We start from the raw sequence: 71155 nt of genomic DNA, 5'->3' as shown, positions 1-71155 counted from the left end.
TGGCACTGGGGCAGACACTGTCTGGGCCATCTAAAGAAGCACAAAAAACTGAGGGAAGCACTACATTTGACATTTCTACTTGTATTTCTGTGCAGACAGTTGTCACTGCAACATGAAAGCTTATCTACTGTGTAAGTACCTGCAGGGTGGGACTGGTGGATGTAGGCTCGGTCAGATTGGGCTTCTTCTATCGCAGATTCTGGGCCTGGGATCTCCTTCCCTTCCTCAAAACTTACGAGATACAATAAATAAATAAATAAATAAAAATGTAGCAGCGTTGAGAAGACTATGCAATTGATAAAATCTAGCCGTATCTAGAAGGAATGTTGACATACACTAAATTAATTTAACTAAGCTAAAAACTAAAACCTAAAAAAAATTAAAATGAATCTAATCCTAACCTACTGCAAAACAATTTACCCTTAATCTAATGTATAATCTATGCTAATATGATCTAATTGAAATAAGCACTATTTATATATATTTAAATTATTTAAAATATAACAAATGCAAGGATTGTGCGTATGTGTAGAGATGAAGTGCAGTGATGAATAGATGATGTCCAGTGATGGCCTTCCGATGAAGATCTCGCAGATTGCTGAATTTCTGGATGCTGTTGATGAGCGCTTTGAAAGACTTTGACCAAGATCAAAGAGAACCTACAATAGACAGAAACATATATAAATTTATATATATTTTTTTTTATTTTTTACTTTACAGCTACCCACACACTAGCAGTAACGTGGACAAATACTATGCAATGTTACTTTTCATGGTACTAATGTTTACCTTTTGTGAGTGACTAATATCAGCTAATGCTATTTTCTGAACATTTAATGTTGGGTTATTCTCTGTATTTCTCTGTCTTGATATATGATATAGAAGCACATCTTCAACAGATGTCAAAAATGTCAGAGTAATGTCTAGCCTTATCAAATAGAGTGAAATCAGCTGAGATGTTAAAACAATACCAAACACAAACACACACACACACACACACACTAAGCAGCACTTGGTCAGCAGAAAAGCCATCATAGCAACACAACTGAATCACTGCTATTCTGCTAACATCAGAGTTAGCACCAAACTGTCCGTAATATAAAAGCACATCTTCATCAAATTTCAAACATATCAAAATAATTTATTACCAGTGGAATATACAGTGGAATCGACTGAGATGTTAAAACAGCACCGCAATCTCACACACACACACACACACACACACACACACACACACACACTGAGCAGCACTTGGTCAGCAGAAAAGCCATCATAGTAACCAAACCGCATCAGTGCTATTCGGCTAATGTCGGAGTTAGCACCAAGCTATCTTAAGCAATAATGAAGCAACAACAGAAATGTTTTTCTGTTTAAGTCATTGTTATCAGCAATATAGAGACATTTTCATAAAAACATGATGGAATAATAGTGAAGTAATATAAGCTAATGCTATTAAGCTAGTAAGGCTGAAGAGAGAAACACGTACACTTACCTCTGATGGGATCAAAGGGGAGGGGCCTCGCTGCTGAAGAGTGCTCAGGAGAGAGCAAGTGACCAATCAGAGTCCTGTTGTAATGGGCTATCCAATCAAATACGATCGGATAACCTTTGACTGGCTGTATCTATGCAGATTTCACATGCAGTAGTAGATAACCTAAACGAACAGATGCGAGTCTCTCTGAGGCATTTTGTGACAAAGCGGTAACTCCTGTCAGAAAACTGAGCAGACACTGAGCGCCACAACAGGTGTCTGAAGCTATGTGTGTACGTGGCCTTCCACTTGCTTTTGCAATTCAAAATGGCACTTTTTACATGAACTGAACACGGTTCTCTGCATAAGACACAACAATCTGACATAAAGTCACATGTTTGAAATTTCAAAACACTGCCATTCAAAATGACACTACATGAGCTATTTGGCCAATATATGTTCCACTTGGCTTAATACCTGAATGCATCATGCAGCCCCACTCCAAAATTGGTTTGCTGACCACCCACTGTTTGTGATGCAATATCTCACACCATACTCACCATTTCTGGATCCTATAGAAGAGTTCGGCATGGCGGTGGAAGGTATAAGACCAGCAGCCCTTGTGCAGGCTATGGAAGAGGCATGTGATGAAATTGATGTGGGTGCGATTCAGAGATGGGCACTCATGGCGCTTCTTCCCTCAATGTCTGGCAAGGGAAGATATTGTCTGTGATGTGGACGAAGCGCTGTGGCCAGATCCAGCTGTGCGGCAAGATGCTGACTAATTATTTTTCTTGCCTATATTTTTTCCTCACATTTTTCTGTAATTTTCTTTTTCAGTTTACTGTTTTTTGTGAGCATATTATTGTTCACTCCTATGTACATATGTTGCACTAACTTGTTTGGTGAAAAATAAAAATGAAATATTTCAACAGCATGTGTTTGTATCTGCAAATATTTCTGTGCATGTGAGCAATCTGAAGAATTTTCTATAATTTGAATTATTTTTGTATCATGGCAAAGCATACTAAAGATGAGAGTGCTTTACATTATACCCAACAGTGTGTAGTTGGTTAGACAAAAACTACAAATCTGGTAAAAAGAATGACGTGCGTGCCACTAGGTGCAAAAGTTTGATTTTAAAATTGCTATATGTAGTTTTGGTTGTAGTGCTTCATTTTGCAGTTTGGGTGTGTGGCTTTGTGAATTGTGTTAAGTATTTTGATAAAACCACACTAGTTTGAAAAATTGTGTTTTAGCAATTGGAAAATACTGTAATGCACATCCCAGGATGGTGTGTCTGTTTCTTTCCCCTTACTCTTCCTTCCTCAACCCCATTGAGGTGTCTTTTTCAGCGTGGAGATGGAGGGTTTATGACCATCACCCACGTTCCCAGGTGGCCCTCCTTCCAGGAGATCACTCCTAAGCACTGTCAGGGATGGATCGGACATGCAGAGATTCTTCCCCAGGTGCCTTGGCAGGAAAGACATCCAGTGTGATGTTGATGAGGCCATGTGGCCCAATGCAGAAGACCGGGCATATTAGGGCCTTTTTTCTTTTTTTATATTACGCATTTCTTCTGTGCATTTTTCTGTTTGAATCCACACAGTGGTGAATGACAATGATTTTTTTTCTTGCAGGCTTGCAGCATTTCCAACACAAATAACAAAAATTCCACAAACTCATTTCCACTGAATGTTTGCTATAAAGGAACAATGTATGCATCTAGGCCCACAACATGCAAAAAAAGCCGACATACTGTACCTGTAAGAGGTTCAAAAGAAACAGCAGTGCAAAAGAATATACCTGAAACATAATGCAGTTTCTGTAAATCCAACTGGTGTTAGTGTTTTTTATGACAGTGTCATATGACTGATTAAAGGTCTCTGATGGAAGAGAATAGGTGTTGGGGTTTGGTTGATCTGGGGTATAATGTTAGCGTATTCTTGCATTTTGAAAACTAGTGTAGGTGTTTGGTTCACAATGTGAGCTTTTGAACATGAAGTTAGCTGGTTTGTCAGTTGTGTGTTGTAGGTGTGTTAGCAGTTTTGGAAATGTGTCAGAGGTATTGGAATTTGTGTTAGGATGATTGTAAAAAAAAAAAAAAAAAAAAATGTAGGAAGGAAAAAGCAACAAGTCCATTGTCCAGGTAAAAAATGAGGTTTCTTCAGTTTATTTCTCAATTGTGAAGCAAACACACAATGAACAATGGTCCCTGCCACCTCTCTTGCCCTGGTAAAAAGCATAAACCCTTCCCAGTGCCTGCCCACCTCTGCCTGCATACGCGTAGATATCAATTCACATAGTGCACCACAGCAACCCAGTATCTTTCAAAATAAAAGCATGAATAAATACTCAAAGGAATTAAAATAATATTAAATGGCATAAACAAATTATATATTCCAAAACTACCAAATAGCTCCAACATAGAGTAGACTCTGGCTCAAAAAATATCGATTGAGGCAATAAGTAAAGATGAGGTGACATTTCCTACATCCTACAACACAGCCAGACCAGATTTTGCAACCAGTGAAGATGCAAATACAGTTCATTGTGAAATCACACCGTATTAAGATGTACTAGGATATTTGTGATATTTGTCTTTTTGAAATAAAATATGGGTTTATTAGATATGCAAATCATTGCATTCTGATTGTATTTACATTTTACACAGCTTCCCAACTTTTTTGGAATTGTGGTTGTATTTTTAAAATCAATTGCCACCATTTGGCCGCACCTCTGCATAGTTCTTTACTAGCTGGGAGATCCTGACAACTTTAATGTCACTTGGGACCTGATCATAGTCTGACCATAAGTACTCAGGAGACAAGACCTTGGTTGGTTTGTTGTACAACAGGTACCTGCATGACAGAAAAGAGGCAGATAAGAGTATGTTTCCTGTTAGTGCATATCTCAGAAAAAATATAAAGGTAAAGGCTTTTAAAGGTAATGAAACATGATCTAAAAACATGACAAACGATAGTGACGATAAGAAACATGTGAAGCTTGTCAAACTCGTTGGGGCTACATGGAAAAAGAAACAACAGAGGAACTGTATATATTGTACCTGTTTAGATGACTCTCTTCCTGCCAAACAGCTTCAATCTTATTCTTAGCGTCCTCCTCGGACTGCTCGTAGCAGTATCTGGTAAAACGGACAAAATTGTCAGAGGTAAATTTTACTTTTAATTTTAAAGAAGAGGGTAATGGAAAAAAAAAATATTTTCATATGGCAATAACTTAAAAAAAAAAACAAAAACATGAGGGATGGCAAGCACCAGACAGAAGTAACATTTTGTTTGGAAATTAGCAGCACTGACACTGTGATGTTCATTATTGTACGAAATACTTTATTAATCCCCAGGGAAAAAATTCAGAAAGTTCATTGGCTATTTAAAAGATGTTGAGTTTTGCTCATACTAGAATGTCAGTATATATTTATGTCAAGATTACCTTAAAATGGCAACCAAATCTAAAGCCAGTTTTGTGCCTGCAGAACTTGTGGCAAAATATATCAAGATGCTGAAAATTGAAGACAAGTTCAACTATAAAAATAGTCACTGTATGCTATCTATGGTGCCCACTGCTTTCCAAATAGTAATAGAACAACAACTGAGAATGTCATTTAGTGTGGGTACCTGACCAGTCTGTACATGTCTTCCATGTATCCACCCCAGACAGCAGCAGTGTAATAGTAATCTCCTTCACCAGCGGGAATGTATGCCTTGGACTCTGGCCTACGCTCATATGGAAACCTATCCCTGTCTGTATTCTGGTGGGGGAAGCAAGAATATTTTTGAAAATTATGAGAAGCTGATATTTGTGAGGGTAGTTAATGTGGATCTGATATATCTGTGTATGTATATGTGTGTGTCTGTGTGTGTTTTCAATTGTTTTTCATCTCTAATATATACTTACATACAACAGGGCTGTCAAATGATAAAAATTATTATGATTAATCATAATTGATTGGATTAATCACCATTCCTAAATATGACAGAAAATTTCACATTTTCTCTGTATGTTGTTGGAACAGAAAGATAGGACAGGAGGTGCATAAATATGTAATAAATATCTACATTGTTACTATTTATGAAAAAGAATATAGAAGATGGATTGATGAAACTTGACAACAGTTTTTTGGAACATATTAACTGAATCTTGATTGGAAACAAAGAAAATTTATCAAGTTGCCTTTTAGATTCATTCAAATCAAAATAAGCAGAATAGGCCTGTGAGAATATGATGTCTCTTTCAGAAATATAGCTTGCCTTAAATATTAAATATAAAATATTTTAGTTCTGCTTTACACAAGCCAGTAATTACTTTTGACTTGCCTGATGAGCATATCATATCTATACAAGCCTTGTAGGAAATTAATTCATTCATCTATCCATCTTATACTGCTTGTCCATTTTCAGGTCACAGGGGGTGCTGGAGCCAATCCCAGCTTACACTGGGTGAAGGCGGGTTACTCCCTGAATAGGTAGCCAGTCCATTGCACGGCCAACATACAGACACGAAAAAAACCAAAACAAAAAAAAAAAAAACACTCACACTCAGACCTACAGATAAGATAGATAATTTAGAGTCACCAATGAACCTACACATGCATGTCTTTGGAGGGTGGGAGGAAACCCACACAAGCACAGGGAGAACATGCAAACTCTGCACAGAAAGGCCCCAGGCCCAGGACCAGGACCTGTGACCTTCTTATTGTGGGGTGACAGTACTAACCACTATGTTGCCTTGACGAAATTATTTTCTAAACGGAAAGACTTACTTGGTGGTCACCATTCTAACATACACGGAGTCTCGTAATAACCATTTGCGTGGATGATTTGTTGGCCTCTCATTGATAAAGGACTTTTTAAACCATAATGTAAGCCTTCCTTCTAATAAAGCCCCAGTTATGTCCACAGTCAAATCTTTAAATAGAAAGAATAAAACCTTGTAATATCCCCGATGAAGCACAGCAGACAGCTGGCTGAGGGACTCAGCTCCAAAGCGGTTGTGGAAGACACTGTCAACGTCCATCATAAAAAGATAATCTGCTTCATCACGGATCTAAAAACATCACACAAGGTATGTAAGACTGAATTACTAAAATAACTAAACAATGTAGTTTTCCTAAAAATTAAGATTTAAAAGTGCTGCATTTTAGTCATATGCATTTGTCATTTCTTTGTAGTTGTACAAACTTTGAAAACGTATAAAACATTTTAAAGCACTAGCCATTCTAATTGCATTAAAATGCCAATAGCTTTCATGTTGTAATCGGCTTATGTTTCTTACCTGCTTGTCAATAATGATGGTAGCCCATTTCATCCTTCCCAGTACAACATCCTGCCAGCGCATCGCACTGGGGACAGTGATAATGGTGATGTTGCGGCCCTTGCCCAGTTCAATCTGTCATGTCAAGTAAAAATGGGAGAAAAATTTAATCATCTCACAAGAATTAATCACAGTACGAAAATTCAAAGTTTATGTATGATCCATGAAGTTGATCGAAAAGAGGTTTTGCATTCTGGTTTATTTACTATTGATGACTGTGTTCATTCAGACATATTAATAAATAACTCACTTTAGGGACATCTTTTTCATTGTCTGTGAAGATGTAGTAAGTCACCCTGAAGTCAATTAGAAAGTGCTTTTCACCTGAATCTAAGAAGTTCTTCAGGAAGCGAGTATATCTGTACAGACGGAGAGAAGTAAGCTAGAACAATTTTCAACTTTCGTACAAGGCAAGAGAAACAACACAATAACAAGCTGTTTTATACAATACAGAAGTTACAAAGGATTTATATGTTCTCATTTTATATTTTCAGGCTGATGACCACATTTTATTGAATAGACTGAGTGGTGGGCCTCTCTGGTACTGTTCTTAACTGGTTTCGCTCTTATTTCACGGATCGTTTCTTTGTAAGTATGGATAAATGTTCCTCCAGAACACATGAAATTAGGTGTGGGGTGCCCCAAGGGTCAATTTTAGGTCCAATTCTTTTCAATCTTTACGTGCTTCCTTTGGTAGACAACATCAGGAGACATAACATCAGCTTCCCCAGCTATGCTGATGATACACAGTTGTACATCACCATGTCCCCTGATTCCCCTAACCCTAACCCTAACCCTAACCTTCCCCGATGACTCGGGGCCAATTAAGTCTCTATTAGTGACTTTATTAGTTACTAATAGAATAGTTACTAATTAAGTCTTTATTAGTGACTCTGGGTGGAGCCCGTGTCACTAATAAATAAAGTTTAAAGTTTACATTTCAGCTTCAAGAGGTGTTTTGTTAAACTGCCCTCCTTAAGCCAATAGCCAATATGCTTTGTACCTACTTGCCGACAGCAAACACCACCACAGCGACTCTTGGGTCCATTTTCTTATACATATCATCAATAAGGGCTGGATCAAAGGTTCCCTCCCAGACCAAAGGCACATTCCAGTTTGTCACTGTGTTCACATCAGTGCGTCTGAAAAAACATCCCAAAAACAACCTAACCATCTATTTATGATGTATAATACATGAGAATAGTAATAAAATGGCCGTTGGAGTTTCTCTCTATGTTAAGATAAGCCAGTTTGGCTTATTTATGTTCACAATTTAAATGTAAACCTTGGACAAAAGCCCTTTATATGCTGTTTCTCAGCAAGAAAAAGAATCCACTACGAATAGCATGCTCAAAAAATTATTTGCCTTTAATAAATTAGTATATAATATTGACCTAATGATAGATATTATGATATCGTCATTTGAACATTAGGTGAACATTCATGTTCCCACAGAATGTGGAAATCATTTGATTGTTTCTTATCCCCTTTAAAACTACGATGTCTATTTTAATAGACATGCTGTATATTTGTCATATGTCCTCTATTATATTTTTTACCCATTAATGCAGTTGTGTTAGATACACACCATCCTTTTATCAAAAAATATTTCTTGAAAGTGTTGGCAATGTAAATGCAATAAAAAATACTAAATAAAATGACCACTTAGTTTTGAGCAGTCTTTGCTTGAAATATTTAATTGTATACATTTTATACAGTAGAATAATAAAGTATTTGTCCACAAAGGCTTACCCTTTTTGTGTATTAGGCTGAGCATACTTTAATCTGGAAAAGAAAGATTAAAGTTTAGTGTAAACTAATTGAAACACTGAAAACCTAATCAATGTCCCAGATATCATTTATAGCATATTCTTTTATGACCTTGCAGGTTTATGAACGGTTGTATTTGCGATTCAGTTTCAGACTTTAGTTCCCAGTGTTGGTCAAGGTTCATGGAGCTAAGTAATGTGGGGAATTCATTTAATATGTTAGAATAATAATCTAGTAGTGTAACAGTAAAGCAGAGCAGCTTACGTAATCATGGCCTTGAGAAAACTGCTCTGAACAAGAAAGAAGGGGAGGGGGATCCGAAAGCTGCAAAGACTCACTGTCATTTGAAAGCAGAAAAACAACTCCATAATAGGATAATATAACAAAAAAAACATATGGAAATCCGGGGGTACAAAAGACTGGGACCTCTCTTTCTTGTCCAGAGCATTTTCACACACGGCGCTTGCATGTAATGCTCTCCAACAATCTTTGAATAAGGAAGTGTTTATCCTCACCCGGTTTACCTGTCTTTGCATTAATTTGGACTTTGGGACAGCAACCGTGAGAGAGGCATAACAAGTGCGCTTGCAACAGTTACTAATTACTCTAACATTAAATGAAGGTTAACTGCATCAATGCACACCTAATAACACACACCTAAAAATAAGAATATTCACAATGACCATGGTTGTTATTGTGGATAATTACCCGGTTGACATTTTTAGGACTCCAGTCCTCCACTCCCTGCTGGAAGCTTCCATTTTTATTTCTTTCACCTCTGTTCCGGGTTCATGATCATAGACTGTGCAAAATCTTATAAAGAGAAGACAAAAATCTGCATTATTTTGATTAACCAATTTGTTAGTTTCCCTTGATGCATGTAGATTAGATGATTATACATTCTCTTAGTATTATGATGACCTTACCTGAAGGTTGAAGCTGAATATGATGAGTAAATATAGACAGAGCTGTAACGACATAAATAGTAACCACAGATGTGTACAACGAAGGAACAAAAATGTCATATTTTAATAGGCATCTGAACTTGAAAGACATTCAGCAGCTTTGAGGCGATGGAGCCAAATATAATTTTCAAATTCTTATGGTGAAGCATAAGAATTTGCTGTGTAACTTGTGCCAGGTGTAAAGCCGGAAGTAATGAAAAGGTACTTTAGGTAACAAACCAGTACTTCTCATGAAGTAGGCTTTGAGCTTAGCGTTTAAACTGGTTATGATCATTTGATCGGACTTATTTCTTTCAATAAAAAGAAAAAAAAAAAATCAAGACAAGACATAGAACTACTGGGCTTTAATCTTTGGTGTTGCACAATATGCAACTGTTATCATTACAGGTAAGAGACTTACCCCAAAAAGATGCAGAGAAACGCAAAAATGATGAAAATATTGGTCCTGGAAACCGAGTGATACATTTTAACTTTGAATAATTTTCAGATGTCTTGCTGCTTGCTCTTGCCTGAGAGCTATTGAGTTCCCAAAGTGAACTTGCCCACTGTTTCGATGAAGGATGCAGGAGGCGTCCAAATCAGCTTCATGTGTTTTATTATTTATCTAACAGCAAAATAGACTATAGAAAAAGAGATCGTTTACAGAGCTCTGGACCAGACTATGTCTCCCTGACGAGCATACAACTCCAGCATCAGTTCACAAAGTCTGATGCTCTACCTTTCCCTGGTCCAGCTTATGTTATCGTTACAAAGGAAATTAGTTATGTGGGTGTAGTCTTCTTTGGAGCGGACACTTCCTTGTGATATCTAACTCCAATCTCGCAATCAGCCCCTAGTGGCCGTTGATGGTATTTGTGCCAAAAGAAGAGGAACAGACAAACCACAATCCCCATGTCAGGACTGTGTTCAGTCTGCCTGCCTGTATCTCACCGTTCTTCCCCTTACAGTTACTGTGAGTTGGCTGGTTGGCAGAGCTGACAGGGAGTGCCTGCTGGTACCTGCCTTTCTGGGTTGGGCATGCAGAGGTTGTTTAAGGACTGCCCTTTTGATCACACAAGCTCTCCCAGCTGGTGCTGATGCAGCCTCGTCAGCCTGCTTCCCTCTGTTTGGTTTGTTGCACCTTACATCACACTTGACACCATGTTTCACTCATCCACAGACTCCGAACATGACTGATACCCTTCCTACTTACACATGCAATCAGGGTGCCAACAAAAGGGAGGCCACACTCAGATACACTGAGTGTGGCCTCTCTTTTGTTGCCTTTTGTTGCCTTGAGCCAGTTATGTTTGTGATTATGTTTAATCCTATTACTCCCATCTCTCTCTCCATTTCATTCCCTGTCCTACCAAAGTGTCTCCTCTGGCTCCCGCCATTTTCCCAGCACTCCTTTAGCACTGCTTTGGTTGGATGAGAGTCCTTGTGCCCTTGCAGATTATCCCAGTAATTAGTCATCAGCTGCTTTCTTCTGATTTCTAAGGGCATTTCACCCATTTCTACTTGGAGAGTTGGTACTGGTGAGGTTTTAAATGCCCCGCTACTGTCAGGGATGGTGAAGGTGAACCCAGGTGCAAAAAGGGGGAAACGAGGCAGAGGTACAGAGTCCAGTAAGGCAAGACCTTTAATCCAAAGGGAGACAGTGGGTCATAAACAAAAAGCTGGCAGGATCGATCAGGCAGGCAGAAAAATCCAACATCCAACCCCCCCCCCCCAAAAAAAGTTCAGTCCTACACAAGGCATAAACAACAGGACACACACACGCAGGTGGTAACAAAGACAATCTGGCAATGAAGGCCCAGTGATGCAGGGTTATATACACCACGAAGCAATGCACAGATGAAACAAATTAGTAATCAACTCATGGCGGGAAAAAGAACAAAGAGCGGATGTATGGAAAACAAGATTTTCAAAATAAAACAGGAAGTGTACAAGACAACAAAAACACAGTCTGACAGCTGCACACTGTTAAGGTCTGTAAGCCATTTTAGTTGAGATCTGGCTGCAGAACAATATACAACACACCCATAGTCAATCACAGATCTAATCAAGGCCACATATATTCTTTTAATGGCTGAACAGCTTGTCTCCCAATTGCTTCCTGTCAGACACCTCATCACATTTAATACTTTTTTACATTTGTCTTCTATTCTTTGTATATGTGTTGACCAAGTTAGCCGAGTGTCAAAGAGCACCCCTAAGAACTTGAAAATTTCAACCTCTTCTAATTCCTTTTCATACATTTTTAGCTTCAGGCCTTCTTTCACTTTCCTCCTTGTACATCTGAGTCTTTTCCACTGAGAATCTGCACCCCCACTCATATCCCCATTCCACCACCTCATCAATTGCTCTTCACACTTTCCCAACCGCGTATTCCATATTCCTGCCCCTCCACCACAGGGCCCCATCATCAGCAAACAGCGACCTCCCTATATCTTGTGGTGTCTTTGCAAAGACATCATTAATCTTTATACTAAATAATAATGGACTGATAACACTGCCTTGTGGAGTACCATTTACAACATGCTGTCTAGAGCTTTCAAAGCCAATCTGGACCTGAATTTTCCTTCGAAATAAAAAATCTTTGATCCAGTTGAACATTCTTCCTCCAACACTCTTCTTATGCAGCTTTATTAGTACTCCTTCCCTCCACATCATGTCATATGCCTTTCTATGTCCAGACACACTGTGATGACTGCCTCCTTATTACTCTGTGCTTTTCTTATCTTCGTTTCTAGACTTATCACTGAGTCCATTGTGTTCCTACCTCTTCTAAACCCACTTTGATAATTTGCTAGCAATCCTTTCTTTTCTAGTTCATACGCGAGCCTTTCTGTTATCATCCTGTCCATTATTTTACTTAAGTTAGAGGTCAATGCTATTGGCCTGTAATTTGTGGGTTTAGATGGGTCCTTGTCAGGTTTTCTAATGGAGATCAATACTGCTTCCTTCCATGCTGCGGGTAGGATTCCCTTCTCCTAAACTTGATTGTATAGTTGCAACAGTTTAGTTAATGCTCCTTCTCCTAGATGTTTTAACATACTATAGCTAGCCTGGTCTTTTCCTGGGGCAGTTGGCCTTGCCCTGTTTATAACCCTCACCATTTCCGCCAATGAGAACAGTTTGTCCATCAAGTCATCTATTGCCTCCCTCCTGTCTAACATTGGTGAATGCCATTTCCTCTTCATCAGTGAAAATTGGAAAGTCCCACTCTCTTCTATCTCCTCCCATCTGCTTGATCATTGACCGTACTTCTCCCACAGGTGTGGTCCTTCCTATTGTATTGCAGAAGAGTCTCCAACTTGCTCTCTTGGCTTTGCGTACTGTCTTTCTCACCAGTGCCTGTGCCTTTTTAAACTGGATTAAATGCTGCATGTTACAGGTTTTTTGAAGTTGTTTGAATGCCCCGTTTCTGTTCCTTACAGCCTGACGACATTCCTCTGTTCACCATGATACCATTTTTTTTTACTCATTTTGCATTTGCTCCTTGTGTACATTGTGCATATTCTGAGTATATTTGGGGTATACTTGCTAATGTTATGAGTACATTGGGGCACTGCTGAGTACAGTCATATGGGGAATCTCTTTATTCAGATCAGCCTACTAACAACGTAGTCAGAGACAGAACCAACCAGAAAAACATGTGACATGCTTCTTATACCTAAGACAGGCTACGTGTGTGTTGTGTGGATAGCCTTCACCCTTATCTTGAACTTCAACCATAGTGATTGTGCAGCTCTATGTGTGTGTGTAGTGCAGTGTAGTTCTCTGTCCTGGCACCCAGATGTCTTACTCTCATATTGATGCATGAACAGAGACAAGGCCTCTGGACCCTCTCTTTGCCGTACAATAGTACAACCCAAGTTCACTCGGCACTGTTTTTCTACACACATAACCTTTGATGATTTATGCACACACACACATTATGGTTTGGCTTCAGTATCCTGCCCAAGGTCACCTTGACATGCAGACAGAACACGTCTGTGAATCAAACCCCTGACCTTTTGATTAGTGGGCCTGCTCTACTTCCAGCACACGTTATTCCTCTCTAAACAAAGTCACAGAAGGTTTCCATCAGAGAGCTTGTGAGTTTCAGTTCCAACCACCAGGTGGTGATGACAGCTCGGTGAAGTCATGGTTGACAATGGTTGACAGTCCCAGGAAACAAGATGACCAAAGGTTAAACTACAATGACGCCATGTTTCCATGTTTCCATGTTTCCTTTCACTGAAGAGAATAAAAGCCGGGAAGTCGTTTGTTTCTTGCATATGAAATGTACTTGTTTCCTCTAATCTGGACAATTAGTATGTGTTGTTAACCCCCCCCACCTTCGCTGTCCTGCAGTGCCACCTGCTGTTCGAGTCTCTGCAGGACTTGGTGGATCACATCAACGACTTCCACGTCAAACCTGAAAAGGATTCTGGCTACTGTTGCCACTGGGAGGGCTGTGCCCGAAACGGGCGTGGGTTCAATGCCAGGTATGTTGAAACTATTTTAAATTGCTTGGAAGCATGTTCTCCTTTTGTGTACACAGATGCAGCAGTTGTTTGTACATCCTTTAAGTTGGCTATTCAATATGTCAAAAGGCAACCACTGCAAATGTGCAGTTATCTGACAGTCAAAGAACAAAAAAATGTTTATTTTAATATGAAACCAAGAACAACAGGGTTTGTCTTCTTTGGTATACAATTATCCAACTGAGTTTGGAGTCTTGGATTTTCCATTAAGTAGATTCAGGCTGTTAAAATCATCTCACTGATAAATAATTAGCAAAACTCAAATAAAACTTCTGACCAATAGAAAAAAAATCCCCAGATGGTGAATAGAAAAGTCATTGTCTCTGTTTAAAGATAAAAAGGGAAGCTGAGCTCTCTCTGCCTCCAGTTCAGTCCGGACTGCTTTAAACATTTTGAACTGGGCCATGAGTTGGAAAAAGTCGGGACCTGCTGGTGTTTTGTGGATTTTCCACAATTTAAGGACGAGTGTCCTTGAATGTGAATTAGTGACATCTAATGGTCCAGATTGGTGCTGATGGTGATTTTACCGTTTCGTTTCTGTGATCCGATCACACACCTCCCTTGAAATGAGCTGTTTAGGCTGAGTTTGTACTGAGTGGCTGGTAAATATACATATATCAACATAAGTGGATGTATATCTGGAACGTGCAGCCACACCTTCAGGAAACATTTCTATGTCTTACATGTCGTGCTTGAAATTGTTCTGTTTTATAGATATAAAATGCTGATTCACATCCGCACGCATACCAATGAGAAACCACACCATTGTCCCACCTGCAACAAGAGCTTCTCACGACTGGAGAACCTGAAGATACACACTCGCTCACATACAGGTGAGTTCACAGTGACGGTCTTTAAGGATCAGTGAGGTGAGGTGACGTTGCACCTTGTTTAGGTTGTCAACATGGCGTCAAAAAATTCAAAATTAACTCATCTGCTGAAGTAATGCCATAAAGTGCGGGATCCTGCTTGAACTACACACAGATATTCAAAAATCCTTCTCAACAACATTTACATACCTGCACTCTACCACCACACATTCTTCTTAACTCAGTAGGTCAGCCGGAGCTGTCTGGCTGATGATTTTTTTCTGCTATAGTGTGTCACAACATGTAACTGGAACCAAAGCTGAAAACATTTGTCACCAGGGTTACGTATGCAATAAAATATTTGTGATAAGAAAAGCACACAGTTTGCAACACGACCAGGATCTGAGGGTTTTGAGAGTTTATTTGATGAATGATACATGACGTTATACACGATTAAAGCAAATACATGATTCACTTGGGCAGATGACTTTGTGCCAATAGGTATTGTTTCATGGTGCCAATATTTTTCACTCTCCTGGTTACACCAGAATGATTTTACACAGAACTTCCCTCCCTCGGGTATGCAACGACAGTAAATGTCAGGGTGAGAGTGATGTTTGAATATAGCAGATTATTAACCACACGAGTAGCATGAATTTATGGTTAACGCGTTAAGTTGGGGTATAACGTCGTATGTAGGACTAATTCACATAGAAGAATCTTTTCTATTCTCTATTCGTCTCTTTATTTCATTCCCATCTTCAGAATGGGAATGAAATAAGGACGTACAGACATTCAAGCATCCTTCTGAACAAATTCTTATTTCAACAGCATTTACGTACCTACACTCTACCACCACACATTGTGCCACACCCCTCAGCCTTTTGTGAACACATGAGACAAAAGAGCTCTTGCTGAAAACTGAGAGTATCAAGTTGTGACCAAAGCCAAAGCAGCAGAGACTGAAACTGGATCGAACATTTCCCTTCGTCCAACTCTTTCCATTGTACCCTGAATACCCTGCAAGGAAGCTTTATCCCTATAATTCATACCATAGCCAGGTGCTTTCCATAAAAACAAACATTTAACAGTTAGAATCGGAAGAACTAAATAAAAACAAACGAGAGAAAAATAGAAAAAGTTAAGTCTGAACACTCCGTTTCCAAAGGATTTCTGTTCCATTACAATAAAATATTCATGATAAGAAAAGCACACAGTTTGCAACATGACCAGGATCTGTGGGTCTTGAAAGTTTATTTGATTTATAACACATGAAGTTACACATGGTTGATGCAAATACATGATTCACTTGGGCAGATGACTTCAAAACAATGATAGGAATTGTTTCACGGTTTCATTCCCGTCTTCAGGATTAGCAGCACTGATTTGCTGAAGAGCTAGTTTACAGTTAGTAAGTAACTCGACTTTATTCTCCCTTTTTCTTTCCGCAGGAGAAAAACCCTACATCTGTCCTTATGAGGGCTGCAGCAAACGTTACTCCAACTCTAGTGACCGCTTCAAACACACCCGCACCCATTATGTTGATAAGCCATACTACTGCAAGATGGCCGGCTGTCTGAAGCGCTACACGGATCCCAGCTCGCTACGCAAGCACATCAAGGCCCACGGTCACTTTGTCGCCCAAGAGCAAGGTGCTCCAAGCAGGCTGGGGTCAGGGCTGGGCCTACCTGGGCACCAGAGCCCCGCCGAGCTGCCCCCCATAGGCGGAGCCCACATCATCCTACCCGGGGCTGCCGCAGCTCTCCTTGGAGGTCTCGGGACCTCTTTGCCCCTCTCTGCCTTCTGCCACGCCAGAGCCCTGGGGCACCCCGGGGCACCGCTCTTCTCTGTAGGAGGGGGCAGCAGCATGGGGCCGCTCGGCCTCTCAGACTCCCCCCTGTTACATTTTGGACTCTCAGCTGCCTCCATGTTGGGTTTGGGAGCTCTTGGCGGTCTGGGGAGGATGGCTGGGAAGGAGATAGAAGGTGAAGAGGAGGACGAGGAAGGAGAGGAGGGGGAAGTGCTGAACCTGTCTGCAGCGGTGGGGCCCAGGCGTGGAGACCCTTTGTCCTGGGTGGTTGTTCCCCCCAGGGCGCTCCTCCTCAAACCAGCTGTTGTCAGCTAGGATGTGCACTTCCAACAATGTAAAAAAAAAAAAAAAAAAAAAAAGAATCAGAACGTCTAGTTTGTGGTTTAAATGTGTTAAATGTGTGTGTGCATGTAGAAGTGTATGTGTTTACACAGTACATGACTAAATGTTTAAAGGTTAGGCGTCATCTACAGAGCCATAAAAAGCACTTCAGTCATTCCAGCCCGTTAACAACTGAAGACAGACAAGTAGATTCTTTGTATTGTGTGTACAAAACCCAACGGAGAGTAAAAAAAAAAACGCTAACTTCACCAAAACCACCAAAAATATACATAATCTAAACGCCATGCAGAACTTTTATCTGCTTTGACTTTGACAAAACCCTCTCAGGTGTCATCACAGTCCCCAGAGGATGAATCTTAAGGACTTTTTTTTTTTTTTTTTTTTTTTTTAAATCGATGCCATTTGGGCATAGATTAAATGTTGCATTGAATGACGATTAGCACGTATGAGCAGGTCAACAAGGGGAAGATATTCCCTGTAACCATCATCATCTCAGTTTGGCCTGTAGTGAAGTCCAACTCAAAAAAGACCCGATTTGGCCTCATATCACATAAGAGGATGCGATGCGACTTTCTTGATGTCCCCACATTGTCCTGTTCAACCAAACCTTAAATTCAACCTCACTTTGACTTTTTCAGCAGACAGACTCACATGTACGCTTAGTAAACTTAGTGAAGGTCGTGAGAGAAGAGCAGATGGACAAACAATGTTTGACAACCCCCATTCGTTGCTTCCACAAGCCCGAGCCGTGTGCTCCAAAATACAAATATAAAAGCAGTATTATGGGGCGCAAAGGGAAACACGAACTTCATGTAAAAGTAACGAGTGTGTTTCATTAATTCATTTCAATCTACCTGCTTTTACATCATATATTTCCTTGAGTTGAAGTCAAGCGTTTGTGGAATGAAGGGGTTGCATTTCAAATTTCAAAATAAGACAACAACAACAAAAAAAACAACTACGACACAGATTACCATAAAGCTATGGCTGCCATTAAAAAAAAAAAACAATTTCAGGTCTCATTAGTTTAACAACATTGTCGTCTTCTTACACAAGAGTCACACTCTATAAGGTGATTTTATTGCTCACGTCAGTGTCAGAGGAAACCAAATAATTCCCACCCTTATGATGTGCTAATCTCTGAAACATGAGTATTTGACTGGCCTCGCCTTGTCTCCAACATATATTTGCTTTGGGACAATCGCAGCACTACAATGTGTGACAGAAAATTACAATCTGCCAGGACCAGCCTGTTCAACCACAGAAAGGAGACAAAGCGGCATTGACATAGCTGAATGTATACTGGAGGTTAATTCTCTTTGCTTGCCGTCTTCTTTAGTTAATCCTGCTCTACTTATCACTCTGAGACAACGATCTCTGCACGATCAGCCTGGCATTTTAGACAAGACCACGTGAACGCCTTCTACCAGGACTTAAGTGGACAAGAGTGTGTATTAGGAAATGAAGGGTACACATTTGCTTTAGATGAAAATAAAAGACAAAAAGGTACACAAGAATAAAGCCAAACAATGATTTCTAAACAGTCTCAAGTATTTTGGAACGGGAAAGGTCTGACAATGGCCACATGTGGCCTGTTTCTGCATTGTTGTATCTTGTACTCTTGTTTGCACATTGACTTTATTCTAATCAGTATTTCAAAAGGTGTCCAAGTGCCTTGTGTTGCAACCAAAATATATCACACAGTATATTGAAATATTTACGCAAATGTAAAGTGTATAAATGTACTTTTCATTACGTTTTAGAGAACTGAATTTTAATAACTTGACGACAGATGTGATTTGTACATCGGGGCCTCCTCTCTTGATGACTATGACAATGACTTAATGTCAATAAACACAACAGATGAAAGGAGAAACTGTGTTTGAGTTTCATCCTTCCACCAGTGTCTTTTTTTAAATAAGCCGAAGAAACTTTTGCCATTTTTTTTGGATATTATTTGGGTACATTCCTCATTTTTTTAATATGTGTTTTACTTTTCCTTTTAATCTAAATTTGAGCTAGCTCAGCACAAAGACTGCAAACAAGGTGGGATCTGCCCACCAACAGACCAAATGTCTAACTTAAGATGAATCTTATACAAAGGAGCTCTGACTCAGTGACTCAGTTGGTTACATGCTCTGCTTGGGGCAATTAGTTCTATCTAAATCGGTCAATGCTTGGGTGCTGACCTGTGGATTGGATCATCGACTGGTCTGAAATAGTCATAAAAGATTAACTTCACCGTCATTTCAGTCTTTTACACTGCTCAACTGCAAACAGGGGCATAAGGTTCAGAAACCTGAAAAGCTCATAAAATGAGGTGCACTGTTGGAGTTTGACCTGCAGTGTGTTCAGTGGTAGAGCAACATCCCTCTAAAAATTCTTATTACCTATTAAAGGCGCAGGGCAGATGAGTTGCTGAGTTGCATGAGTTGCATCATCCCCGTGATCAGGCTCGGACTCTGTACCTCCATCTACAAATGGCTGCTGGACCTTCTCACAGAGAGACCACAAACAGTCAGGGTCGGCTCCAACACCTCTAACACCACCATGCTGAGTGCGGGAGTCCCCCAAGGATGTGTGCTGAGTCCCCTACTCTTCACCCTGCTGACCCCCGACTGTACAGCCAGGTTCAGCACCAGGGGTGGAAAGTAACGAAGCAAATTTCCTTGAGTATTGTACTTAAGTACAGTTTTTGAGTAACTGTACTTTATTTCACTATTATTTTTGGAGAATACTTTTACTTTCACGTCACTACATCTGAAGGACATATATCGCATTTTTTACTCCACTACATTTCTATTGATGCTCTCGTTACTCGCTACTTTTGTGCTAGTCTAACCTTACTCGTTCATTGTTTTGAATGGTAATTTTTTTTGTAGCACGCACACCTGTGTGCCTGTTTTTAGGTCAGAATATGGCCACGATGTATAATACTCATCCTGCCTGGATTATTTCTCCATAATGATCGGCTCATTCTATATTACACATATTGGCCGTATTATTACCTGGAACAATGTTGGGATGTCTTCTGTGGACATCACTTACAACACGGTCCAACTCCTCATCACTCACAGCTGAATACAGGTCTGTCTCTCTGCACAACAACTTCAGACACAACAACACTGTGTGTTGTTCTGGTCTGGGATGTTTCCTGATTCAAATGAGTGACTCCTGATCAGACTTCAGCAGAGCTTGATGACAAGCTGATCATTTGAATCAGGTGTGTTGGAGCAGGAAACATCTAAAACATGCAGGACAGTGGCCCTCCAGGACCGGAGCTGGAGACCTCTGGACTGGACCGGATCCCTCCAGAGACCGGTTCTTGTAGGGCCTCTTTTTTTTTGTTTTTTTTTAGAAAAGCTATATCTACAAACACTGTTCCTTTCTGAATATCATTTCATGCATCCTTCAAGTCAGACAGCAAAACATGAGTGAGGTTTAATGAAGGTGCTTTCCAGCTGGAGCAGCCTCTCTTTAGTTGCCATGACATTTGAGAAACATTTACACTGATGTTGGCTGCACGGACTCTGAGGTTAAAAGTTACATCGCGCCGCTGTGCAGTAAAATTGACAATATTCTAGCTGCAACAACAGAAAAGGCAAATCATTTTGTGATTATGGTGAGACTTTGATTTAGGGCGTTCAGACCTACTGACCTCTCCACTGACTGACTGACTTACTGTCACACTAATGTAATAAGGAAATCATTTTCATGTGTTTCACGTGTTAACCGCTCATGGAGCAGCACGGCGGTTATAGTGTTTAACGCACAATAAGAAGGTTGTGGGTTCAGTTCCCGGCCTGGGGCCTTTCTGTGTGGGTTTCCTCCCACCGTCCAAAGACATCATGTTTGGGTTACCTGCTGACTCTAAGTTGTCTGTATGTCTGAGTGTGAGTGTGAGTGGTTGTTGGTCTCTGTCTGTCTCTGTCTGTTGGCCCTGTGATGGACAGGTGACCTGTCCAGGGTGACCCCGCCCCCCCCACCCAGAGTGAGCTGGGATTGGCTCCACGACCCAGAAACACATAAGCAGTAGAAGATGAATGAATGAATAAATATTTAACTGCTCATATTATTGACTTGTTTGTCACTAGAGCTGATAAAGCTTCAGCACTGACAAATGACACCAGGGCGGCGGCTTAGACACCTTTAAGCTGCAGTCCGAGTAAACAGAATACAGACTTACTTCACAAAGGACAGCTTTATGACGTGGCAACAGTAGTATTAGTACAGAGTCCACCCCTTTACTATATCTTTGACACAAGTCAAAGATATATGTGGCATTGGTCAAATAAAACTGAGAAAAGTTCACGTGGAAGAGATAAATGTCATCTGATCTCTGCTGGTCCTCGTCCATCCTGGCAGCATTATACGCTGTGATTACAAAAAACGAACTTCCAGTGAAACTCTTTTTATGAACAGGGTTTTTCATATTTTCATATCAGATAACAGAACAAGCTGGACCACAGAGGCTGTGGATTTTTAGTCAAATGTTCATGGTCTGGAGCTGTTGGTGTAAATACAGTCAGGGCTTGATTAGTGATATAGGTGAGTGTATGAGATCTGCTCCTGTGACAGCAAATGGGAAATATTGAATTTGAATTTGATAGCAGGAACGCATTTTGAAAACTGTTGTCCCATTCTTGTCTGATGCCCTGGGCCTTTGCTGTCTGACTTTTTGTTTCATGATGCTCCAAATTTACAGCACCTGGACTCTTCTTCTGCGAAGCCATGCTGCTGAGGTGGATGCGGTATGTGGTTTAAGGTTATGTTGCTCTAAAACCTCTGTGTCCTTTTCAGCGTTGATGTGGTACCTTTCCAGATGAAGCTGCTCATGCCGAAGTCACCAGTGCAAGCCCGTTCCATCAGAGATGCAAACTTTTGAACTGTCCGCCGATAACGAGCTGGATGGTCCCGCTCCTCCTCGGTCTGACAAAGGTTTCCAAAAAGAATTTCAAATTTTGATTCATCTGACCACAGAACAGTTTTCCTTTTTGCCTCAGACCATTTGAAAAGAGCTCAGGCCCGGAGAAGACGACGGTGTTTCTGCAGACAGCATTAATTTGTATTTCTGGATTGCACTGTGAACTGTGTTCACAGACACTGAGCCCCTGCAGTGACGTCCAGCAGAGAATCATACCTGTTTTTAATGCAGCGCTGCCTCAGAATCCATTTTGACCTTCAGTCTTGTCCCTTGCTCACAGAGATTCCTCCTGATTTCCCAAATGTTTTGATAATATTGTGCACTGCAGGTGCTGGGATCTTCAAAGCAATTTTACTTTGAGGAACATTTTTCTGAAGTTGTTCCACAAATTTTAGAAACAGTTTGTCTCAGTCGAGTTACTGAACTGTTATTACTACAACTAATGTAATTAGTTGTCAGATGGTCCTCTAGTTGTTTTTGATTTATGCCAGTTACTTTTCCGGCCAGTTCTAACTTTTTCAAAAAGTGTTGCCACCATCAAATTCAAAATGAGCTTGTGTTTTCCACGAAATGGTAAAATGTCTCAGTTTCAACATGTGATATGTTGTTTATATTTCCTTCAGGTATAAAATATGCATTTATGAGATTTATGAGAAATCAATGTATCTTGTTTTGGTTTTTTTTACATTTTACATTTTAAACAGCGTCTGTTCAACAACCTTAACCATGTTTATCACTGTAATTAAAACAAACTTCCTCTAACTGTCACTCAAACATAAACAAAGGTGTTTTTATGCCCACACCTCATGTGTTACAAAACCTGTAACAAGTGCATGTTAATTGCACTTTATTTAATCTTTAGCAATTTAGTCTGGTATTGGAATAAAATGCTATGCTCTGAGATGAGCAAACACTCAGAAACAAACACAACAGTTCCTGTCCAAATACTTCTATAATACCATAACTCGCTTTCCAACTTTTTTCAAGAGAAATAACAACTAATTATTATTATTTTTTGTATTTTAAGTTATAGCAAAGGTAGCTCTCTCTCTCTCTCTCTCTCTCTCTCTCTCTATCAACACCACTCAAAAAGAAAATATTTAAGTGCAATATAAGAAGTGAGAAAAGTGGAAAATAACAGTTGAGATAGATGATAGTTTAACAGGTTCACCAAGCGTGGCACAAGTAATGTAAGATAAAACAAGAGCTCTGAAGTCGACAAAGGTTACAAAGCTTCAAGTGACACAACCCTTCCCCCACCTGTCTCTCTCTCTCTCTCTCTCTCTCTCTCTCTCTCTCTCTCTCTCTCTCTCTCTCTCTCTACACAACAGACTAATTTACCATCAGTGCTTTGTCCCATTTCTGTGAACAGGACATGGGACGACATCAATTGTAGGCGGTCCAAACTGCATAATGGGAGTTTTTTTTTTTTTTTTTTTTGGCTGAAGTAAAGTACGTTTAGTGGATAAAGTTAAGAAGCAGTGAGGAAATATCGTGGCAGTCATGGAGGAGCTCACCGGCTCAGGTGTGAATGGGATGAAAAGGTAAGAGCTGGAAATCACTTCAGTCCAAATTGGATCATTCATTTTGGGCTTCAAATTGAAAGGGAAATTACTCAGAGAAACTTTTGGATAAAGTTGCCGATATTTGATTCCAAAGACAAATTCAACTTTTTAGGAGACTGAAACTAAAACAGTTTGAATCCATTTTAACTGAGCAAAAGGAAATATGAACAATTTCATCAGGTGCACATTTTACACGCAGAAATGTGTATATGCTGTGTGTGGCTCTACAAATAATGAGACGAAATGAATCATGTAACGGCCCCACACACACACACACCTGTGCACTGACTCTGGCAGCCCTTAAATCTTTGGGAGATGCTCCAACTGAGCGCAATGTGCCAGAAAGCTCCACCGTGTCTAATATTTATTTTATTTTTTTTTATAAGCGACGCTTTAATGCGCACAAATTGAACTAATAATAACAACAAGAAAGCCGATCTACATTGAGAAATCTGGATCATCAGAGCCGCCTGACAGGTGAAAGAGCAGAGATGATTCACACGACTGTCATTATCGCTTTGCCCGCGGTTGCAACATCTCCAACATCTCTGTCTGTTTCACCTGAGCCGGACCAAACACTGTCACTCCTGCACTGCAGGTCCGCGGTGGTCAGACACAGTCAGGGTGTCGACTGCTTGTTTAACATTCGTTTCTATTGTGTTTTTCAAAAACACGATTGCCTCAGAAGTTTGGGAGGATCATAAGCAAACTGGACTTAAAGCGCCAGGAATAAAAGCCTAAAAAATACAGTGTTAAATGTTATAGCATATAATTGTTATCATTATTATTATTATTATTATTATTCAGATTAATCCAAAAATTTGGCATAAAGTTTGATCATTGATTCACTGTTGCATGACTTCCTTCCAGTTTGCTTTTACTTTATCTGCGAAATCTCTAAAGGCTGAGCTTATATTCCTGAGAACTCAACACCGCAGACAGCTACAGTTTCAGTTTAGATTTTTTTTTCACGTGTCTAAATTACACAAAATTTTCCTTTCAGACAACTTCCTGAGAGTCTTTCTCAGCCGAGGAAGCCTTTGTTCCACTCCTGCTTCCAGATCCTCTGCCTGTGCTGCCTGCTGCTGTGCATCCTCTCTTACACTCTGTACAGCAGCCCCGCGCCGTGGCTGGAGAGCATTCCACCCTTAAAGCACTACAGCAAAGTTTTCAAGCAGGACGCCAACAATAAGGTCAAAAGTGTTTCTTTTTATGTCCATCCAAGTCACAGAGATAAACTGCGTGTAATGAATGAAGACACACAGCAGTTTACGACGTTAACTACTGTGGCACCTACAGGCCCTCAGTACCATCAGGCCTATGCACCCAACTACCACTTCATCATGGACAACCCCGTGGTGTGCAAAAGCATCTTCCCCTTCCTGGTTCTGATGGTTCCCGTAGCTCCGCATAACGTGGCAGCTCGGAACGCCATCCGTCAGACGTGGGCGAACAGCAGGGCTGTTCAGGGCAAGGTGGTGCTCACCCTGTTCATGCTGGGCCTCTCTGGCAGGGGTGATGACGGGCAGCAGGAGAAGCTCAAACAGGAGAACCTCCAGCACCACGACCTGATCCAGAGCGACTTCATGGATACTTACCTCAACCTAACCATCAAAACCATGGTGATCATGGACTGGCTGGCAACCCGCTGCCCGACAGCACCGTACGCCATGAAGATCGACTCCGACATGTTCTTGAACATCGACAATCTGGTGATTATGCTGCAGAAGCCGGGCATCCCCAAGACGAACTACCTGACGGGGATGCTTATGTGGAACAGGCCGGTGGTCCGGTCAAAGAACTCCAAGTGGTACGTGCCCGAGGAGATGTACCCGGATCCCGAGTACCCCACCTACACCCTGGGCATGGGATACGTCTTCTCCAATGATCTTCCGGGGAGATTTGTGGAAGTTTCCAAATCAATCAAGCCTTTTAACATCGAGGACGCTTACATCGGGATGTGCATGAAGATGCTCGGACTGGCGCCTACTTCGCCACCAGATCCGTGGCAGTTCAAAGCCTACAACACACAATATAATCGCTGCGAATACTCCAAGATCATCACCTACATTCTGGGTTCTTCGGAGGAGTTAATGAAATATTGGACAGACTTGAAGAAGCCTGGACCACCATGTCAGGACTAAAAGTGAGCTGTGGTGGATGGCTCTTGGTGACAGGAAAAGTAACTTATTTTTAGAGATTTTCTATATTGCTATATTATTTTTGATATAATATAAGTTTGGAAAGAACACAGGAGACTTTGGAGAATGTGTATTCCAAAATGGCCGACCTGCTGCTTGATATGTTTAATGCTCTTTGGCCACAAAAAAAAAAACAAAAAAAACAAAGGAGGTTTTATTTTTGTTTTTTTGTTTTTTTCAGGTGCTTACTCAAAATATGAGTAATTAGAATTAAAGGTACTGTGGGGAGATGGGTTCTTTAAGATATTTGAGATAAATTTATTACCAGTACAAAACAGATTTTTATTGCAACAATTGAGCCTTAGAGAGAGCTTTCAATGTTTTTGTATGAGAAACTTTAAGGGGGAGTGCTGGACATATGAGACTGTTTACAAGTAATATTTCTGAGGATATATATTTAATGACAAATTTAAATGTATTTTTGTGTTTATTTTGCTGATAAATGTACTGAAATCACCTGGATGGTCTAACCTGCAGCCTTTGAAAAATAAAAAAAAAATGACGTGAGAACTGTAGACAAAATGGTGGTGCAGTTCTAAATGAGGAACAGAGATGTCTTTCCTTCAGTTGTAGGCTTCCAACCCAGTTCATTTTGAGAGCTTCCCGTTTCTTGTTTTTCTTGTTCTTGTTTTTATTTTATAATGAGACTCGATGCAAGCAAAGTGTGGACAGATAATGTTTAATGCTCATAAATCTGTGTTGCAGAAATGTAACCCAACCTTCACTCTTTCACTATTTTATTTTTGTGCAGCACTTTAAGCAGCTTTTGAATAACTTCCTTTCAATGAAAAACCAAGAATGTACATCAGGGAAATGTTTTTGACGTACTGCACATAACGTGGTATCACTGAGGGCAATGTGTCGGAGTAATGTGTTTACGTCACCGTTGAGGAAAAGTTTATATTTCCAAAAGTCTTTTGTTGGTTGATCAGCTCAATAGAAACACATTTGATTTGATTTTGAAACTGAATCTTTGCATCTTACAACTTCATTGCAAATAGCTTGTAGTAGCAAACTTATTCTAAAGGCAAAGTGTATCTCCACCACTGTGTCACCAGACAGGAAAACTAATTATGTATTTCCCTCACATTCCACATATTCCCTCTGTGATGAAATACAGCACGAATTCAAAATAAACCAACATGTGCTGTCAGGAAGCTCATTAGTATACCATTATCTCCATGGAGTCAAAGCACAAATTCAAATACCAGATACCAGAAAAACAACAGGTGTTCATGCTATCACGTCTCACAGTGACCTCACTTTTTTTTCTCACGTTTTTTTTAGGCTGCCAAAAAGAAATGATGTGACAACGTTTTATATGTTTATGAAATAAAAATACGAAAGATTCGTGAGCAGTGCTGGTGAAACTGCATTTTGTGCATTTATCTTGAAAAGACAGATTACCTCACACTGGGAGAGATTTAACGATAGCTAAGCATCCCTATGAAGAAATATGAAATAATATAAACCTACTTATTTAAGTAAAAATATCAACACTGTACATGTGACATGAAATTCGAAGTAATTATGATAAGAAAAATTCAGTACACTGCTTGAGTATGGCCAAACTCAGTCTGAGATTCAGATCTTTAGGCGAGACTTTGTTATTACTGATTGAGTATTTGAGCAGCAGCTGCCCTTCGGCTGATATATATTCACAGCAGGTCAACTGCAGGGTTCGGCCTAGCTGACAAATACAGCACCTGGATATAATAATAATAATATAATAATAACGAGTTTTTCAACCACTGATCAACAGCAGAATAATGTTTTGTTCATGACTCACCAACACTGTTCATGAAAAAGCGCAACTTAAAACCTTCAGCAGCGCTAACACAATGTTTTGCTACGACTTGTGTACAAATCATGTTTATATATTCATGAGTGCATGCTGTTCCAAACTGCGTGTGACGTTCACGGACAAGATATCAGGTCACACTCATGGTCTGCAGTGCATTGTTTGGTGACAGAGGCATTTAAATTACACCACGGTCCAGCTGAGTGTGACGAGGTGAGGAAGATTTGATCTTATACCATTTCCTGGTATTTTGTTCCCTTGTCTCTTCTGTTCTGTAGGTCGGTGTGTTTGAGATTGGGACTGATATCCATGGCAGATCATTTTCTGACCTAATGAGGTTTGTGTGACAGGAATCAACAGTTTATTCAGAACTTACCATTAAACTTTTGAATGTGTCTGTTTGATTATGGATTGATTCATTCAAAAAAATGTTTGCTCACTAAAAGATAAAATTGATTCTTTTGTTTTAAGACTTCTGTTGAAATAATTGTTTTTTCTGCATTACAAAAAGTAAAGCAAGTACACAAAGAAAAGCATTAGACACCAAAATCTTAACATCGAATTTTACACTTTGTCCAAGGAATGACTTCAGAGTTCATCTTGGGTTTTCAGTCTCACGAAGGCGGTTTACTTTCTGACCTTATACATTGCCAGCAGTAACTCATGCTGAACCCCTAAACCGCCCCGGAGCAGGTAAAGTTCAGGATTAGGAGCTCAGCTGCTACATAAAACCGCCCACCCAATGCGATCTCCTGGAAAATGAGACTTAACCTTAAGCTTTTGTGCACCGGGGCTGGAAAAAAAAGAATTCAGAGTAAACACAAGAAACTTGTGCTACAAAAACTGGACCGGACTCAGCGACTGACTCCCGAACAACAACCTTGTGACCTGCTTTACGTGCCTGAAGGATAATTATCTCCAGCTAGCCCAGTGAGATGTATGTTACTTTGCCTATGCTACCACAAACAGCACTCTCGTCAATACGAGGAGGAAAAATGAATTCTGCAAATCCCGCCCCCTTTTATGTGAACACACATTGATGTAAATGGGAAAAGCCTGGACTCAATTCCAGCTAAGCCAGATTGCCAATGTCTGGGTCACAACAACACCCAGCATGTTGCAAAAACAAAGAAAACATGCACAGTAAAAGAAAAAAGTGTTGGACTGGACCACACATCACACATTCCAGCAAACCAAAATAAGAGAAGGGCCAAACACGCTCTCCTGCCTTGACTTGTTTGGGCCTTTGTGAATAATCTCTGGACAGTTTCTGTATTATACTGCTCCCCCTAGTGGTTGGATGAGGAGGGGACACACCCAATTTAAATAAAACAAATTTAATTTTAGCCATTTATCAGACAATTTCATTTAAAACAACCTGAAATTTTAGGGAAAATTTAGGAAACCTTAAGGTAGAATGAATATACAGTGACACTGAGTCTTTCCACTTTGTATTGTAATTTCTACACTTTACATCGATCTATATCTTTCGTTCTATTTCCATTGTAACTTGTCTTGACATATTTCCATTTGTATTTTATTGGAGCCTGTGACCAACCACATTTTCCCTGAAGGTTGATAATGTTCAGATGACAGTAAAAACCTGCATCTCGAAAAAAAGAAGTAAGCATCAAACTGGAATGACACAACAACAACAATAACACATTCATAAGTACCATTATTATTACTATTACTATTATTATTTTAGGTACTATTTAATCTTGCATGTAGAAACAAAGTTTTGATTCACAGTCACAGATGAGAAATGTAGTTAGGTGTGTAGGAGACATGACATCCAATCAAAACTAAGTTTGTTTGTCCTTCATAACAAAAAAAAACGCCCCACAAAGCTATTTATTGAATTGAATTTATTTATTCAGCGGATTGTGTTGGCAGGTGGTTTTGGTCAAAAACTCCGTATTATCTGTTTCAAATCACATTTAAACTTATTCAGGTGAAAAGAGAAAATAAAAGTATGTAGAAAAGCTTCATGATCTGGATTTACCGCTGCAGGAGCTATAATCAGAGGGGGATACCACGAAGGAAGCTCAGCTTCACACTGTTTCTACAAACAAGGCGAGAGAGGAAGCCTGACAAAAATTTCAGTTGGTTATTATTAACTTTAATTCCCTCCCTGACATTGTCTCACAATGAAGGATACATGGAAATCGCTTAGATTAGGGCCAAATCAAAGTGAGATTAATTTGATTTTCCTCATTTGTGATAAAGTCAAATTCATTTTCTAACTGGTGCTCTATTAGTTGTGGGTATGCATTCATCACTCTTTTAGTGTAATGTGGATGATACACTGCGTAACATTGTACGTGTGAATATTATCTGAAGCACACAAGAAGAAAAATGAGAGGAGAAAGAGCGGAAGGGCCCACTCCAGCAGATCACACAGCTTCAGAGGATCTGGATCACGGAGGGGATACTACGGGGTATTCAGGCGGACTGTGGAGCTGGCAGCTCCCAGCAGCTATTCTTTGTCCAGGAGATGCATAAGTGCTTTGGTGGTAAAATACCAAAAGCATATTTATTGTTTCTCAGATGAGACAAGTCTTAATCTATTTTACAGCTGAAGGAGACACTGTAGAGTTGCTCAGGCCGTCAGCACACACCCTTACTGACTGTCAAAGATAGTACTGTACTATTGTTTTATTATTTTATTATTTTATTATTTTTGTTTGCTGTGTTGAATCCACTTCATTCCTTTCTCTTAAACTCTTAAACAGGTGGAGATCAATGAGTAGGAGAAGCTGCCAGTGCATTCAGAGGTACATTCGTGGTAGATATTTTAATCATCTAAATAAGAATTTCAATGGAATTTTAAATACATCTTTTAAAATTATAAATAACTAAGATTTCTTTCTCATTAATGTCACAGGGAGGGGACATTGTGCGACCCTCCCTTCAGCCTGTGGCCTCCACCTCTGCGCCCACAGAAACAAAAACAAGGGCTAAGGGTTTTATCATTTCAGTCCTATGACTACTTTTTACAGTAATCCTGACCAAGAACACATCAGTGAATGATGAACACGGTACACCAACATTAAAGTCTGGATGTCCTATTAATACATGTGGAGCAAACAAAGTGACAGCCCTTCATAAAAGGAATGAAGAGCCAGATAATCAGAAAAAAAGAGTTGGAAATCAAGAAACTAAAACTTGAGATCGAGTGTGAGAAAAAGGTACTGCAGTAAATGCTACTTTAAAATGTTTTGTTAAGCATGATTGGCATTTTATACGTATGACTTTTCCTTCCTCAGAACGTTAATAATTAATAAAAGAAATTTATTAATTTATTAAAAAACACCCTGTGATTGGTGGTGCACGGCTTCATGTGGTCACATTACTTCCATCTGGATCAACAAGACTGCGTCTGTACCATCTTCTCTGAGCTGAGAATCTGTGTGGCTCATAGAGAATATCGTCAGAAAACACCAACAGATCACTCCGGTCTGGAACAACTCTCTCCCTCCGAAGAGCACCTGTAATAATTCGGTCACCTGAATCTACTTAAATCCACCAGAATACACTTATATCCACCTAAATCCAGCTGAATCCACCAGAATCCACCTGAATCCACTTAAATTCACCTGAATACACTTATATCCACCTAAATCCAGCTGAATCCACCAGAATCCACCTGAATCCACTTAAATTCACCTGAATCAACCTAAATTCACCTGAATACACTTAAATCCACTTAAATCCACCTAAATCCACTTAAACCCACCTGGATCTACCTGAATCCACTTAAATCCACCTGGATCCACCTGAATCCACCTAAATCCAGCTGAATCCACCTGAATCCACTTAAACCCACCTGGATCCACCTGAATCCACTTGAATCCAGCTGAATCCACTTAAATCCACCTGAATCCACCTAAATCCACCTGAATCCACCTGAATCCACCTAAATCCAGCTGAATCCACTTAAATCCACCTGGATCCACTTAAACCCACCTGGATCCACCTGAATCCACTTAAATTCACCTGAATCAACCTAAATTCACCTGAATACACTTAAATCCACCTAAATCCACTTAAACCCACCTGGATCCACCTGAATCCACCTGAATCCACCTAAATCCAGCTGAATCCACCTGAATCCACTTAAATCCACCTGGATCCACCTGGATCCACCTAAATCCACCTAAATCCAGCTGAATCCACTTAAATCCACCTGAATCCACCTGAATCCACTTAAATCCAGCTGAATCCAGCTGAATCCACGTAAACCCACCTGGATCCACCTAAATCCACCTGAATCCACTTAAATCCACCTGAATCCACCTAAATCCACCTGAATCCACGTAAACCCACCTGAATCCACCTAAATCCACCTGAATCCACCTGAATCCACCTGAATCCACTTAAACCCACCTGGACCCACCGGGCCCACCGGATCTCCTACAAACGGAGTCGGTCCGAGCAGGATGATCGGTGAAGGGGCGGAGCTTTAAACCGAAAGTCGGGTTTTCGCTGGCCGCCTCCGTGACACGGAAAAGTCTAACTTTAGGCTCAACATGTTCAAATCGAGCCAAAGATGCGACATCCTTTTATTTTCCTGATTGTTTGAAACGAGCTGAGGGCGGATGAAACAGGAAACATGACAAGGCGCGACGGAAGCCGGTGAGATCCGCAAAGGCTCTTTGTGTCACTGTTTGTGTTCATGTCGAAGATGACAAACACAATAAGAAAATAAAACAGGTCGCTTCAGGTCATCTCCTCGAAAACACGGCAGCCGATTTCACCGATTTGTCTGAAAAAGCTCACCGAAGCTGCTGAAACGCGTTAAACAGATGTTGTCACGCTGTGTGTGTGTTTTGTTCGTGTGTTTGTTGACAGCTGGTGTTTTCCTGAAAGAGATCTGGGTTTAGTTTCCACAAAATCTAACATGAATATAATTTATTATCACCCCAGACTGAGTTAGGTTTATTGTTTTAACTCCTTTTCTCCAACACTGTCTCCTTCCGTCCGGGGGGGCATCACTTCCTGCTTTGTAAGACATGAATCTGTAATTTGGTTTGACATCAACACGATTTAATCTCCTCCCCAGTAGGATGTGAGTTATATTTCCCATCACCGTAAACACCAGAGAGCACTCTTGGACCTCCACTGCAGACACTTTGGATCAAACCAGCAGGTGAGTCACTGAATGGAAAAGTGTCAGTTTGTTTGTTTTTCATCAATATCTTATCACAACGCCTCACTGTTAGCTGTTGTGTTGTTGTGTTGAGCGGAGAGATTTGTGGTGCTGTTGGCAGATTATATGTCCCGCTGACATTGTAAGAATTGTATTGAATTCTGTGTTGCTGATTTATTATCTTTTTTTTTTTTAAGTTTTCATGGAAAGCAAAAAGAAACACCTAAAGAGAGTTCTGATCTTCGTCCTGGGAGTTGGGATAATTATCTACGTCTATCTCACCTGCTCCACTGGGAGACCGTCTGCATATTATGTGGCCTATCCGGGAAATTACAAATTCATCATGGATGACACGCCGACGTGTAGGACCAGGACTCCCTTCCTGGTCCTGATGGTTCCAGTGGCACCTGGCAACACGGCGGATCGGGACGCCATCCGACAGACGTGGGGAAGCGAGAAGCTGGTTTTGGGTCAGCCGGTCGAGACCCTCTTCATCCTGGGTCTGCCTGGAGGGGCTGATGCTGAGCAGCAGCAGGAGAAGCTCAGACGGGAGAACCAGGAGCACCACGACCTGATCCAGAGCAACTTCCAGGACAGCTACAACAACCTGACCATCAAGACCATGGTGATGCTGGAGTGGCTGCACGCGCACTGCACCAGCGCTTCCTACGTCATAAAGGTCGACTCAGATATCCTCCTCCACACCGAGAATCTGGTGAAACTTTTGGTGGATCCCAGAACGCCCAAACAAAACTTCATGACCGGTCTGGTGTGGTGGCACAGCCCCGTTCTAAGAAACCCACTGTTGAAGTTCTTCATGCCGAGATACGTGATCGCTGAGCCGGAGTACCCCCCCTACCCCCTGGGCATGGCCTACGTCATGTCCCTGGACCTGCCTGGGAAGATTCTCAGCGTGTCCCTTCAGATTCAACCAATCTACATTGAGGACGCGTACCTGGGGATGTGTCTGAAACGCCTGAACATTTCCCCCACCGACCCCCCCGAAGCGACCATGTTCATCGTCAAGCCGCAGCATCCTCTGAGCAGCTGCAGCCTTTCCAACGTGATCGCCGTGACGACGACGAGCATCCAACAGATGACGAGTTACTGGAAGAAGAGCAGAGAGCCAGAAGGTGGATGCTTGACTTCATCAGCTACATCACGTCGCTCGTCGGCACCATTGGACGTTAAAATTAATTAAATTGGAGTACATTTATTCAAAAATAAAAGCAGCTTGTTTCTTTGTCTTTTTTTTTTTCTTCTTCTTAAAAAGCTGAACTACGAAAACGTCGTGATCCGCTCTGTTACGAGAAAGAACACTATTTTTAAGGTACTTGCAGGAGATTGTATTATTATGGTCAACAAGGGAATGTGTGCGTCTGTATGAAAAGATATTGATATTTACAATTCTTTAATTTTCTTTTCTTTTTTTTTTTTTCTTTAGCATGCTATCGTAGCGCACGTCACTTTTAACAAGTTGAAGGAACAGTGCGATGGACTTTTTCCAAATGTATCAGAGTTGGAACAGATTTGTCTGAGTCATGTTCCCACCGGCTGTGAAAACTTCTGCACAGTGACGTGAGTCCACAAGGGGTCAGGCTAAGATCAGATAAACTCTCTCAGCCGCCGCTGCAGCTGAGTCCCAGACTCAGGAAATAGCAACGATTCAAAAAAATGTGACTGTGATACCCACAAACGGCTTCATACGTGTGAATAAAATGTATAATTGATGGTAATGTCTTTTACATTTTTAATCTTTACCGCAGTCCAAAATCGGTTATTGCTGATTTAAAAATAAGAGTTTCGTGATGCTTCCTTTACAAGAACAATTATGTTGATCTGAACAAAGTCTGAATGAGTATAGCTCAGTGGAGATAGCACACACTGCTGGGGGGCCACGGTCTTGTTAGTCAGAGCACATTGTGCTGAGATGTGACCCGGTCATGAACGAGGGCCGTCGGTCAGAGGATGGCTTTTGTTGACCGTTCCTAAGCCATGAGTCAAAACGAAGCAGAGACAGGACGGTGGCGTTGGTTTCCTCCTCCCATGCGTTGTCATTCACCTGCAGCTGTCTATGATCTGTTGTGCTTCTCTCAGATAAGGGAGGATTCCTCCAGCCAAAAGGTCCTGCTCTCCCTTTTCCTGCCGACTGCAGCCTGAATAAATCACACAAGATGCTGAAAAGCCCAAACCACACATAATTCACAGTTTTGCTGCCACCTAATGTCAAAGATCGAGCCCAGTGGCTGAAAGTACGGTATAAATCACTGTTGGCCCCGCCTGCTGTGCAAGAGGTGGAACTTTACACTTCTTTAAAATAAATATGGTTTCGTGTGAATCCTGTTGGTGATGCAGTGCACTGTGAGTTTCATGCACAGCCTGCTTCAGAGATTTTTTATTGCATGGGCTCGACTTTGTCTTTTATTTTCAGACATATCGTAGTCACTCCACATCCTGTCTGCACACACTAGACAGTTTGTTTAGGTCTGAGACTGCTGCGTCTGTCTTACTGGGCCCATTTATTGTCTCGCTGTGTATTATATAAATACAAAACTCTAATGGATGAAGGGCTGAATTTGTGTACTCCCAAAACTGCGGGGGAAATTGCTCATCATCTTCTCCCCCTTTGATGCTCTCAGACAGGATTGAGTTGATGGATTCCTTTGTTATATATTCCATGTAATATATATGCAATAAATCGGATTATGGGCTGTTATTGATGTTCCTATCCTCATTTTAAAACAAAAGGGCGGGAAGATTGTGTTAAAAATCGGAGACTGTTGTTCGGAACCAGCCAAACATAGAGAGAATAAACTGATCTACATCTCAACCTGTCAAACTTCACGTGTAACTATGATTGAATATGAATCACATACAGATATGATACCTGCAGTCTCAGCCCACCTCAGCCCGCTGCAGACCAGCTGTCCTCCATGTCACCCTCAGAAATCAGGTCACTGTAGGGCCATAAACCTCACTCAGCCCCCCCCACCGCCATGACACACACACACGCACACAAACAGCCAACCTTTCATTTACACATTGTGGGTTGTGGAGATGCTGAATATGAACAGCCGACTCTTTGGGAGAAAAGCTTTAGTACCGATGTTGAGATTTTCGAAGAACAAGTGTTGGATATCTTATGGTGATGACTTTTATTGAAGGATACTTCGCTCCGTGCCCGATGAAAGGATCTCTGTCTCCAGGCTGCACAGTACGTAAACCAGGAAACATCAATTCTACCGACCAACGCTGAGCCACTCGTGACCGGCCATCCAAGGTCTTCTGTTCTCCAAACCCACAGCTGCGACCTGTGCAGGTCCTTACACAACATTTAGTGGAGTAGCTGTGACCCCAGACCTGTTATTGACCTTTTACTCAGTGTCCCTCACACTGGAGAACAAAAAACTGCCTGACAGCAAGAAGAAGGCTTTAAACTTAAAAAAAAAAAAAAAAAAAAAAAGGTGGTGGTGAAGGTGAAGGTTTAGTCAGGAGAAGGAGGTCCATCCCATCCCAAAGATTCATTAATGAGTGAGACAACAACACTAACAGAGCACCTGGGGATCACGCCTCTAAATGAAAGCTGTGTGTTTCAGCTCAGTTCGACAGCTAACAGCAGACCTGTTCAAACCACAGGCCATGACAGCTCGTGTTTTTGGGGGAAAAAGCTGCTGCTGGCACAAAAGTCCTGCCTGAAGAAAAGCTTGGACGGGCCAAGCTTTGATGCCGACCTGAACTGTGACATGGCTCCCATGTCGATTTTGACCCTTTATGTACAAGCACATAAAAGAGAAGATCGTCCAGTGCTAAATCTTTTATCACATGCTCTTCCCTTCATCTCACTCTGTCACACACACCATGAACAAACCATTAATGGGAAAGTAAGCCAGACGTGGTGGTGATTTAGGAGAAGCAGACTGTGAGAGGGTAGAGGCCAAGCTCAGGGTCTCATACTATCTCTCCCCCTTCACCAGCCCATAAATAATCACGCAGCGACATGAGGGAAGCTGCAGCCTGAGGAGGCAGAGGGAGAGGAGGGGATGTGTTTTGATGAACTGAGAGGACGAGGAAGACAGCAGAGAGATGAGAGAGGGAAGACAGGTGTGGAAAAGACAAAGAAGGATGAACACAGACGTCCTGTTGAGTCCAGTTCTGCTGGAAAACCGAAGCAAACGAGATGTGGACAGAAATCTGAGAGGGATATTCCTCTTAACTCTCAGGCCCGATCACATTTCATCATCAACCACTTTAATAATATTTCTGTGAATAAATGAATCACGTTGTCTCAACAGTGAACGATGAAAATAAATGTAGAGCCCAGTCTGACGCTCTCAATAAATTATTAACATTTTTTTGCCAATCACGAATCAGGAAAGTCCAAATCTTTGTGCATTTTTGCATTAAAAAAAAAAAAGTCTGTAAAATTGCTGTTGGCTATTATTATTTTGTTGATTAGCCAGTTGAGGCCTAAGCGCCCATTAAAAGCATATTTTAAATGAATACGTTTTTGAAGGTTACATGTAAAAGTTACTCCACCAACAGTTGGTTAATACTTTAAAACAAAGCAAAATGAAAAACGACTGTAAATGTTTGTTATTAGCTGCAAAACACAGAAATTCTTCAAATCCAAACTCCCCTTCGGCACCAGTATCATAAGATTAAAAGCCTGCTGGTCCAACAGCGGCTGCAGGACTGAAACGTATCTAGGTGGTAATGCGTTTTGATAAACTAACCACTAAATGCTCCATTTCAAACTCTTCTAATAGGACTGAGTCACAAAATGTGTCCATAAATGCATCAGGGGTGTCGCAGTTTGCCCTTTTATCCTAAAATAGCCCCATCAGATGCCTTCTCTCTCTCTCTCTCGCTCTCTGTGGCTGAGATCTATGAACAACTGTTTTTTCTTCTCTTTGAATTTTGTCAAATTCCTCGTAACCACGAGGACCCCTGCCACTCAGGTTCTCACGATCCCTGTCAGAAAGTCACCCTGTGGGCTGTGAGAACCGCCACCACCACCGCAGCCCCCCTCCAGGCCCCTCCCTCGACAGACGCCAGCAAAAAGCACACACAAACATGTCACGAGTTGATGCATGTTGTATACGCACAGATTCAAAACAGGCGTACATAATGGTACGCTTGGCCTCTTCGTCGCGATTCCTCCAAAACATCCTTGTCCTTTTCTGCCTCTCTCAAAACAAACACAGCTGTTCAGGCTGCGCATGCTGAAGTAACGCCCGAGCATCAGGTCTGGATGTGCTTTGCATTGATAAATGTTCCCCCTCATATGATCAGCGTTTGTGTTGATTGAATGTGTGAGTGTATTAAGCGTGTCGTCGTCAAACGAGCTGTGCGGAGTGATGAACGAGCTCCTGGCGGCGTCGACGGCGGCAGTAAGTCTAACAGCAGCGGTGGAAGGAGCAGTGACGGCAGTGAATGTGGTTTATGTTTGTGGTGACCCCACCATGAGAGCTGTTGGAGGTTGGAGCCGTGTGTTTGTCATTCCCTTGGTGATGGAAAACAACGATTCAAGGTGGGACTTTCTCTAACTTCCCTCTACATTATTGTTGCTGTCAACAATCTCCACCTGCTTCAGAGAACCAAACAGCACAGGCTGCTCAGTCTGTGTTCAAGCTGCCCTAAAGGTCCCTGAGTGTTTACTGTCTGGTGCCCAAAGGCTATAAATACTAAAATCTGGGACTTTACAACCTTTACAGATCAGCATGCAGCTGACAGTAAAAAAAAAAAAAAAAACTGATACCAACTACGGCGCAGGCTATAATGGAAATAATGCAAATGTTAATTATCTTTAAATGCACTTTGCTTGTGACTGTTTTGGATGAAATGTTTGCTTCCATAAATAACAGCGTTGTTGTAGCAGCAATGAAATAAGATGTTGATTCACTCTCCCCCTATCGATCACCTCTGGAATATTTCCTTTTGTTGCCGCTCGCGTTGACGACTCTGCTGGGCGAAAGGTTGCTAACGTGTTTGAGGTGGAAGGCCACGCTAAAACAAATGGACCAAACATGGGTTCCCTTCAATGACCACGATTAAACCTCACCCCATCTTCCTCTCTTTCTACCTTTCCTCCTGACTCTCTGTCTTCTCCTCTCGTGGTCCACCTCTTCATTTCGCTGCTCGTCCTCCCACCTGCATGAGTGTGCAATGAGAAGCTACGGGCCAATATTCTAGGAAATTCTTGTATAAAAGCTTTAAAAACCTGAAGAAATGTAAATTTTACTACAGGTCACAGTTTTGATGTGTGGAGCACCAGAAAAGCTGGACATCATCCGTCAGTCGTTCCTTTGTCCCTGCGGGTCATCTAAAACGTGCCATGAGGGTTAAATGCAGCTCTTTCCCTGCAGCACTGACCTCAGCTCAGGGCACAAACATTACAAAACAAAAACAGAAAAAAAAAGACTGATCTCTGTTTCCCAAGATTAAAATCATTCATCGAATAAAAAAAAAAAAAAAAGAGGTAACACAAAGAACAATGACGTGCTTTTTCGTTGCGGTTTCTGTCTTGTGATTCATCAAACAACTCTTCATTTACTTTACGCAGTTCACATAAAGTACGCCTGCCCTAACCAGAAATATCACACACACACTCTTACTGCGCCCTCTTTGGCCTTGTGTGTCTGTTACTGCATGCTTGTGTGTGTGTGTAGATGTGACACGGTGCAGGTGGCAACTTCATCATCAGCGGAGAAAAGTTCTATTTATATACCAGACTGTTTGAGTAACACTGACACACAACTTCACAACCGCACAACCAGAAAGAAAAGAAGTGTATTCCAGAAGAAGAGTCAGGATAACAGGCTGGTGAAGGCTGGTGGTGGTGGTGGGGGGGCGCAGACGGACTGACGGGAAAAATAAAAGACATAGATGCCGCTCTCGTCTTCCCTCTGCCTTCCTGGCGGAGGACCAAACTCTGAGTCTGACTGGCTCCCCTGGGGAGAGTAACTCCAGGCCTGAATTCCTTTGTGCTATTTCATGTTTTCCTCTCCGCCTCAGTCATTTCTTCCTGAAACGTGCTCATTAAAGGACCTTTACCATGTTATAAAACACACCACATAGGCAGCCGCGAACAGCGAACATACATAAAGAGGTGTGCACACACACACACACACACACACACACACACACACACAAACACACACACAAACACGCAGACACTTAAAGGCGCACTGCCTGCTGTTTCAAATTCAAACGCATGCACACTTATATTATCACGCTGCCCTTTATCCCTATTTGTTTCCCTGTTTTATTTACATTCCCGTAAAGCTACAAACTGGGGGGTTGGGAGTTTGGGAGGAACTGGGGGTCTTACATGCACACAAGTCATTTCCGGTGTGTTGGGGAGGTCTGTGAAGGGTCAAGCCTTCCCCAGCCTGGCTGTGTGAATCACATAAACACTCCCACTTCGTACCGACTCCGGCCTTCCTCTGTTGCCCCCGCTGCAGGAGCCACGTGTTTACTCACCACTTTTACTGCACCTCTTCAGCGTTTTCGCACTAAAATAATATTGTGTAAAGCAGCGCAGCAGAACGGTGGTTAGCGCCGTTGCCCCACAACACGAAGGTTGCAGGTTCAGTTCCCAGCCTGGGTTTGTATGTTCTCCGCGTGCCTGCGTGGATTTCCTCCCACTGTCCAAAGACATCATGTTTGTGTTAATTTGTGACTCTAAATTGACCATGAGTGGTTGTGTGTTGGCCCTGTGATGGACTGGTGACCTGACTTTCATCCATAAATCCTTCGGCGCCTTTATGGATTAACGTGGTCATATTTACATAAAACTCTTTTATATTTGGGAAATTCCCCTAAATCTGACTTCACAGCCCTAATTTATCACACATCTGTTTTTTGTTTTTTTTTTGTCAAATCATATTCGTCGATCAAGTACGTAGGTACATTATATTTATTTATTCATTTATTTTTAATACACGAGCACAGTCTGCAGGTTTCTGACACTGAGACGATTGCCTTCATTTCCATTCAACAAAATAAACAGCAAATTATGCTTTTATTTCTTTAATCGTGACTTAATCTCACTTTTAAAAAAACTTGGCCTGGCCAGCTCAAAATCATGATCAAGTGTCCAGTTATATGCCATCCAAACACGATGCGGGATTAGTGAGCTCATCGGTTTGTAGTATTGATTTCTTCCCGTGAGAAAATCCCACTTCAGTGTTTCCATTGTAAAGCAGCAGATCAAACACGGGCGTGAGGGATCAGGGTCGCTGTGTTTGTTTTCTCGCGCCGCTGACAAAATCTGTTCCTCTTTCTCAACCTTACCACAACACACACAACACAAAGCGACTCATTTACTGGGACTGATCCCACAACCCAGCTGGCCTTGTGGACAGGAGGGTGATGGTGGTGGAGGGGGGGGGCGATGCTACTGATAGTAGCTCCATACAGTAGAGGAAGAAAATATTAACGGGCTGAACTCTCTTCTAGGGCTGCATCTCATTTTCCTGTGGAATCACAAAATTGACCGAGTTTCCTCTCAGCAACAAAGTTTGGAACCATTAAAAAAAAGTGACTCAGCTACAGACTGTATTTAATTCTGATTTAAACGAGGCAGAAAAGGCCCTTTTCTCAAAGGAGCGTCTGGGTAGCAACAAGGATCCCGCTGGGAGAACAAATCCTCCTGAATGAACGTACAAGAATGTATAAATCTTAGTTAAATCAACAAAGCTGGCACCACGAGGAGGAGGTTGAGGTGTTCGGTGGGACCTCTGGAGACAATTCTTGGAGACTAAAGGAAAAATGTATGCTGAACGTTCAACATTTCCATCAGACTGGTAGATAAACATGGATTAGCGCTAATGCTGACTGTGCAAATTCTCCTTTTCAGCTGCTGATGTCTCAGAGAGTCTCTGCCACATTTGACATTTCTTCTAGCTGTGAACGTTCACCGTGCAGAAGTGTTGAGATTTACCAACAGGTACTTCGCTTCATGGGGATTCGTTCTTCACTCATGTTTCAGCAGTCAGTAAATATCAGACTCATCGCATCACTGATTCTGTCTCTTATGTGACTGAACACCTTTTCCTCCTGCCTAACTGTGGGTGATTAAAATAATTAAGATCAGATTAGCCTAAATGTTATTCAATATTATATCGGTATGAGGTTAGTGTGCTTGTTGGCCGATTCCTCACACTGCACAAAAACACACAAAGCAAAAAAAAAAAAGGGATGGACTTTGCTTTTTATACTTCTGGTTCACGTCCAGTTAAACATTTTATTTAAAGGGTCTCTGAGCTCCTTTTTTTTTTTCTTCTTCTTCTTTTGGTCAAAATCAGACAAGCAAGCTTTGGTGAACTGTGAGCACATTCCTTTTTGTTTTCGCTGTGTGTGAGTCATTTCGATGGAAACAGGATTTCATCTGGACAGAACTCATGCAAGTCTCAGCTTGTCTGACTGACCGCCTCATTTTAGACTCTCAGATGTTTGTGAGTTTGTGTGTTACATGTAGCTGCACATGTGTGCACGTATTTAAATATATATTCTGTGTGCCTTATTTTTCCGCTATCGGATGGATTATTAATATCTGTCCTTTTGGGTGAGAGTCGACGTTGTTCTCTAGAGCTTTGCTGCTGGACACATTTCACCAGACTGAGCTGGTGAAAACGACGAGAGCTTCAGGTTTCAGAGGGTTCCTGTAAAGGCAGCACGGCCCTGCATTTGAATTCAGCGTCTCCGTCCACAGCTCATTTACAGCTCAGGTGCCAAGCGGAAGCATTTGGTTAGCGCTGCGGCTACGCTAACTTTCCCAAGGCGGTGTATAAATACACAGGCTTAAAATGGAAATGCAAAGTTGGGGGAGCGAGGTGTAAATAAAATGGAGCGCAGTAGGTGGGCGAACTTTGGTGACACAGTTGGCACAGCAAATGTTTAGAGGAAAAAGCATCAGCGCGGTATTTTCCTCAATAATCGGTGATCGGTTTGAACTTAACAGGAGACTCGATGTGGGGATTCAATCTGCTTCTTTGTCTTGTTGGTGAACCTCTGAAACTCATTTCACGTTATTTCTGTTTCACTGATTCATAACAGAACTATCAATGAAAAGCTTCTACTCAAACGTCACTTTGGTGGTTTGAAATTTTTAGGGCTCTTCCATTCATTTGGAAATGTTGGCTGCACACTATTGCAAACAAAACTGAGTCATTTCCTTTCAACTGAGGACAAAGATGAAAAATATCCGTGTCTTTTGCTATGACTGATTTTATTTTATTTCATTTTATTTTTTGTTTTGAGTGTTTCTCGTTAAGGATGAAGAAAAGAAAGGATGCTACTTTTTCTTTTCCTGTGTTCATGTTTCCAAGTCTATTAGAGCAGACGTCAAGCAGTTCTTAAAACTATAAACTCTTGTGTTGCAAGGTCATTTCCTGTAGTTGATTAAAGATTTTCATTCTCATATCCAACAAATCTCTAAGCACACTTCCAGGCTTCCTTTAACTGGTATCATTTGAGTTTTATTGCTCTTCCCCGGCAAAACAATTCAAATTTACAGCTGCCATAATGAACGTTCGATCGAATGATGAATAAAGCTGTAAGTGCTGAACCCACAGATACCACCCGACTTTGAAGTTTCCTTTTTGCTTTGTAGAGGCAGTTTATTGTTTTTTCACTAATTGTTTTGCGATTTATGGCACACAGTTTTACTGTTGTCATTAGCGCCCTCCACAGCCAAGCAAGGAGTCACAGTTCTCCCTCAGGTGTTGGCGGAGATTTGACCAGAGAGGGATTAAATGAAAACATTAAGACGGACACAAAGTCAACATGCTTCTCCCATCAAGAGCAGAAGAGACGTACACGTCCGAGGTCAGGGTGGGAAATCCATCACAGGAAATTTACTTTGCATATTTGGGCGGTTAAAAATACAAAAGGTTCATAAAGGTTGCGGCTCAGCTCATGACCTGAGCAGGGGGAGAAGAATACAGAAGGTATCGGGATGAAAAAGAACAACGTAGAAGATTGAGACGCTTCGTCGACAGCACAGTTACTCCATTTCTCAGCCTCTACACAGATGGACTTGAAATAAAGCCGACAAAACTGATCATTCAAGGATTTATCATAGCCATCTGAACCAACGATAAGAGCACCAATAAATGCTGTGTTGTACTGTGTGTGTCAGTTTCACTGCCACCAAGTGGCCAAACAAACTACTGACTCTGCAGCTTTGTGGGAGTTTAAAACAACAACAAAAAAAAGTAGCTTTCAGCACAAAAGTGATAAATTGGACCCAATCTTTGGGTCATTCAAACATTTCCTCTCAGACTGCTGCAGAAACTGCAGAGACGGAATCATTTGATGACTTTACCACATTAGACTCAATGCAGTCACAGAAAAATGTAAAAATAATTATCATGCATGTTGGCTGACGTGCAGCCATGACATCTTCCTCAGCTCTTCGCCACTGAGGATGGCTTTCGCAGGTGCAGGCCGTCTCGGTTACGCGCCCGGCTGCGCGCTCCCCGGCTGGACACGGACCCTCCCACCGCTGCAGCCCGTTTAAACGCTCCTCTCCTTCACTCCTTCACTTCAATGAGGACCATTGTTGAGGCAGAGCAGCGCGGACCTTGGTCTCCAAACTCCGACACACGGAGCGGCTGCGCAAGATTTTAACCTGAGCCTGGACGGGAACACTGCCGGGGGCTTGTTTTTATTTATTATTTTTATTTTTTTTTTACCAAAACACCGACCGAGTGGATAAAAAAAAAAAAGGAAAAAGGAAAGACAGGAGAAGTTTGGGTGAAGGCTGACTGGATCAGTTTCAGGTAAGATCCTGCTCCACCTCCGCCTCTCTCTCATTTCCAAACTTCATTTCTGCGCGCAGCGCGCAACGACTCCGTCCGCTCCTCAGCTGAGTTTAAAGCTGCTTTAAGCGACAGAGATCTGTTTTCGTGCTGTGATGTCCATTAGAAACACCTCTCAGATAATCCAGCCTCAGATCGGATTCAGGCTGTTGCGGAGCTCCGACTCTGCCGGCGCGTCCACCGCGCATTCCTGTCCCGGCGCACAGGTCACTATCTCGGGTCAGGATCTGCCGGCCAGACGATCCGACAGGAGAGGAGAAGGAGGAGAGGAGGAGGAGAGGAGGAGGAGAGGAGGAGGAGGAGAGGAGGAAGAGTTCCTGCACAGATATGTGAGATCCAGATTAGGTTTTTATCGCTGTCGGTGCTCCGCGAAGTGTTGATTGCATCGGATTAGGATTGGTAATCTGGACCTGCACGGTTTGCTATCACCTTTAATCCACAGACACTCTGATACAATTAGGCTGCTTTTAGGCTTTCTTTAAAAAAAAAAACAATCAATTTAAATCTGTTGCTTCTTGCTCTCTTTTGTTTTACTCATGGGGACTGTGAATTTAGACAGATCAGGACACATTGATGGAGCAACATTGTTCAGGCTGAAGCTGCAACACTCACTCAGCTGGGTCATCAGTTATTTGACAAAAAACAACAAGCAGCTGCTCTGTCTTCCATCACTGTAAATAAAAGAAGTGCAGCTTCTGGAAAGAGGGAGGATGAGATTTGAGAAGATGCAACGTTCATTGATTGGAAAATAACTACTCAGGATGTTATTTTATAAAGCTTTATCTTATTGATCTCACTTTGTTTTTTGATGCTCATGCTCAGCTGATTTTTGAGAAATGGAATAAATCTGTGCAGACCTGCTGTCTTCACCTTTATGGGGCTTTACGGGACGCTTTGGTAGAATAAAGGGTTTTCCGAATCTTCCCCGGTTATTGAGTGTGCAGGAAAAACAAACGCAGTGTGGAGTATGAGTATGGGAAAGGCAAAGAAAGGTGGCAACAGAGGGATGGACTGGGAGCCCGTTCAGGAGAGAGGGAGCGCAGGGCAAACATTCCTGACTCGGTGTCTCAGCAATTTAATTAAGGTTTCTGAGAGATGCTGCAGCGAACACCTCGAGGTGAAGGCTTAACCCCCGACTCCCCCCGTTTCCAGCTTGGACTAATCCCAAGGGTCAGCTAATAAGTGTTCGGGTCATGCCACCATGACAACTAAATAGAGGGGAGCCCAAAGGAAAGCTCCCCCAATCAGGGAGTTAATAACCCCATGAAGGAAGTTAAGAGGTACAAGGTGAAGAGGATGGAGCCGTGGATTGGCTGTGTGTGTGTGTGTGTGTGTGTGTGTGTGTGAGAGAGAGAGAGGGGATGAAATTTCAGTTGTTATCAACCACACCAACTAAAAGCCCCCCTCCTTACTGGGGTTTAAGTGTGCCCTGTGGTGCTCTGATGTTACACACACACACTCACACACTCACACACACACACTCACACACACTCACACAGCTATCAGGTCAGATTTCGGTCACTGTACTGGCTGGAGAGATTTTTATTTGGCACTTGGAGCTAAAGTGCTGATTCCTAAAACATGCACCTATTTTATAAACTGTACGGTGGAGGGTTTTTTTTTGTTTGTTTTTTGGGGGGGGGGCAGCCGCAGTGTTTGACACGTGCAGGTGTGACACTTTTACCGCTTCCAGCGTAACCCGTCTGCTCTCTGGTCTATTTTCCATTTTGGGTTAGGGTTAGGGTTAGGCCTTAATATTGTCTCTTTCTGGTGAAACAGAGACTCAAATCCTCACGATCTCCAATCACATCGCTTCGTTCCATTCAGCCACAATGTCAGATCCAGTAACGGCATATTTGTATGTTCCTTCATGTAGCGCCCCCCCCCCATTGGTGGATTTAAGAATGACAAAGTTTTCTAGGAACAAGAACAAAGAAGTCAGTGAAGTCAGCGGTCGTGCTTCCTCCGTAGGCAGGAAGGCGCAAAATGAAGCTGCACATGAAGGCAGGTGGGAGAAACGTCTCCGTCTCCCTGAGCAGATGTGAAGGCGGGGTGGGCTGGACGGCTTGTCGGCTCATTTGGGAACGTTTAAGGAAGCGGAGACCACGCAGATGGAGCGGACGTCGAGCATCAGGCCTCTGACTGCTGATAAATCATTCTGCTCAGTTTGGCCATTTTCGCTGCTTGGCGCTCATTTCCCTCTCAAGAGCGGGCGTACCTGAAACTCTGCAGACATACTGAAACCATTTACAGTAACGAGCTGCTTTGATAATGTATGCTGACGATAGTGTGTTCCCCCAGTTTGCTCCACTTTTGCTCAGGCCTTTGGCTAATAAATTTTTCCAAACTATGTGTCCAAAGGTGGAACAACAGTGACTTTCATTACTGCTTCGTCTCTTGAGTAAAAACAAAAAAATACCTGCTTTAGTTTACGAGACCGCGAAGGAGACATCTTTGATTTGCCTGTGTGGCGTAATGTCAACGATAATCACCGTGCAGTGATCTAGAACAGAGAAAAAAAACATACTGGACATTAAAGTTATTGACTGAAAGTGCCTCAATATTTAGTCGGACACTCCAGTTTTAAGAACAACAAACAACAAACACGTGTTTCAAACACGTGACTTTTAACATGAATGTGTTGAATGTGCGATTACTTTCGGGATATTGCTGAATGTGATGACTGATTTCAGTGACACGAAAAAGCTCGCATTACATCTTTACAGGCTTCCCTGACACCGCAGGAATGCTTCACTCAAACCTACAACAGGCTGAGACTTAACATGCTCACTAAAGGGGAACCTAGCCCCCCCCCCACGGAGGGTTTAGGGGGTTGCTACTTCTTTGCTAACCCATGAAGCGTGTCTCCAAGTAACTCCCCCCCCTCCCCCGACTTCATCCTCACAGTGTGTTGTATAAACACGGCGGTTCAGTAGGAAGGTAAAGAGCGTGACACTTATAGACTCCTCACAACATTCCTCTTTGGTACCAGGAGACACCAGGAGAGGAAGACGACGCTGCGGATCTGTGCTCGGGTTTCCCCGCGCAGGAATACGAGAAAGAGTTTGTAACAGCGATCAACCTTTAGATAACCTGATACCAGCTGTCTTCTCTCTCGGTCCGTATCCCTTAATGAGATGTTGATGGACTCACACTGCTCAGACTCTTGTGTGTGTGTGTCGGGGGGGGGGGGTTGTGTGTATAAGAGATTAGGAAACTCCGCCCTCAAGCCCTCTTTTTTCTGAGCCCCCACTCTCGTCTCTTTTTTACCTGAGGGCACGTCATCCAAGTCTTCACACACGTCCTTTCATCCCCATTCAAGACCCTCATTCCTCTACACACACACACACACACACACACACACACACTAGACAGTAGCTCGGGGGGGCGTCAGGGCCTCTCAAATCACCACAGACAGAAGTCTGGACCTGTGATGTTCTGAACAATTCAAAGGCTCAACAGGTGACGAGAGATGCCGTTCGACAAACAAAAGGTAGCCGGTCGTGTTGCTTACAACGCGGACGCGTGCACCGAAGTTCACGGTTGTGTGTGGCACATTGTATGCACGGGGACATGTGAGTGTCAGGGATCAGTGGGCCAGTGTTGCCTCAGGTGTGAGGTGAGGGGAACAGGTCTTGTGCCTGTGTGTGTCTGTTTTCAGCTGCACATGTTGTATCATGTTCTCTTCCACTCGCTTTTTGTTGTGGAGTTGAGACTCCAAATTCTGCTTTTGTGCAACCGCAGGCCCGTGTTTGCCTTCCATGTACCGTGGTGTTCATGTGGTGTTGTTTGTTTGTTTTTTTTATCATTGCTTTTAACAATGGAAAATGTATTTACGCTTCAATGCAGACCGAATGTATTTAATTAGCTCCTGCCACCATGCAGTTTGTCAGCTTCACGTAGAATTTCATCTTTGTCAAAAGAAAAACTTTCCAAACAAGTTCAGCTCAGCATTAATCCAGAAGTGTAGACACGTTTTGGCCTGCAAATCAGCCAGTGTTTACTCGAAATGTAAACCCCGGTACGAGCGGTATACATACGGTTTTATCACCACTTTGACGTCAGCCTTTGGAAAACAGATTAATGAGCGGATTTATAAGTTTTCATTGCAGTGGCAAACGGCAAACGTTTTAGGAGTGAAGATGGAAAACAAGCAAAGTGTATCAGAGTATGACTGTGGGAAAAATGTGGAACGACGTGTACGTGGGGCAGGCGGTCGTCACACTCATTTATTATCACTGTAAACCATTTGAATTTTTATGTGCTAATGTTTTCACACAGAGGTAAATAGTTCAAAGCCTGTCAGAGATCTAAACTAATCAAACTGACTGATTTAATTATACTGTTTAATTCATCCACATGAAATTATGGACAGGGTTTAGTCACTCTGCAGCTTTTGATCCCAGATTAATTCTGCCAGCAGGGCTAAATAACTATTATGGCTGGTGAGCTAACATCTAGCAAATAAGCAACATGGGAACATGCCAGGGGCAGTAAGTCTCCAAATTATTATTATCTTTTCTTGTTTCTTCCATTGTGTGCTGTTTGTAACCCCTTTGGCATTTTGTTTTCAGGATAGGACATTTCAGCATGTTTTTTGTTTTGCTGAATAAAAAACACGCGGTCCGAGCTAGCAGGCCTGCTAACCGCCGAGGTCAGCGTGACCCAGGCTCGACTTCCTGTTGCCCACAAAGTAAATCTATGGGGAGGGTTTCATTATTTTCATTGAAATTAATTCACATCACTGTGATATTTCACAGCTTGAAATGCTGGTGTGAGCAGTCAATAACTGTAGGCAAAACGTTCTCTCAAACAAATGAGGGCTTTTTGTCTGGTCTTTGACATGCATAGCACTTGTCTTTAATTACAATATGACTGCCAACGACTGTGTATTTGTACTGAGTAGTGGTACATAAAGCTGATAACCTCATCCCCAGAAGCTGCAACAGCTAATTAATGTCGAGCGTCAGCATTAATCAGAGGAAGATTTAATTTTTGAGACAATCAAATTACATTTTTCGGAGTATTATCCTCATGACTTGATTAGACATAACTTGCAAAGGGATAAAAAAAAAAAACAACAAACACCCAAATTTTATCTGAAACAACCCAATCACAACAAAATGGGGTTCGGTAATCAGCTTCAACCAGGAAACCTGTGATTAACTTGATTTAGAATTTGGCCTCACGTCAGATACATAACAGGAATGATCACTCTTTTGTTGTTTAATAACAGGCTCAGACGTATTTGTGTGTATCTTTTGTTTTGCCGTGCCGGTTGTATTGTTATATTTTGTAGGCAGTCCATCGTACAGTCTTATGACTAATGGAAGAGGATCAGTAACATGAGCGCTCACTAATCAACAGAGATTTACATGTACACATCATTGCAAAAGAAACACTGTTTTCACAGAGACATGCGGCATGTTGGTACACATTTCCTCTCGCAAAGACAGTTACTTCGCTCCCTGTGACAATCACACACATTCACATACGCATGCATGCACACGCGCACAATCAGTCTTCTCTGGGGGCCTTGCTGCAGCTGGCAGGGGATTAAGAGGTCAGGAGCCAAAGGGGGGACCGGTCGGCCTGCGGACCGCGACAAGAAACTGGCGATGCAGAAAGGACACAGGCAGGGAGAAACAGCTCGGGTCTGAAATGCTAAATCAGAATCAAATGTAACAACCCAAATGAGAAAAATCCTCGGTGCAGGAGTCGTGCCTGGCAGTTGAGCAGGTCCTGTGTTCCCACTTGGCTCCGAGCCGACTGTCTGATGATACTTGGACCGCCAGCGATACACAAACAGATCTAAGCAGCGCGCCGGGGCTTGTGCAAGATTCATAACTGTTACTCAGTTGTTTATCGCAGTGAGCGCAGATCAAGGTCACGACTCCAACAGTCGATTTTGGCTCTTCGTGTCAGATTTGTTGCAAGGTTAGTGGTGTTCTTTAGAGTCAAGTCGTAGAGTAGAGAACTGACAAAACTTCACGATTAATGAAGATAAAGGTTCAGTGTGAGAAAGTATCAACACATTCACTCAATGTCTATAATTTTGCCACACACTACTGAATGCATTTGTTTCTGTCCACAAGTTACCCCTGTCCGGTTGCTGTAACACTGTGACACACAAAATGGATCTTTGATATAATTCTTGAGCCTGACGACATCTGTCGTCACTGCTGCAACAATGAACCCACTGATGGCGGTCTTAAAAACATCCAATAAATCATGGTGGGAACACAGATCAAAAGGACAAACTAAATGATCCTTATAATACAAAATATCTGAAGAAAGTCTGAGTCCTTTTTTGTAAATCAAACAGCTTTGTCTTGTACAGTGCTGAAAAAAGGCAAAACTGTTTTACGGTATGCTGTGTTTGTCAGCTTTCCTGTAAAAGAACAGGAAGACAAATGCTATAATGTTCTGAAAAACAGATAGCACTTGAAAGATAAACACATCATATGTACACTTCCTCATCATACCAACATGGCATGTTTGCAGAGTTGAAGAAGATTTTAAGAAAGCAAAAAAAAAAAAAAACAAAAAAAAAAAAGGCGGACAACTTTAAGTGCGGTCAGATAGACGGTGTTTGACAGACGAGTCAGTTTTATCTGTTATAAAGAAAGCCATTAGCACTTATCAGCAGTCCCTCCAGCCTTAAACCAGCCGTTTGTTGGAGCTGCTGCTGTCCAAGATGAAACATCGCTCTGTCCACTGAACCCAGCGTGGCGAACTGCGGCCGTGGGCGAGCCTGTGGTATTTTTCATTTGGAATCTTGTTCACAAATAAGAGCTGAGAACCGCTCCAAAGAGATCAAAAGTTAGACTGCGGCGACTCCGACACACCGAGCCGCGAATACTGGAAGTCCGTGTTGCATGCATGCACGTTACATGAAGGGGAAGGTAAGATGACAAATACAGAGAGCTGAAAGTTGATAACAAAGTAAACAAAGAGGAGCACTTGAAGCCAGAATGTAGTTTTGTGCACTCAAATGGAAATCAAAGTTGTGTTAGCTTTGTCAGTCAGCATGGACGGGGCCAACAGCAGTTTATCATGACTCAGGTCTGCTTTAAAAAAGTCTAGCAAACAAATTTTTCACTCCTCTTCATGCTATTCCTACTCTGTGGTGTGTAAAGGGTATATCTTTGAGTTTTTGAGAGTTTTGAGCATTAAAGAGCTGTTCCCAGAGGTGGAAAGCAACTACAACAAAGTTAACTCTCACTTCTTAGCACTTAGCACGCTAACCAGCTAGATGGCCTCCAATCAGCGATGAAGACGCAACCGCTGCCCGGAACGCGTTTCAACTCAGGTTAAGAATGGCTGAAGCTCGTGCCAAGAAACAGTCACCACCGCCGAAACCACCCCCCCCACACACACACACACACACAAAAACGGGCAAACATGTCAGGAGGTTTAAAGCGACGTTGGGCTGATATTTTGTTTGTGGTTACGCTCTAGTTATCGGCTGTCAAACTTAACGATGTGTTGTAATTGTGTCTATTTGTCTGTATGAATCATTAGTCTGAGGGAACAAATCCAGCAATCATACTAAACGGTTTAGATATCTCAGCACGCACTAACTGAATGCTGGAGTCACACACTCTTTTTTGAAGTTGTATAGACGATGTTTATTTCTTTGTGTCTGTCATGTGTGTTGTACCAATACATTAGCGCAGGCCACTTAACCAAACCAAGACAGTCCATAAACACAGACAGATCACTACCAGTCCAAGACAAGCAGCGAGTCGGTCAATCAGCTGCAGAAACGTGGCTCCATCTCTCTGTCGAGGCCAACACACACCAGACTGTTATGCTGCAACAGATGGAACATATTAGATAAACTGAGGTAGCAAAGACAGATGAAGCAATATCCCAGCCTCATAGCAGAACTGCGTCGGGTTTCAAATGGAGTGTTGGTCAGCTCAGAGACTTCGGGGGTTTCACCAAACGATGTTCTCATTAAAATTTGATTACTGCCATCATTCAAATGGCTGGAGAGGTGTGTGGAGGGCTGACACACGGATACGGCCCGCAGAGTTTATTGCAACTCCGACAGTTTGCCAAAGGATTAGGGTGGTACATTTCCAAGTGCACCATTAAAGTTAATCATTTCATATGGTTTTCTTTCTTTCATGCTATTATTTCTGCTTCAGAACGGAGAAAAGTATTTACATGGAATGTCAGCTGAGGGTAACAACACATCAGGGTCGGCACACTGGACAGCTGAGTAAGCAAACAACAGCAGACATGGACTAAAACGTGTGAGATGACTCAGTAACGTCCCTGCAGTTGAAACAAACACATTATTATTATTTTTTTTTTATTAGCGGCAGCTTGAAGGACAGCTGAACCTGTAGAGATATCAATCTCTGTTTTAAATTTGTTCTTGCACAGTCGTGTGTTTTTAGAAAACACGATTTGCAACGGTCGCAAGAATTCAATGAGAGATTCAGTTTTTGCTGTCGTGATCTGATATCGTTGAACCAAGCAGACTCCATTTGTGGAGATTAATGATGTATATAAAACAAGTGAAGTTCCAACTGTGATCGAGGATGATGTGTAGGAGAGAAATTCAGACTGAATGGCTGATTGGTTGATGCATTGAGGCTTAGCTGGAAGATTTCAGTTCTTTTTTGCGTTTGCTGTTAAGCTGTGAGTCTGTATGTTCCTCACAGACTCCAATCTTCCCATGACATTGGACTGAACAGATAGTATCTGTAAAGGAATCTAAAAGAAGTATGGTCACGCTTCCACTGAACCATTTCTTCTCTACTTCAGAATCATTTCAGTTAAAAATAAAGACATCAAAAAACTCTAAAAACATCAAACACTCAAATTATATCCTTCGGTTTCCAAAAGGTTTAAAAACACACATTGGTGGCTATTACAAGAATTTGTCCCTTTTTTGTGTTATGCCCCTCCTGCACGTTTTATGTCTTTAAATAAAATGGCACAGAAATATGAATCCAAAAGCCAAATTATCGCATCTCACTGACAGGAGATATTTCCAAAAAGACAGCGTTGTCTCTGCTATCAGCACAAAATCTAATCACTCGTGGCCTCTCCGAGAGTCGAGCATGTATGTTTGTGTTTTCGCACACGCACGCTCCATCCATCGACACAAACACAACAACACGAGTTTTCTCCCCGTTCCCTGTCCAAACATTCCCACAAGCCTCAGGCACTTTTTGCAGTGGAGCGTGCCGTCGCCATTCCTGCACCATCCTGCTCAGAGTCCAGTTACACCACAGAGGGTGCGGCGAGGCGCGCAGACATGCGACACACTCGCAAACATGTAAACCGGCAGGCGAAGGAAGGAAGACGCAGTGAACTGGGATTGGACAAAACTGTTGAAGATCTGCCAAGATTTGCACACTATAACATCATCTGATGTGAAGTATGACTGAAGGTGTGCTTTAAATTTTGCGTGACTGACTGGAAGATGACTTTTTTAATTCATAACATTTCAGTCTTTGCTGCTAATTATTTCAGACTCTCCATGAACAGCTATTCGCCTGCAGAGTATCTGGTCCATTTGTTTATAGCAGAACCGAATTCAATCCGTCCGTCTGTTATCTCCGCTGTTTGTCCGTTCAGGGTCGCAAAGGACCGGAGCCAGTCCCAGCAGGCGTTGGGCGAGTCGGGGATACACCATGAACAGGTCGACAGGTGAGATAAAAAATGAAAAATCGTAATGCTGGTTTACAGATGCATTGAGTTTAATGAATCCTTCCACAAAGACTTGGCTTCTACCAGTGAAAGTTTGGGAGCTGAAAATATTTTGATCAGAATTATCATCAAAAACTGTTGATTTCATGAAAATCATAAGAAGTACGGTGTGACTGTGCTTCCATCTTAAATAAAACAGATATAAATCTCAAAATTCAGGGGCTTAAACAAGCATCCCATCTTAAAAAGAAACAGGAGAAGTGGGACAGAGTGTAAACGTGACCTTTGACCCCGTCCAGCTAGAACCCTTTTTGGGGTAATCTGATCTGCTTTTCCAGCAGTGTTACAATTTGCAAAGCAGCAAAATGAGTTATGGTCATTGCAGCTTTTCTGAGTCGTCGCTTATTTGAGGTGAACTGCTCACAGTGAAGTGATTGCAAACAGAGAAAGAGCCTGTTTTCTGTCCTGATAAATGGGCTGTTGGAGAGATAAGCTCTGCTGTGTGTCTGTGTGATATCATCAGATGTCTGAACACTCTTTTCTTTCCGAGTTAAGGTAAAAATCAATTTTGGCCTCAGCACCGACAGTGATGGTTTGGCCATAATGAAGCTTGAGTCTTCCTAACATGAGTAGAAAGTGCTGCAAAACATCAAACTTGATGACTGCAGCATGAAAACTCATTTTCCAGCCAGTGACATTTTATGCAAATAGCTCAGGATGATCAGCATCCAAACTAAAATGAGTTCCATATTTTCTGTCTCCTGCAGACACAAACACTTTTCAGCAGAGTCGCCCTCCAAGGACACATTTTACATATCTGCAGCTTTCACACTGTGAAATTAAAAGCAGGGAACGGGATCTGGTTCTGTAAAGTTTGAGGAGACGACCTGGCGTGGAGCTGAACCGACACCACAAAGAGTTAAAATCCAGATTTTCTGTTCCTGTGTAAAAAAGAAAAAAATGCAGCCTTTGTTTCTGGGTCATGAACCAGCCGAGGTCTCTGGCTTTAACTGAGCCAAACAAACACACGCGTGCTTCAGTTTCCACTAATTGATTCCCCGTCCAGCAGAATGTGTGTGTGTGTGTGTGTGTGTGTTTACTTTAAAGGATCTGTCAGGAGTTAAAGTAAATAGATAAGTGACAAAGTAAACACACTTTCCACACACACACACACATACACACGCACACAAAACGAAAACATGCTACTTCAGGCATTTATTTCTATACATGCACACAAACTCTTCTTTAATAATAATAAGTTTTCAGATGGTGAACTCACTTTCCAGTGTGTGTCATTATTGGCAGTTCAGATATGTGTCCCTCTCTGCAGTAAATCTCTCCACAGTCCCTGACTTAACGGGGCTAATGAGGTGATCCAGCAGCAGGGGACGGTTGGTAAAGGTCTTCGGGCCATTTGTTTCAGTTCCGTGTGTTGCGTCCCTGAGCATGTGCGTGCATTTCAACGGGTGTGGCAGATACAGCGTAAATCACGGTGTAAATTTGTGTTTGCACGGGGAAAGTATGACACCAGGGGGTTTGTGTGCTCGTAAATAACAGCTCTGATTGTTTCTGATGTTCCACTGCCTGCTAATTTCCAGCGCAAATTAGGAAATTTTGGTGAACCCAGAAGTCTCATGATGTGACCGAGCACCTCTAACGGCATACCAGCAGAAGTCTGAGGGAAGCGCAGAACGCACACACATTTTTATCCCTGCCAAGTGTTGTTAGGTCACTCTAAAGTCCAGTTCAGTTCAGACAGCAACAAATGGCCTGGAAAAGAGCACGCTGTACTGCATGCACTCATACAGATATACTGCATGTTCATCCCGACAAAAAAAAGGCGTGTTAAAGTGCAAACGCTAAAAGTCACACGTTTGGAGGCATTTAACAAAATCAAAAATCAAAAATTAAAACACAGGTAGCATTCAAGGAGTCTTAACATAGGAAATTTTCTTCAAGGCACGTTGCCCGACATTCAACTTTCTCAGAAAACCTACACAGAGTTTAATCCTCAACACTTCTTAAAAAAACAAACAAAAAAAAACATTAGCTTGAAAGAGCAGATCGAATGACTGAACCGAGTCTTAATCTCAAATTTGAGAACAAAATCCTATAATTGCACGGAGAATGTCGGAGGAAGTTGTTCTTAGGTTTTGTTATTAAACATCTGACTTCATGAGAGAATTTCTGGAAATTAAAAAGCCATTCAGGAAAGTAAAGAGACTTTCCCCTCCAGGATTTGTAGGATTAAACAAATTTGCAGCAGCCGACAGAAGAGCAGGACAAGAAGAGGGGAGACGTGAGGTTGGTCTTCTTACCAGGTGTCTGACTTACATCCAGCTGTTGACAGACACGACAGGCCAACGAGCTAAAGCCCTTCAACCAAAGGGGAACTGTGCCAAACAGAAATACCAAGCCAGGTTGTTGAGGCACGATTAAAATACGAAGCTAACATCGCCATTCATGTGTTAACATATTTAAGGAGGTTTTTAAAGCTCCAAGAACAGGACTTAGCACGTGCAGAGCGTCGGGGTGGTTGGACCAGCTCGTGCTGTGGTCATGTGTTGTCGTCAGGCCACATCTTACAGGCTTCAGTGAAGGTTTTGGGACTGCGTCTGCGATGCAACGCCTACGCAGGCCTTCTTACCGTAAGCTTGATTTGCTTTCACTAAAACGCCACATGGCACCTTAAATCCAAGTCCACTCCACATAGAGAATTAACAGCAACAAAGGGATGACTCTCCAAAGACTGAACCGTCCTCAGGCTTCCTAATAGCTTCCTTTCTAGCTGACATTTAGCTCAGTTGTGCCTAATAACTAAAATGAATGTTTTGAGAGGCGATGAGTCAGCAGGCAGGTGTGTTAGAGATCTGGCACTGAAACATGGAGGAGGAATGCAACAGTTATCCCTGATATTAGTGTATGATAAAGCAACATGAGAAAAGTCTGTTGATGCTCCAAGCAACAAATTCACACATTTCAGCTTTCCAACCAGCGACTTGTTTGCTGTTTAAATACAGACTATTATTATGTCGAGATAATTAACAGGCAGTCACTTTCCTCTAATAACCTATAATATCAGGGACTTGTCAGTGCAATTCTCTTTTGCAACAACTTGAGCAGGACATTGAAATCATTCATTCTTCTACGTCTTATCCGTTTCCGGGTCGGGGGAGGTGCTGGAGCCAGTCCCAGCTCACTCTGGGTGAGGGGGGGCGGGGTCACTCTGGACAGGTTGCCAGTCCATCACAAGGCAAACAACACACAGAGACAGAGACCAACAACCACTCAGACCCAGTTAGCACAAACATGATGTCTTTGGACGGGCGGAGGAAACCGGAGTACCCGGAGGAAACCCACACAGACACGGGGAGAACATGGAAACTCCACACAGAAAGGCTCCAGGCCGGGAACTGAACCCACAACTTTCTTATTGTGAGGCAACAGTGCTAACCACTATGACGCCATGCTGCCTGGAAATGTAATTCAGTTCGACAAAAAAGCAAAACCTGAATGTCTGCTGGCGTTTGCCCACAAACACCTCAAGCCAAAGGCAGATTATAGTGAACAGGCAGCATCTCGTGTCTTACTCTGCATCGCCTCAGAGCGATGTTTCCTGAACTCGTGGGGGGGGGGAGAATCGAGGTCTGACAAGCAGCAGCAGCTCACCGAAATGCCGCTCTCCGTTTTCATCATACCAGCAGCAGCATAGCTGTACTTGACTCAAACACCAGAAACATCCGGGCGTTGCTGAGGTAGCCACATGGCCCTGAACCAAAACACCGCAGGTGGCTGAGATCTCTGTCTAATGATGATTGATCATTCACACAGTCATCTACAACAGTTGGTTGTTCTATCATATTATTTTAGATGATCATGTACCCAGTGTTATTAAAGCCGCAGGGAGTAACCATAAAAGGCAGCGGTTAATAACTACCTTGCTTGTCTGTCAAGTTAAGAAAAATATAGAAGTCAAGAGGGATGAGCCAGAGGTTGAAAGGGTAATTTTGGAAGCGGAGGCGGGAAATGAGGATTAGTGGTGAGAAAGAAGGAAGAAAAAAACAGCAGGTAAGAAAAGATCCGAATCAAATCAGGCTCAGCAGCCAATGAAAGCCCAAAGAAAAAAGTTAAGTGATTGTCTGTCACACACGTTGTTAGTCATGCTCCCGTTGTGTGTTATGTGTCTGCATTTTGACATGATGAGATGTTAAAGCAAAGACTTTAAATCCAGTCAAGTTAACTTTGTTGTTGTAAATACAGGACATATTGAGAAGTGAATTTATATAAATAAAGAATACAAAGAGTGAGTCTTAGACTGAGTGTAACAATAAAGACTGAGCTTTCGGTGAAGCAGACAGTGAATTTAATCATTCATGTGCAGTAACACCAATACTTAGCACGTATTTGAGTGCTTTTGTACTGTCTATTGTGTTCTGTGTGAGATATTGAAGTGCATCCATTGTCACTCAAGTGGTTCTTGGTTCATTTGCCTCCCTGCAGGCATCCAGTTTGTTCACTGTCATCCGAGGCAGCTTCCTCTTCCTGTTTTTAATGAAACAAATCCACGTGTTTAGGGCTTTTAATTGTTTCAGAATGGCCATCTTCTCATCCATCCCCCATTTTTATTTATTTTTTTTTTGTTCCACATTAAACAGCTGTTACGATATTTTGGACTGAGGCTCAGGGAAAAATCTAATTACATCAAATCAAATTTATTTATACAGCGTCAAATCATAGCAAATTTCATCAAGGCACTTAACTGCACAGAGAGCAGGTTTAGACCAATCTCAGAGAGTGGCACAGGAAAACTTCCTTTCGGAGGCAGAACCAGGCGGGGGCGGGGGGGTTATGGTGAAAAGCAACACTAACATCTAACAGGACAAATACAGAGACCAGTCTGCTGTATGAAGTTGGTCGTTGGTAACTTCTCTGCGCTCTGATTGATGGCAGTACAGAAACCAGCTCGGAGAGATTTCCGAACTCAAAGGAGTTAGAGTTGACTGAGAAGCTGCTGCATTTGATAGTGGACTTCTGCCAATTGTAGGTGAGAGCTGATGAATTTTGGCTCTGACCGTTCCGCCCATAAAGTCATCGCTGCTAAGAGCTGAAGGAATGGACGATGGCTCCACTGAGCCTGGCTACAGTACTGAGGAGAAACCTGGGAGTGATTTCGTTTTCTTCTATCAACGCTGAATAGTAGCAACTCCTGGCAATGCAAAGAGCCAAAAAAAAAAAAAAAAAAGGTTGTGCAGAACATCTCCACCTCATCCAGATGTTAGTTCAGCTCTCTGAAAGCAGGAATGAACTTTAACATGAACCGCTGATTAGAAGAAGCACACAGAGTAATGGAAAAAGTGGGATTTGTGTGTGTGTGTGTGTGTGTGTGTGTGTGTGTGTGTCTGCCATGTGTTTGCCGCCCTGACACATGAATGTCCACACCCCTGAGCTTCTCCCGCTCACACTCAGTGAACTCCACCTGCTGAAACAACAGCATCTGAGGAAGAAGGTTTTAGAGAGATTGACATCTTTAAACTGATTTCAGTGTCATGAGGTAACAGGATATTCCACTATGGGGAGTTTCGAGGGTGTGGAAGTTTAAAAGTTAAATTTGTACCACTACCTCACCGCCCCTCCACCCCTCCTTCTTCATTTTCTCCACGGGAATGAAGTCATCTCCCGATAGACCGACTTTCTGAAACTATTTATGATCGACGCTTCGCTTCTTTGGGCCTTCGTCCCTGACGCTGCTGCACTCCTTTTTAGTCGGCAGCGTTATTCCGGTCCTACCTGTGTTTGCCACAGACATCACAGCCCCCCGCCCCCGCCCTTTGTTGCGGCGTTATCACAGCTATTGTGTTTGTTTTTCTTGACAGCATTTCTACATTCCCTTGATGATCTCGTTAAGCTTCACAATGCTCCGTGCCGGAGTGAAGTGGAAATATATAAAGAATTCGAAGCCTCAGTATGCTGGCAGTCTCCCTTTGATATCTCAGTACTCACCCTTAACAGGAATGAAAAACAAAACAAAGATGTGACAAAGAACAGCTCACATTGTGGTGCTGCAGGTCTGACATCAATTAACCAAATAACTAAATAACGACTGCAGCTTGTTTTCATGAGTTGGCCTTTGATTTGTCAGAAAAGACTGCTGATAAGAAAATGGATGGACTCAAACCGCTTCCTCAATTCAGCTCTGCTGAAGTTTCATTAGGAAAGAAATGTAATTTAAATGCAATCAATGTATAATATTCACTGAAAAGTGTGCACGATGGCTGATTTTATGATTCCTGCTGTCCCAGCACCGAGGAAAACATTTTTTTCACTGCATCACGAAAAGAAAATGAAATAAAAGCACTACTAATATTATTATCAGTCAAATTTGCTCGTAGCTTTGTTGGTTAATAGTGAAAAAGTGACTAAAGGAACAATAATTTTGCCTCCGCGGGCTCTGCTGGGACTCAACATGTCGACGGGTTCGTGTCAGATTTTGTTTGACACTGAGTTCAGTGGAGTCGGTGTGATTGTGGAGGCGCTCGGCAGCTACCAGCTCTCAGAACAGCACATTTCTCTCTTTGTCCTTTTCCCTCTCACACACTCAGTCTGTTAGTCTTCTCTCTCTACCTTCATGTTATCACGGGGGAGGATGAAGGTTTATGTGGGCCTTTCATTCTGTCTCACAGTGAGAGATGGCTGCAGTGCATTGTGGGTAACAGGACACAGCTGTGTCTGCCCTGGTGTGAACATTCACAGGAATGTGTGTGTGTGTGTGTGTGTGTGTGTGTGTGCGCTCGTGGCTGTGCGCTGCATCGCACTGCAGGTCTCGGGTGCATGTTGTCCTGTTTCATGTCATTCTGACAGCGACGTCTCTCTTTCATCATGCGGCCTTCTTATCAGCGTTCATACAAATAGCTGAGGATAGAAGGCGTGCCACGAAGTCTTAACAGCACAATGCTCACTGTCACATTTCATTATGAATTTATGAAAGAAGAGACCAGAACGCAACGCAACGAGTTTTAGGTATTTCAGCGTGACGCAGGACTGATTGTGCGGTGTGGAGGGCAGATGCTTGGCCTGGCGATGCGAGTACCCGTGAATATCGGTTGCTTTCACAACAGGAGGAAGAACTGAACATCAGGACATTTCTGCTAATAATGATTTTTATAAGCTTATTAGATAAATTGATAATAATTTCAAGGTTCTGCCTCGACTACAAACCTGAAACAGCCAGCGGCTGCTGCGGTATTTTCAGGTGAAAAGGTTTATTTTAAACATTTGAAAAGCACCACGTCCAGAAGATAAAAGCTTATTCGTGCTGCTTGTGATTGGTTTTAAACTGCTGCATGAACAGGCGAAGCTTTTGGATCGTGAAACTAAATAAATGGGAGCTAATCGTTCGTTTCATGAATTGCTTCTGCGAGCAATTTGAGTTTTAGTTGACTGAAAGTCACAACAGGAAGGACCGAAGTTCACAGATAAAAGAGAAACTTGTGTGTCTACGGGGAGGTCAGAGGTCAGGTTCAGCCCTGAAGTGTGAGAGGATTGTGTTTCTCAAACAAGGGTGCCTCAGCAGGGCGGATGCTCGCTGTCATGGAGGTTTGAATCCTCATCCTCTGCGGTCGAAGGCGCCTCTACCTCATCACCCAGCGGCACAGAGAGCGCAGCAGTGGTGGGGCTTCCCTTCAGTAAACGTTCTGACACAAGTTGGAACAGCAAAGCCACAACACCGCACAACAAACACTGTCTGTTTGAGATTTAGAGGGGATGATGTTATAAGTAGTGCGAGAAGTAAAGCCTGTTATGTTAACTTTAGATTTAATGTTAAGAAACAGTCAGATTAGTTTTCTCCTTCACTGTCGTAAAGTCCTCTTTCATTCATATTCCATTCATTCCTCGCCACCCCTGCGAAACGTCGTGTCTGCAGTAGCAGGAATGACGAGCAGCTCCTATTATAACCCTGTTACTGTTCTATAAACAGTAAGTGACGGCACACAAAGGCAGATCTGGATTCCTCAGTAAAGTGTGCCGACTGTGTAGGTGGGTCGCTGATGTTCGCCTTCGTTTCCTGTTGCAGTGAAAACACTGATGCTGATGATCACTCCTCTCTTTCTTCCAGCTTTTTTTTTTTTTAATGGTGGCTACTTCATTTTATTTACTCATCTCCTACCTCTACTACATCAGCATCAACAAAGGCCGTATTGTAGAAGCGTTGACGTTTGCCCGGACATAGTTAAGATCTTTTAGTGGTTATCACGGTTGTTTTTCTGCCATTTTGAAGTTTTGGCATTAAGAGAGAGACAAAAAGACCCAAAGAGCTTCACTAAGAGCTTCACTAAATCCATCCATGTTCCTCATTTTGCCTTCTATAGAAAAGTGCGTATCCCTTTCTGTAAAACACAGAAATGCTAGTGACTGAACTGACTGCTCTAAAAGTCCCAATTTTCACTCTCTTTAAAACCCCAAAAATTTTCTTTGCTTCTACAAAATTAATTCTATGCTGTTCAATAGTCACTAACTGCTGTTCCACGTCCTCTTTCCCCTTCGAGAAAGACAGAATTTGAAGGAATATTGCAAATTCCTGCCATACTGACCAACCCTAACCTTTCACACAGCGTGTTTATGAGAATAAAAGGGGAGAAGACGAAGGGCTGAAAGCAAACAGAGGTGTGCTCCTGACTTTCATAAAACATCTAGGGTTTCTCCCCTGCTTCCACTTCAGGAGTCTTAGAAAGGTCAGAAGTTCAAGAGTTTACAACACAAACCAGGATGACGAAGAAGGGAGAGGACAGATAGAGATGAGAGGAAAAATGAAGGGTGGGGATAAAAATGTGCACTGAGGTCTGAGGAAGACATCGGTGACAGACCAAAGATGGCGCTTCCAACATGTGAGGTCAGACGATACACGTAAATGATACGTTCTGTTTGTTTTTGTTTTTTTCTTTTTCATTGAAATTCCCCTCGACTGTTACCAGAATCACTCTCACGTTTCAGTCTTTGTGACTCTTGGACCGCGCCACGCTACAATAACCCATCCAGAATAAGCCTGATGATTTCAGAAAAAACACTTTTTGGCCTCCAAATGGTCTGGAGGCGAAGGTCACAGTCAACAGAGTTCCCGTCACACTAAGCTTCCGAATCATCTGTGCTGGTCACGCAGAGCATGCGCTCATCTATATATAAATTGGATGAACTTAACGTCCCCTTGCATCAAGGCCAAATCCAAACTAAACTGGAGAACAACCTTGAAATCATGCAGACTTTTATAGCAGACAATAAAACCTCAGAGAGAGGTTGCCGTTTTTAATCAGCTATTCAAGTGAAACATAAAAAACAAATATGAATCGAATGCGCAGCACTTGGACAAACACGTATACACACTCATCTGTAACTCATGTGAAAAGCACCGCACAATTTGTCAAATTTGGCTTGATAAACCTTGAGCTTGACCGCAGCGAGGCTTCCTCCTCCGTCCTCCCTCTTTGTCTTACACACTTTTCTAACCTCAAATCAGCACCACTTTCCCCCTCAACCCCCGACAGTCCTGTTTCTGGTGCTCATGTTTTTGGTCACACACACACACACACACACCAAACCGTGCGACTGAATGTGTGTGTGTGTTTGCGTGTGTGTCTTCACGTTCACAGCATAATTTCCTTGGGTATGTTTGCGTGTCGTCGCCGTGTGGCTGCCGGCACACGGAGCTGCACGGGCTAAAGAGTGTGTCATAAACACAGGAAAGGGCCTGAAAAGGTTTCTCACTTCTCCCAGGAGGGGTCACCATGGGTGGGCTGAGTTCACCCGCTGTTTTGGCCTGTGGTTCCCGATCCCTGGGGTGCCAGCTCATTAAGGACACCAAACATAAAAGTCACTATATGGAGTGTGTGCTTGCATGCATATGTTTGCGGACGGCATAATGGAAAAATCATTTTCTCTGTGAGCCAGTAGAATCAGACCATGACAGAGCTTCCACATACATCTCAGCAATTACATCTATGAACTTATTTTCTGTACAGTATATTATGTCTCCATGCGTTTCATACCGTAAAATCTCCTGTTTAATTATGACTGCTTTAGTGTTTGAATGGTGACTCACAAAAAAAACATTTCTCCCTTTGTGTCTTTCAGAGTTGGAGTCCTGCTTCATCATGCTGCCTTACTTCCTGCTCCTACTCCTCTCATCTGGTCTGGGTTTAGCATCAGACTGCCCGGCAGACTGTAGCTGCCACACCGTCGACTCCATATTCTGCATCCACCGCCACTCCAGCACTGTGCCCCGCGTCCCAACAACCACCCGAGAACTCTACATCTTCCAGAACGGCATCAGTAGTTTGTCCCAAGATGACTTCAAAGGTCTGGTGGAGTTGGAGATGCTTGACCTGAGCCAGAATGAGCTGGCTGAGATTCCGGATGGCGCGTTTGAGATGCTGTCAAAGCTGAAGAACTTGGATCTCTCCTCTAACGACATTACCCACATTTCCAAAGACAGTTTTGCAGGGTTGGTCCAGCTGGAGAGGCTTTATCTCCACGAAAACCGCATTCAGAGTATCCATTTGGAAGCTTTTGAGGGTTTAGGGATGCTGCTGGAACTGAAGCTCCAAGGGAACCAGCTAACCTCTCTGCCATCCCTTCATTTCCCCCAGCTTTTGTTGCTTGACCTCAGTAATAACAACGTCCCAAACCTAGGAGTTGCAAATCTCCAGACTCCCCACCTGGAGGCCCTTAAGGTGGCCTCTCTGGGGCTTATCACCCTGGATGAGGATCTTATAGCCTCCCTGGGCAACCTTCATGAGCTTGACATCTCCTCTAACCAGTTAGCTGAAGTTCCGCCGGCCTTGAGGCAAGACTCCCTTAAGGGGCTGATAAAGCTAAGCCTGGCAGCCAACCCGCTGGGGGAGCTCAGGATTGAGGATTTTCAAAAACTCACTGGATTGCAAGAGCTTGATCTCAGTGGACTTAATCTCCAGGGGTTTCCACAGGGTTTCTTCCAGAGCTTTCCGAGACTGATGCATCTCACGGCAGCCGAGAACCCGTTCAACTGCTTGTGTCCGTTAGCCTGGTTCCCTGTGTGGCTGAAAGAGAAGGGGGTGAGTCTCGGCCGGCCTGAGGAAACGAGATGTCACTTCCCTCTAGTTAACGCTGGGAAGAAGCTTTCAGCGCTGGAACACAAAGACTTCGGATGTCCACCTACGACAACGGTGCTGATTGGTTCCCCCATTGGAAGCACTCTTGTTCCCCAGATGCCCACTCCGTCTCCTGAAACCACCCACACCAATGCGATTCCTCCTCCACCACCCAGTGAGGAAACCTTCTCCTCAAAAACAGACAGCTACCCCCTTCCAGCGGAGCCTCCAGCGTCCCCGAGCTCCACCAGCGGGGAATATGAGCAGCACATCTGTCCACCAAACATCTGTCTCAATGGTGGCACCTGTAATTTCGATCCAATGGGTCAACTCAGCTGTCTCTGTCCCTTAGGAACCTCTGGCCTTTACTGCGAAAATCTAGATGAAATTCCTGAGCTGCCAAAACCTTCAGCGACAGAGGTTTCAGTGGTTGCCCCCGCAATGCCTGCTGAACTAGATGCCATCAGCTCACGGCAGGTCACCTCCACATCTATCCTTCTGGACCTGCACCGCTTCATCGAGACGCGGCCGCACATCCGTGGCATTAGGTTGACCTACCGTAACCTCTCAGGGCCAGATCGCCGGCCTATAATCCTGAGTGTACCAGCATCTTACCCTGAATACACCCTGCGTGGTTTGAGACCCAACTGTACCTACTCAGTGTGCGCCAGTCCCCTGAGGGAGAGAGTCAACTCTCGGGCCAACAGCACAATGGAGGGAATGTCATGTACGGAGGCTCGCACCGAAGGCGTTCCCCTGACATCCTTAGAGCCCTGGGTGGAGACGCAGGACGAGGTATCGTATACTCTAATCCCTGCTCTCGCTGCCCTTGCGCTGGTGCTGGGGTTGGCTGTGGTGGCGGGGACAATCATCTGTCTGCGGAAGAGGAGGCAGGCCAAGGCGGGAATGGAGCTCGAGCTGGGCCCGGCTGACCCCGATCCCATGGAACTGGAAGGGATCAAGGCCTGCATGGAGAATGGGGGGAACGGATCACTCCCCCTCAAACAGCCTGAGATCGAACGCTGTCACACTCCTCAGCCACCTCCGGCATTGCAGCAAAATGGGGGTTTGGACTACGAGGTGCCCTTGATGCAAGGACACTGCCCCTCAAATAACAATATAACATCCCTCAAACCATCTTATTTCTGAGATGCAATTAAAAATAAACAAGAAAAAAAAAACCCCACACACACTTGGAAAGATTTTGGAGAGCACGGGCTAGCCCATCCTGCGACGGCTCACTTAGTGGTCAAGAATCTAATATTCATTCCAAACACACTTATCCACAGTTTGTAAAGCAGCACTTACTTATCTGGGCTCGTTCAGATGAAAACACTACAGGATGGATAATCTTTTTTTCTAAAGACACTAAAAGACAAATTTAAGATTACGTGGCCGATTGGAAATGTGTTAAACCACTGTGGGACAATATACAGGATTATGTTTAAAGTCATCTTGAGTTTGATGATGGTGAGACCCGACCAAGTGATAAAACAAAGTGCAATTGATTAGCGAGGTCTTAGTAGCAAAGGTAAAATGGAAGTGCCTTTTTGCATTGACACAGCTTTTTTTTTTTTTTTTTAAATTTCAGATTTCTTTGTTTGTATAAAAGAAACTCTGGAAATGAGCTGTAATCTTGTTGCTGGATTTGGGAGACACAGTGAGGAGAAACGTGCCTCAGTGTTTGGGCCACAGCAGTGGGATGGAGGGGTGGAGGGGGGGGGTGACAACGGTTTAAATGAAACCAGGGATCCGAACTTGCCTGGACCGCACGTCCTACAATAACAGGTTTTCAACCAACTCCGACTGCTCCATGGGAATTTCTGAAGCTTGCACTGAAAATAAATATTCCTCTTCCTTGCTGGTGTCCCGGCGATGAACTGCCACAAGACAAAACGGTCACATAAGGAAATGCAATAAGAAAAAAAAAGTTACAAAGCTAGTACTAAGTTGATGACGAGAGAAGCTGCTTAACTCCATATTTTCTGTTGACTTGACAGCCATTGAAACGAAACCTTCCAGTTTCTTCACATGCAGATTTGGATTTTTCAGTGTCAACGGATCCATTTTTTTCCACACATCCCGAAGCTTGTGGCTGCACAGAGATAAATTTTGCTGTGAAAGATAAATGGACTGAACGAAGAGCCATTGTAAATGGACGTGCCTGCTTTATTGTTCTGTGCCGTGACTAGACGGCTGTTTCGTCTAGCTGATATGATATTCCTTGTTTTTGTTTCTCTTATTTTTGTTGTTTTGTTGCTGTTGATGTTGATGTCTACTCAGAAGTGTTTTGTTGTCAGTTGAAACTCGCTGAAAATCGTCATGGCTTTGATTTTGATTTTCACTCATTTTCTATTTTTATATCGGCTTATTCAAACTTGATCTTCAGTGTAAAAGTAAATACCAGTCTGAGGTCTTGAAACCAGCACTAAAAGCACCCAGCAATAATTACAAGAAAATGTCTGAATGCAAAAAGAAAATGAAATACAGCAGTATATATCGCCAAGTGGCAGGTCTGCCAACGCTTCATAAGGACACGGTTAAGACAAGCCTCAGACTGTTTTTGACTGCCAGAGCTCCAAAGACTGTGTTCAAAGGCCTTTAGCCACAGAGCCCACTCATAAAGCGGCTCACATGTGGCAAAGAAACGTGTGCCACGAAGCTTTTAGGCACTGCGCTGCTGACTGGAGCATTTCTGATATGGTCTAAACATGTTCCATCCATCTTTAGTCACGCAGGCTCATCTGGCCGCCGGAGGCAGCAGGCCGGGTACAGCCCATACGTCGAACCGTTCACGTTAACACCTTTTGGTAATTTAGAGTCTCCGATTAACTGAACCTGCATGTCTTTGGACAGCGAGAGGAAGCAGGAGTCAGCGGTGCTAACCACAGCGCTGCCCCTGAACGGTGATCCCCACCACCCCCAACCCCCAAACCAACTTCAACCATCCAGTATGTTTTTGTTCAGCAGCAATTGTGCGGCTTGTGTCTTTGGAGATCTTTTTTTTTTTTTTTTTGCTTGTTTACTGCCAACCAGACTGTGAAATGCACCATTCTTAGGTATTTATTCTCTTCTTCCTGTCTGGGGCCGGGAATGTCACAAGCATTTGGTGTTCCTTTTCTTTAAAATGTTTTTTGAGATGATGAAAAAGAATCACAGGTTTACAGACATGTGCAACATGAGCAACATTGGTGCAGAGCCTTCTATTGTTGTATTACACGTTGATTGTGCATTTCAAAACAAAAGGGCCTTTTTTTTTTTTTCCCTCACAGGAATTGCATCCTGTTACGTTATAAATGAAAATGAAGAAGTATGAAATGAAATGTTATCAAATGTTAACCTTTTTCTGGGGGTGGGGTCCTTGTTATCTACAGCTGAAAGCTCACATGACATGGTGTTAACAGATGGTTTGTCCAGGTGTGCGTCTGTCTTTTTCTGGGCGGGGGGGGGGGGCGTTTGTTTTGCTTCCACATCTACAGTAATCTTGTCTGCTTTATAATTGAGACCATGCACTACACTACAGCCCTGTCCAAACTCAAATCACCGTTCTTTGGCTTCACTCCTGTCTTCACTTTGTCAATATTCCAGTATAAACACAGACCGAGATGCTCGTATATCTGCTTTCCTCTAATATATCAACTGGAAGACTCTGTACAGCTTTGGACGACACGCAGGGCAGGAAATGTTTGAAATGTTTTCAACATGCTTGTTTCAGTACCGTCCCTTTTTGTTTAAGGAAACCTTCCTCTTCCTTATTTGTTTGTCAGTTATGTCCATTACATTTTTTGTGTACGTGTTTTGCCAGAAAAGAAATGAGGAGGAAAAAGAACAGTATTAAAATACCGTGATGACAATAACAGCCTGTGATTTGGTGTTTTATCGAGACTAGTGCTGGCTGCAAATTCGAGTCCTTTTTATGTGTTTTTTAAATGGTGCGGTCATATCCATGTTAATGGGCTCAGTAGCGAGGGTCTTTCGTTGTTTTCCTCCTCCTTGTGGATTTGAGGAATTTGGGCCCAATCTGGGATATTCAGCCCATTTTGAATGAAGTGAAGTGAGAAAGGATTTCCACAAGCAGAAAACAGCGAACCGTGCACAGCCTGCACCTTTTAATACCTCATTACTCTTATAAACACACACACACACACACACACAGACACACACAACCGCAACCGCAACATGATTATTCATGATATCATGCTGGTGTGTACATGGAGGTCATTTTCAGTTTTTTCCACCAATGGCCAAGAGCAGATGCCAGTGGAAGAATTTACAAACTCGCACAGAGTTTCCAAATCACACAGATTACATCACTCCCCAATGAATGCTTTCTTGCTGACTCAGCGTTTTTTGTTTTTGTTTTTTTTTTTTTTAATCATCATCTAACCCAAAGTTAAAACAGACCGAGGTGTGAGAAAGGCAAGTTAAGAAAGATTAGACGCTCAGCTACTTCTCTTTAGTACATTTGGAAGAGCTTTTCTACCAAGTGAACGTTTCGATTGTGAATTCGGCTGATAAACGGTTCAGCGTTGTCTATCTGATCAGCCTCCACAGTCAAATCATGACCTCACAGTTCAGGTATGTCTGCTCTGATACGAAAACACTGGCGCTCCTGTCTGGATTGCACATGCAATGGATCTTTTCCAAATTATATAGAGACATGTCAAACAGACAGACCAGTTTTGGGAGAACAATTTTTCTTTTATGTGTCAGTACCGTGAACCTCAATGTTTATCGTGCGTGGTAAAAATGCCAAAGCCCTGGAGGTGGCACGCCCAGACACTCGGCAGTAATTATGTTAATGAATACAGCAACTGTGCTTCAGTTGTTCATGCTGGCTTGTGGATTATTTTCAAAGCCACAATGGAACTGTAATAGAGATTAAATGAATGAATAATGACCAGGAGGAAAAGAAAAGTTATGACACGGGTACTAATCACACCTGGCAGTCGTGAAAATGTATTTAGACGCAGCTTTTCATCTATTTTACTTTTGAACCTTCACTACAGTGGGCACATCGAGAAACATCTGCATCAACAGAGCTGATCAGCCACCGGATGCAGTCAGTCCGGCCGTCCCGTTTCCAAATCACCTTCCAGGTGGTTATCACAAGAAGGCACCACAAGCTCCTGCTAAGATTGGCATCAGACACGGCTTTCAGTTCAGTGCCCAGAGAAAACAGTAGTAGGAAATCTATAAAGAAATACAGGTCCCTAATTATAGTGTATATTCGTGGTGAAAGATTACAGCCTTTCAGAAACCGATGAAAAAATGAAATGAAAATAAATGTATTCCTTTAAAGAGTTGGACGACTGACAGCAGCCACTGTGGCTTGGTGGGTGGACATTTTAGATTATCATCCTGAATTCCACACAAGATTACTAGGAGGTAAGTAGGTTTGCTTGTTTATTTTGCGTGTTTGCTGCAGCAATTAGGGTGTGGTGTTGGATGGTGTGCTGTAATACAACTGTGGTATAAAAAAAAAAAAATTAAAGCAAGAGATTTCCTTTCTAGGATTCAGAAAAAGAGTGAGCGTTGTGCACAAAAGTCAGTATGAAACTAATAAAATGTCAGCATAACACAGTGATGTAACAGCAAAATGGCACGCACAAAGTCTTGTCTTCTCTGAGATTTTACTGGGGACAAGTCAGCATTCATAACTACGCGTTCCCCCAGAAACACAACAGACATCATTGCAACAACTGGAATGATGTCTGATGTTACGCTGTCTGAACCTGTCAGAGGTATGGATGATGACCTGAGAAAAAAAGGAGGTCTTCCCTGTTTAAGGTTACAGCTACAGGCCCAACAGATGAGATCAGCTGGTAACTGAGCGGTAGCTGGCAAGTCTGTTGCTTAAGCTATTTTGCAGACAGAGGCAAG

General features: G+C 42.5%; 5 protein-coding genes across 9 annotated transcripts; 4 read left to right on the top strand and 1 right to left on the bottom strand.

The window, feature by feature from the left end:
* Positions 1–4184: 4184 nt before the first annotated feature.
* Positions 4185–10005, bottom strand: LOC115044536 (globoside alpha-1,3-N-acetylgalactosaminyltransferase 1-like). The gene is made up of 9 exons (XM_029503661.1): positions 9941–10005; positions 8558–8590; positions 7813–7947; positions 7056–7164; positions 6767–6880; positions 6422–6538; positions 5110–5243; positions 4539–4616; positions 4185–4332 (listed from the first exon to the last, which is right to left on the bottom strand). The coding sequence occupies exons 1-9, from the start codon at positions 10003–10005 to the stop codon at positions 4185–4187; spliced, it is 933 nt and encodes a 310-aa protein (XP_029359521.1).
* Positions 10006–11089: 1084 nt separating this feature from the next.
* LOC115044472 (zinc finger protein GLIS2-like) lies at positions 11090–17056 on the top strand. Its single transcript, XM_029503534.1, has 4 exons — positions 11090–11098; positions 13882–14015; positions 14769–14887; positions 16315–17056. The coding sequence occupies exons 1-4, from the start codon at positions 11090–11092 to the stop codon at positions 16986–16988; spliced, it is 936 nt and encodes a 311-aa protein (XP_029359394.1). The 3' UTR covers positions 16989–17056.
* A 6394-nt stretch (positions 17057–23450) lies between these two features.
* LOC115048622 (beta-1,3-galactosyltransferase 2-like) lies at positions 23451–25820 on the top strand. Its single transcript, XM_029510256.1, has 2 exons — positions 23451–23483; positions 24508–25820. Exons 1-2 carry the CDS (start codon positions 23476–23478, stop codon positions 25646–25648), a joined length of 1149 nt encoding a protein of 382 aa, XP_029366116.1. The 5' UTR covers positions 23451–23475; the 3' UTR covers positions 25649–25820.
* Positions 25821–31993: 6173 nt separating this feature from the next.
* LOC115046097 (beta-1,3-galactosyltransferase 2-like) lies at positions 31994–35362 on the top strand. 3 transcript variants are annotated; one of them, XM_029506248.1, is made up of 5 exons: positions 31994–32144; positions 32572–32658; positions 32856–33791; positions 33932–33988; positions 34103–35362. In XM_029506248.1, exons 3-4 carry the CDS (start codon positions 32861–32863, stop codon positions 33985–33987), a joined length of 987 nt encoding a protein of 328 aa, XP_029362108.1. In that variant the 5' UTR covers positions 31994–32144; positions 32572–32658; positions 32856–32860; the 3' UTR covers position 33988; positions 34103–35362. The 3 variants fall into 3 exon arrangements, with proteins under 3 accessions (XP_029362108.1, XP_029362100.1, XP_029362091.1); XM_029506240.1 differs by lacking the exons at positions 33932–33988; positions 34103–35362 and having other exon boundaries at positions 32575–32658; positions 32856–33919; XM_029506231.1 differs by lacking the exons at positions 33932–33988; positions 34103–35362 and having other exon boundaries at positions 32856–33919.
* Positions 35363–44188: 8826 nt separating this feature from the next.
* On the top strand, positions 44189–66477 carry LOC115046151 (vasorin-like). 3 transcript variants are annotated; one of them, XM_029506345.1, is made up of 3 exons: positions 44189–44444; positions 54084–54155; positions 64278–66477. In XM_029506345.1, exons 2-3 carry the CDS (start codon positions 54140–54142, stop codon positions 66419–66421), a joined length of 2160 nt encoding a protein of 719 aa, XP_029362205.1. In that variant the 5' UTR covers positions 44189–44444; positions 54084–54139; the 3' UTR covers positions 66422–66477. The 3 variants fall into 3 exon arrangements, with proteins under 3 accessions (XP_029362205.1, XP_029362214.1, XP_029362196.1); XM_029506336.1 differs by lacking the exon at positions 44189–44444 and adding an exon at positions 49639–53895; XM_029506354.1 differs by lacking the exon at positions 54084–54155.
* The last annotated feature ends 4678 nt before the right edge of the window (positions 66478–71155 follow it).

Source organism: Echeneis naucrates, chromosome 1 (genome assembly GCF_900963305.1).
Source record: "Echeneis naucrates chromosome 1, fEcheNa1.1, whole genome shotgun sequence".
NCBI lineage: Eukaryota > Metazoa > Chordata > Actinopteri > Carangiformes > Echeneidae > Echeneis > Echeneis naucrates.
The sequence above is the reverse complement of the archived record's forward strand: the minus strand, read 5'-3'. Positions and strand labels throughout refer to the sequence as shown.

Bases quoted from the DNA above. Each gene is read 5' to 3' on its own strand.
- LOC115044536 (XM_029503661.1), bottom strand. From the start codon at position 10,005: ATGTATCACTCGGTTTCCAGGACCAATATTTTCATCATTTTTGCGTTT. The intron at 8,591-9,940 runs GTAAGTCTCTTA...TTTCTTTTCCAG, and splicing joins TTTCTCTGCATCTTTTTGGG to ATTAAAGTATGCTCAGCCTA. The intron at 7,948-8,557 runs GTAAGCCTTTGT...ATGTTTTTTCAG, and splicing joins CAGCCTAATACACAAAAAGG to ACGCACTGATGTGAACACAG.
- LOC115044472 (XM_029503534.1), top strand. The intron at 14,016-14,768 runs GTATGTTGAAAC...TCTGTTTTATAG, and splicing joins GGGCGTGGGTTCAATGCCAG to ATATAAAATGCTGATTCACA. The intron at 14,888-16,314 runs GTGAGTTCACAG...TTCTTTCCGCAG, and splicing joins ACACACTCGCTCACATACAG to GAGAAAAACCCTACATCTGT.
- LOC115046097 (XM_029506240.1), top strand. From the start codon at position 32,861: ATGGAAAGCAAAAAGAAACACCTAAAGAGAGTTCTGATCTTCGTCCTG.
- LOC115046151 (XM_029506336.1), top strand. The intron at 54,156-64,277 runs GTGAGATAAAAA...TGTGTCTTTCAG, and splicing joins CACCATGAACAGGTCGACAG to AGTTGGAGTCCTGCTTCATC.